We start from the raw sequence: 72089 nt of genomic DNA, 5'->3' as shown, positions 1-72089 counted from the left end.
TGAGTTAAAACATACTGCTCACTGCTGGGTAGAGAGGTGATGAACTCAGAGTACAGTTGAGCCATATTTTTTGAACATGACCAATGTGGGAATTTGTTTTACTTGATTATAATAAAGGTTTTGTTTTTCTGGCTTTTTCTGTGGTGAAAAGGGGAGGGAGGTGAGAAAGAAAGTGGACTTTTGTTAACTGATTAAAAAAAATACCTCTACCTCTTTCAGTGAAAATGAATGTACCCTTGCTATTTTCTTTTCTGTATCTTAATCCAGAGTAGTTACCATTTTGAGATCCCCACAAAAACACAGTCCACTCTCAAATGCTTTGAGGACCTGACTCTCTAGTTTGTGAATTTTCCTGGTCCTTTGGTTCTTTTGTTTTCCTAGTGTTTATTAGTATGTCTCCCAGAGGAAAGGGGAGAGGTGGTGGTGATAGAATGAATTTGAGGTTACATGTAGAACTATTGATCCAGCTGGGAAATGAACTAAGAATCCCTTGTGAGGGGGGCAAAAACCTCTCTCTATACCTCAGTTTCCTCATCTGAAAATTAGATAATAATGCCTTCCCTACCATCCTCACAGTAGAAGACTAAATTCAATCCATTTCAATTCAATTTAACTCATATTTGTTAAGCAATCTACTATGCATGAGACACTGTGCTAAGGGCTAGGGTTACAAAGACAAAAACGAAACAGTCCCTGTCCTCAAGGAATCTATACACTAGTAGGGAGAAATCATACGTATTCAGATAAGAAAATACAAAATATATACAAGGTGATTTGGAAGTGGGTGAGAAGAGATCAATAACAACTGGTGAGATCAAGAAAGGCCTCAGGTAGGAGGTGGCACAAGTCTTAAAGGGAAGAAAGGATTGGAAGAGGTAGAGATAAAGAAGAGTAATCCAGGCTTAGGAGAAAACAGTCTTTACAAAGGAATAAATGTCCAAGATGGTATATTGTGTACCCTTGTAGCATATTTAACTAGCATATAAAGTAAATGAGGGAGGGAGGGAGGAAGAAAGGAAGGGAAAAAAAAGGAAGGAAGGAAGGAAAGAAAGAAGGCATTTATTAAATACTTAACTATGTGTCAGACACTGTGATAACTCTGGGGATGTAAATACAAGCACAAGTAAAGACAGTCCCTGACTTTGAGGAGCTTATATTCCAATGCAAAGACAATACACATAAAAAGAGAGCTGAGAGACTAGATGGGGGGAGGGAAGGGGAATAGGGAAATGAAGGTATTCAATGTGGGGACAGTATTTAAGTCTAGAAGCCAGAAAAGCTCCAGAATTAGAATAAATGCCAGCCTGGGCACCTCCACAAAACAGAGGTCCAGGAGGAACTCACCAGTGGGAAAAGGGGGCAAGCCTTAGAGAAGGATATTCTAGGTTGAGAAGGCCACAGAGAAGATGGATATTCCAAGTGAGGTGACCCCACTTACTGAGAAAAATTTCAAGATGATACAGGACATGGTTTTGAAGTCTAGAAGCAAGGAACAGAGCCAGGAAGAGGGGAATAAGGCCAACCTGGGCATATGAGGAATAAAAAATACGAAATCATCATGGAAAAATAGTTGGCACCAGGTTTAGAGGGGCTTTCAGTACTACACAGAGATTTGGTATGCTATCTTAGCAGCAAAGAAAACCACTGGACTCTGGCTGTATGACCAATAGTTTATGTTCTGATCCTATGAAAAATCAGAATTTAATGAACGTGATGATTTTTGGGGTTGGAACTGGCTAAATTTCACAGCATTTCAGCTTTATGGTTTGATTCAGCAACATAGACAAAAAACTGGAGAAGCAAGGACAATTCAAAACTGGAAGGACAGCCCCAGATGAGTCAGCCCACTTACTACATGACCTTGGGCAGGTCATAATCTCTTTGAGCCTTGGTTTCTTCATCTATGACATGGGGATGATCATACTTATACTACCTACCACAGGCTTGTCAGGATGCTCTGATGAGATAATGTGTGGATCATCACTGTCCGAAGTGTTATGTAAATCATAGGGTTAGCACATTCAAGCTAAAAGGGACCTTAGTCAGCCCCTTCATTTTACAAAGGCGAGCAGAGGTTAAATGGCTTGCAAAAAATCCTACAAATAGTAAGTGCAGCATTGTAGATTGGAAGGTTAGGCCTCTGACTACAAATACATCAATGTTATAGATAAGCTGTTACAATGCATCATGAAGAATTGTAAAAACCGTCTAGATGGGAGTTTGTTTTGAGATTCTCCTCTAAAGGGACTTGTGTGTAAACAATATGCTTTTGAATTCACTGGTATCAACACCTCTTTAAGTCTCTAACCAAGCCTCTTATTTCAAAAGAACCTTTCCCATCCCGGATACTGTTGTTATTGTTGTTAGTCCTTCTTTCTAAAAGGAAAGTGATGCCATGACTTGCAAGTGAATTGAATTTAAGTGAGAGAGGTCTGTGCAAAGTCATCAGCCTCACTTTCTCCTCTGAACCCATCTGGGTCCAATGGCAAGATATAGATCAGGATGACTATAGATGGCCCTGGATGCAGTGGGAGACCTTGGCCTTTTTAAGCTAAGGTCTTTCTTAGGTCCCAGTTTGACTGAGGCAACATCCATTCATTGCTTAAGGCTAAGTAAGAAATGAGATAAAGAATGGACTCTTCTTCTCCCAGATCCTAGAGCAAAGGGAAGAACCTCCTTAAAGGAAAGTGGTTGGTCTTAGAATCAGATACTTCATTCCAAGCCTTGGAAACCTTTGCCTCAAAGCCTTAATTTTTTCATTTCTTTGATCCCTTAATTGACCTGTTGGTCCCTATAGGAATACGTATTGATCAAATGGTGAACCAGAACACTAACAGGAAACAGAAGTAAAGCCAGAATATTCTCAACAGTTCAGATACTTGGATACCTTCATGGAAAAAGATAGTGGTGCAATGGATTAGAAGCTGGGCCTGCAGTCATGAAGACCTAAAATCAAATCAGACCTCAGATATATACTAGCCATGTGACTTTGGACAAGTCACTCGACTTCTGTTTGCCTCAGTTTCCTCAACTGTAAAATGAGGATAATAATAGCACCTACTTTGGAGGATTGCTGAGAGAATCAAAGAAGATAAAATTTGTTTAAAAAAAAAAAGCTCTTAGTATAGTGCCTGGCACATGGAAGATGCCAAATAAATGCTTATTCCCTCCCCTCCCTTCCTCCTATCCATGGTTTCCTCCATAGTATGCTCACTCTACTAGTGTAGCTCCTAAGTCTTCCATGCTTTCTTATCTTATGATATTCTTGTCCATGTCATTACATAGATTCTCCACAAAGTATCTACCTAATGGCCCCAGATGACTGTCTGGTTCCCTTCAATTTCTTTGGATAACAATGTAGTCCTTGAACTTTCTATTTGTTGTTTCTCACTCTCCATATATGACTCACTCACCTTCTTTTCTGGTTTTATGTATTCTTCTTTGTCATTGTTTTAAATTTAATTCTTAGTTTAACAAAGCATCAAATAATATGGTATTTCCATGTATATAGTAAAAGAAAATTTAAAAACAAGATTGTACATATAACTGCAAATCTTTATTATGTACAGCTTACTTTTCTTTTAAAAATATGTGGCAAATTCAACATGTAATTTTCAAAGCTTCCCTGCTTGTCTGTGATTCTTTCTGACCTCCCTTCTGTTCTCTTGTGTGTTTTAAAAAATGTTTCAATGACCCTGTTTTCTTCCATTTCTTTTTCTTAAATTTTTGTCTACCCTACCTCTAACTCACCTCCTTCCCTTCCATAGCCCTGAAATTAAGAGAAAGAGAGAAGAAAGGAGAAGAGAGGAGAGGAATTGAGGAGGGGAGGAAGGGAAGGGAGAGGAGAAGAAACAAATGTAACAAATATACATAATCAACAGAACAAATTCCCCCATTGAGCTGTGTCCAAAATGGTATTCCTTATTCTTCATTTTTTGTCCATCACCTCTCTTTTAGGGGATGAGCAACACGCTTCATCACTGGTCCTCTGGTGTTATAATTAGTCATTGCATTCATTAGAGTTCTCAAGTTTTTCCAAATTGTTTTTCTTTACAATATTGTTGCTATTGAAAAAAATATTTTTAAAAATTGTTCTCCTTGTTCTTGATCACTTTATTCTGCATCAGTTCATAGGAATCTTCCCAAGGTTTCTATGAAATTGTCCCTTTCATAATTTTTTATGACTCAATAATCTGCCATGCATATTCTCAATGATTTCTCTTTTGCCTCAGGATCATAGGACCATCAATTCAGAACCAAAAGGCACCCTAGAGGTCAGCTAGCTCAGTGCTTCTTAAACTGTGGGTCATAACCCTATATGGGGGAGTGAAAAATTTGGCAACAGGAAAAGGTTTCTGAATGCACAACAACAAAAATAATTAAAAATCAAATGTGTAATGGATCTGAGGTTTCTAGCAGTGCTTGCCCACGTTGAATCACACAACTTCACTGCAGCCTTGGTTCTGAACACAAAACATGTGCACTTTGCACTGTGCAAGCCCTCAGGCCATGCAACACCAAGGAGGAAGGGGTTGCCAGTGGAAAAAGTTTAAGAAGCCCTGATAATGATTATTAAAATGTGGTCTTACCCTTTCAAGTGGGTATGCAAAGTCACAACTATTTTCATAATAATACTAAGAAATTATTTGCCTTTTAAAAACACTCTCATTCTCTCACAGTGTTCAGAAGAGTTTTCCTGGGGCTACATGACCCAAGAATTAAATATTTAACTATAAACAGGAAGACCAAGCTACTAGCTCCTCTGCAGAATTGTCCATTTGCCTTACAAATAAATGAAATCTATGAGCCTTATTGTTTTGCTTGTATCTATCCAGCATCAGTACCAACTAATCATTGAAGAAGAGCTTCTTTCATGTGAATGCTTGGCAACAAATACAAGTGGTACTGAAATATTCAAAATGTTGAATACAATTTTTGAATCTTGTGGTTTATCCCAGAACTACTGTGTTGACATTTGTCATAATGATAGCAAAAAAAAAAAATGGTGGGTAAAACTGCTGGTGCCTTAGCATAAATTCAGGCAATGGCACCAAACTGTATTAGTAGTCATTATATTCTTCACTGCCATGTACTCACAATTTAAAAACAAAAAAATCTGGTTTCACTTAAGGTCCTTGATGAAATAACAAAAATTATTAATCTGATTAAAGCTCTTGAGTACATATCCTTTTAATATTCTGTGTGATGAAATGGGAAGAAAAAATAAAGCACTTCTGCTGTATACCAAAGCACAATGGTTTTCTCAGCCATTTGTATAATTACGTTGCAAGCTACACTAGCCTTTGCTTTTTGTCTGATTTGTTTTGTTTTGTTTTGGTTTTATGGAACATCATTTTTTAACTTGGAAGATTTGTTGATAAACAAGCTAATGCAATCCTAGACTATGTTAAGAGGGGCATAGCTTCCAGGAATGGGGAGTTTATAATTCCCTTGTACCCCACCCTGATCAGTTAGTCAATTATTCAACAAGCATTTATTAAGTGCCTACAAGGAAAAGTAAAAAGACTGTCCTGTGCTTGAGGAGTTCACAATCTCATGGAGGAGACAAGATGCAAACAACTATGTACAAATAGGCTATTTATAGGATAAATTGGAAATAAATAAAAGAGGGAAGGAATTAGAACTAAGAGGATGGGGAAAAGCTTCCTATAAAATGTGGGATTTTTGTTGGGACTTAAAGGAAGCCAGGAAAATAGTAGACAGCCATGAGGAGGGGGAACATTCCAGGCACAAAGAATGGCCAGTGAAAATGTCTATCCAAAGCTAAGAGATGGAGTGTCTGGTTCAAGGAACAACAAGAAGTCACTGTGTTGAGGTCTAGAGGTTTAAGAGTGCTTAGACCCTAAAATCACAACATGCGGGTCCTGGCCGAATGAATTCAACCTAAGCCTTCTTTTAATCAAAGACAAAGTTTTATTAAAGATCTGCCATTTTGGCTGGACTCTTAAGGAATCTGAACATTTGTGAGCTATTGGCTAGATCATAAAAATGTGAGCCTTTGGCTAGACTCCTAAAGAATCTGAGCACCTTAATGGAGACAAGATGGACCTTATATACAGTAAGACTGTGGGAAGGATCTAGGGAGGATCTTTATGGGAGTGGCCAGTAGGCTGGGGTGAACAGAACACCAGGGACCTGGACCACTAGAATGGAGTCCAGATAGGATTAAGGATGGGAAGTGGCCTGAGACCATAGGGAGGTAAGACAATTGAGGGCTAGGCTAGGTTAAGGATAACAGAGAATTGGGAGATTGGGTGTAGGCAATAATGAAAAGCCAGTTGATAGGATTACAGCCTCAGGTCAACACCAGAGACTTCCCTGATCAAGTGGGAGAATTCAAGGAGAGTCCTTAGACAAATGGGACCCAAATTCTTTTTGGGGTGAGGGGCAAAGGTCTGGGCTTGGGCCTGTCTCCTGTCAACTGAATCAAAGGGATGGTATAAGATTGGTGAGGTAAGGAGAAAAGTTAGGATAGGTTATGAGGAGCTTTGAATGCCAAACAAGATTTTACATTTAATTCTGGAGGCAATAGGGAGCAATTGGACTTTATAGTGTAGGTGGGTGTCATGGTTGGACCTGCCCTTTAGGAAAATTGCTTTGGCATCTCAATGGGAGATGGATCAAAGTGGGGAAAGACTCAAAGAGGGCAGTCCCACCAGCAGGATATTGCAATATATCCTGATATATTGAGATGAGGACCTGCACCAGGATGGTGGCAGTGTCAGAGGAGAGAAGGGGGTATGTTCGAGATGTTACAAAGGTACAATTGATAGGCCTCTCAGCAGCAGATTGGATGTAGAGGGTGAGAGCAGTGAGGAGTTGAGGATGAACAGGTTGAGAGCAGGAGGTACTGGGAGGATGGTGGTGGCCTTAACAGAAATATCAAAGTCTGAAAGAGGGGAGGGTTTAAGGAGAAAGATAATTACAGATTCGAACAAGTTGGGTTTATATGACATCTAGTTGGAGATCTCTAATAGGCAGTCGGAGATGTGAGGTTGGAGATCAGCAGAGAGGTTAGGGTTAGATAAGTTTATCTGAGAATCATCAGCATAGAGATGATAATTGAACACATAGGAGCTAATGAGATGACCAAGTGAAGTAGTATAGAAGGAATAGCATAGAAGGAAGAGGAGAGATTGAAGGTAAATGAAGGAGTAGGGATTATAGAAGGGGCAATCTGCTGGAAGAGATGGGATGGAATAGGATCACTTCTGCAGATGGAAGGGGTCTGACAAGAAAAGTTACTTCTCTATGTGAGACAGGGGTGAAGGAGGAGATAGTGGCCAGGCTCATCTGAAGTGTCACAGTTTAAGAAAAATATTAATAAATTCCAGAGTGTCTGGAGGAAGGTAACTAAGGTAGGGAAGACCCACAAAACTATGTCATAGGGTACAAAGAGAAGACTTAGGAAGGGAGTGAATGGGATGTCCCAGTGAAGACTCCTCAGTGTAATTAAGGTTTGGGGTAAGGCTGAGTGGGATGAGGGGTCCCGTGAAAACTTAGAAGAATAAATAAAAATTGTATTAGACTCAAGGCAGGCATAGCAGCCTGACAGGCCTAAGCTTCGATATTTACTAGAAATCACCTGATTCAACCCCAAGTAACTTCCCCCATGCCATTGGTCAGTAGCTAAAGTTTGCCAAGCCTGAAACTCCTGAAGAAGCCCCTTCTGTATTTTTTTGATGCACCTGTTGCTATATTTCGGTCATGGTGACTTTGCTAGTACAGTACAGTGTCTGGCTAGACTGCACATCTTTAATTGCTTCTTTGGTATTACTTCGGCAAACTAAGAAATACAGATATGTATATTGTGTTCATTGTTTTGTTTTCAGTTTCTATGGTACATTGAGACTATGAGACAAATAGTGGCCAGTTGGTGGGAGGAGGGAATTTGCCCATTAGGGCTATTTAATCAGGTCCTTTGCTCCTGTACTTTGAACAAGTATTTTTTAAGCACTGGCTGTGTGCCAAGCATTGAGCTAAGTACTTTACAGATATTCTTATTTGATCTTTACAACAGCCTTGTGAGGTAGGTGCTGTTATAAACTCAGTTTTTAGAGATGAGGAAACTGAGGGAAACAGAGCTTAAATGACCTGCCTAGGATCAGGTAACTAGTAAATAAACATCTGAGGCCTACTGTGAATTCTGGTCTTCCTGAATACAAGCCCAGTGCTCTATTCATTGTATCACCTAGCATCATGGAGGAGGAAGTAGATTTGTTTGTCCCAGAAGGCTATCAGCAATGAATGAAAGTAGTGATGAGGTCAATTTATTCTAGATGTCCAAAAATGGAGTTTTGGGAATAGGGGGGGGGGTGGGGAAGGGCTGTTACCGCCTTAGAGGTATTCAGACTAAGGTTGGAAGACTACTTGTTAGGGATGTTATAGTAGAGATTCCTTTCATGTATGGAAATGGATGGCCATTCAGGTCCCTTCTAACTCTCAAATTCTGTCTGTTTCTAGCTCCAAATCTTTTACGTTGAGCCATTTTTCAGTTATGTCCCACTCTTCACGACCCCATTTGAGGTTTTCCTGGCAAAGGTACTAGAGTGATTGCCATTTCCTTCTCCATCCCATTTTACAGATGAGGAACTGAGGCAAACAGGATTAAGTGACTTGCCCAGGGTCACACAGCCAGGAAGTATCTCAGGCCAGATTTGAACTGGCAAAGAGGAGTCTTCCACACTCCAAGTGAGGTACTCTATCCACCTCTATCACCTAGCTGATTCAAATCTTTTTATCTCATGATCCTAATAATCCCCTCCAACTTTAATGATAGCTAGCATTTGTAAAATATTTTAAAGGTTTACAAAGTGCTTTACAAATATAGTTTTATCCTTACAACTCTAGGAAGTAGCTTGATGCTATTATTATCCCCATTTTTACAGAAAAAAAAGAAACTGAGGAGGACAGAGATTGAGCGACTTGCCCAGGGTCACATAATAAGTTGGATTCCGAGGTCAAATCTGAACAGAAGTCTTCCTGACACAAGGTCCAGTGCTCTTTCTATTGTGTCATGGAATTACTCTTTGAGAAATTTTGAGAGAAGTTTCAACTTCATTCAGGAGGCAATGGAGAGCAACTGAAGTCTTCTGAATAAAAGAATGACATAAGTATAGTGGTGTATTCAGAAGATTACTCTAGCAGTGGTGTGGAGAAGGATGCAGAATGGTGATAGTCTGGAGACAAGAAGACTTTCATGACGATCTAGGTCAGAAGAGAGGAAGGTATTGTGGATGGAGAGACAGGGCTAGATTCAGGAGAAAATGTGAAAGGAGAAAGGACCCTACTTGAGAACCAATCAGTGTGAGATGTAAGACTGGAAAGACTCAAAGTATAAGGCTGGGTGTCTTTGAGGACAGTGGTGCCACTGACAGAGCCAGAGAAGTTAGGGGGAGGAGTGGATTTAAGCAAGAAGATAGTGAATGTGTTTGCATACTTTGAATGTTTGTGATGCTAGCTGCTAATTCTTTTACCTTTCAGAGGACCTTTCACACGTTTTGTCTATAGAGACAGATGTGGATAGTTAGGTAGACATAGGTATATAGATGATATCGATGTAGATATTTCTTGTATGTACTTCCTTATTAACATGTCTCTTTCATCGGAATATATGTTCACTGAAGGCAGGAGATGGTTTTTTGTTTGTTGGATTTTGCCTTTGCAATTTTTTTTTTAATCTTAATACTTAGCACAGAGCCTGGCACACATTAAGTGCTCAGTAAACGGTTGTTGACTGACTGACTGCTAGGCCAGTAAATTACTGGAAATACGTGACTAGAGCTTTTGGGTTGGAGATTTGAGAGTCATTTACTTGAAGGTGTCATTGAAGCCAGAGGATGAGATCACCAAAGTGAAGAGTACAGAGCAAAGAACAGAACAAATGTTCTGTAAAACTTGGAGTCAAAGGGACGGACTTGAGGACCTAGAGGGTCACGTGTGGCCTTGAGATTGCAGGTTCCTCATCCCTGGTATAGAGAAAGGAGAGAAGCAGGCCTAAGAGAAAAGTAGATAAATTGAGCAATATCAGGAGAATATTAATAAATGTATTAAATTAAATATGTTAATAAGTAAATTAATAAAATATAATGACAGATATTAATCAAGATATAGGCCTTTGGAGCAACAAGTAGTATGAAATCATTGAAAGGAACATATGAATTTAAATGCAATCTGTCTCAGTCTCATCTTTCTACTCTATTCTGCATCCTACTCACTGTCCATCTGCAATGAACTACCCAAACCCAGAGAGTAATGCATTTTTTATCTACTTTGTTTTTCCAAGTCAAATGCTTTTTAGAAATCAATAAATAATAAACACTGCAGAATCTTCACATCTTTCCATTGTGTGACTATAAAGATGTGATCCACTGTAGTCAATTGGATTCAATTAAAAATGAATTTATTATGAGCCTACTATATTCCAGGCACTGTGCTAAAAGCTGGGAAGACAGAGGCAAAAAAAACAAAGTGTTGAAAATTATGGGCAAAACTCTATTTCTTCCTCATGTTTTCACCAAAGATATTTTTAAATGGATGCAAAGAACATTTTCATATAGATTTCCCTGGCTGCTGTTATCTTGGTTGCCTTTTTTTTTTTAATCTGTGCCTTTTTTTGAAATCATCTGTGATCTTTCCCATTCTTTTGGAATCTCCCTCTCTGAAATATCTTAGAAATTGTTCCCTGACTGATTGTTTTTGCCTTTAAAACCATAGATTTCTTCTGTATGGATTTGGTCAGGTCTAGCTGTTCTTCCTGACCCAATAGAACAAATTGAAGCCTTGAAGGATCTCTTCAGACAAGGAGTGTTTTTTGCCTTTCTTCGTATCTCAGGGCTTTGATCCTCACAACAGATGCTATTATTATCCCCATTTTACAGTTGAGGAAACTGAGGAAGACAGTGGATAAATGATTTGCCTAGGGTCCCATAGCTAGTAAGTGTTTGAGGCTGGATTTGAACTCAAGTCTTCCTGACTGCAGGCCCAATGCTCTCTCCACTTTTGTCACCTTGCTGTCACTGCATCTACTCTTTGCCAGGCTCCTTACTAGGCACTGGAGCTATAAAAACATAACAAAATAGTCCTTGCCCTCAAGATATTTACATTGTATATTGGGGAGACAATACCTACATATCTAAGCATAAACACCACAAATTATAAGGTGTGTTTTTTTTTCTCATAAGGCTGCTCTCATAACAGAAAGCCAAAGTTACAGGTATTTTCCTTCTCTCTTGACAGCAGCAGCATAATGGAGAATGACTGCATGAGAAAATGAAATTAGGCTTTGGTGACATTAGAGAAAATAAAATTATTTCTACTCAATAGCCTAAACTCCTAGCAACAGGAGATAGTGGAAATTGAGCTGGCCTTGGAGTCAGGGGACATAAGTTTAAATCCAGGCTGTAACACACAGTAACCAGCTGATCCCGGGCAAGTCACTTAACCTCTTAGTTCCTCCAGGACAACTCTCCAAGACTGTAAGTCCCAGATCTGCACAGGCACAAGTCAGTTTCCTAACTGGGAGTTCTCTACAGAAAAGAAATCACAGGCCTGGACCCTTTTCTACCCAACCCACCCTCCAAATAACCTGAAGGCGTATAGAGAACATATAGAAGCCAAATAATATAAATCATTGCCATCTTTTCCCTTCCCGACTAGGTTCTTAGGGTACCCTGATATTAAAGAGAGCTGACAGTAAAGGAGGAGACACCTCCTTTCACCCTGGGCCGGAGATTGATTAGTCCAGCTGTGGCTCTAACCCTGGTAAATACCACACACTGGAATCTGGGGGTGGGCAGGGGAAGGATTTTCCCAAGTTCACAAGGGACTATTTTCAGAACAGTTTAAACTCAGCCCTCCTTGCTGGGGCCGCTGCAAAGGAGGAGAGTTGGTCAGTTCCGGTCATCCTTAGCGGCGTCCCCGTCCGTCCCTGTCCCCAGGAGGGCGCTGTGCAGCCACACCTGGGCGGCGGCAGCAGCAGCAGCAGCAGCGGCAGCATTCCCAGGCCAGCGCAGCAGATGCTGCTGATGCTGCCGCTGATGCTGCTGGACACCCCAGGAGCGCTCCCCATCCCCCTTTCCCTGGCCCTGCCCACAAACATGGCGGCTCCCTGCGATGCTTCACCTCGCCCAAGACAGCGCGAGTCGCTTGCCAGTAGTCGGTACTTCCTATGTTCCGCGGTTTCCTGCAGGGCTGGCATTTAAACTGAGCCGCACAGGCTGAGGCATGCCGCCGCGCTTGCTGCTGCCGCCGCCGAACAGTCCGCGGGTGCTGAGCTGAGCGGAGCCTGAGCCGCTCCACCGGCGGCTTCTCCTGTTGCGACCTGGACTGAGCAGTCTCCTGGGCACAGCAGGGCACACGCCACTCCCCGGGCGTCTGCCAGGCGTGCTGAGAACCACGGCGGGGGTGAATTCTAACTCAGCTTTTCATTGCAGCTTCAGCCGGAGCCCACTGAACAGGCGGAGGCTGGGGGAGGTGAAAGGGGAAGGAGCTTATTTGACATTTTAACCGCAGATATGACTTTTATTGCTAAGACTAAATAGCACTTAGGTCCTTCAGGTCACAGGTTCTCCACCTTCCTCCCCACGCAGTTTCTCTAGCTGAATGAAGAAGGCACTGGGATTGCTCTCCAGAGAAGAGGAGAGTGTATTCCAGATTGCCCCTCCTTGCATGATAAAGGAGTAGATAGGTCAGTTTACTGTCTGTAGCCCGTGTCTTCTGCCTGTGTATTAGACAGGATAATGGTGAGCAGCGACGCACAGTGAGATAAAGGGTGCCTGTGTGCGTGCGTGTAGGAACCCAGGAGTGTTACTGCCTGTGGGGTGGATGTGTGGGTTTTTTTTTTCTTCTCACCATCATAATTTTAAAATAAATTGGACCAACTTTTGCTAGCAGTCTCCTCTTTTAGAAAAAGCTGGGCTGAGAGAGTTGGGGGTTGGGCTGGTGCTCTCTTCCTGTCTGTATCTAAGACGAGGCGAGAGAGAACAGGCACCTGGGAGAGGCCGTAGATTAGCTTTAGACTGCTGGGACGCCCTCAGCCGAGATGTTCAGTTGGCTTGGTCATGACGACCGAAGAAGGAAGGACCCGGAGGTGTTCCAGACTGTGAGTGAGGGGCTCAAGAAACTCTACAAGACCAAGCTGCTGCCTTTGGAAGAGCATTACAGGTTTCACGAGTTTCACTCTCCTGCCCTGGAAGATGCCGACTTCGACAATAAGCCCATGGTCCTCCTCGTGGGGCAGTATTCCACCGGGAAGACCACCTTCATCAGGTGAGAAAACTCGGGGCCTATTTCCATTACCTTGGACATAGGTCTGGCTATGTCAAAACCTTGAACCAGCCTATCTCCCAGATCCCCACCTCCACCTCCCTAGAATCACCACACATACTCAAAGCCTGGGAGTGTCTTATAGTATTTTTAGACAGTTTGGGGTTCAGAACAAATCAGGATCGTAGATTTAGAACTGAATGGGACCATAGAGCTTATCTAGGCCAACCCCCATCATTTTATGTTCACATAGTTGGGTGATTAATACATGCTTGCTTGATTATTTTTTTAAGATGAGGAAACTGAGGCCCAGAGAGGTTGTGACTTGTTCAAGGCCACACAAATAGTGTCAGAGTTGATATTTGAACCCAGGTACTCTGACTGACTCCAATGTTCTTTCTGCTGTACTATGGAACTTAAAAGTTCCTCTGTCCCCTAATCCATTACCTCATTCCACTCTTCTGTATTTAACAATGGATGTCTATTGAATTAACTACTCTTTTGCATGACTCCTTTGTGAGGGGGTTGGGAGTGAAGGGAGTAGTTGGCCATATTACTCTACTCACAGATGATGGAACTAAAACCCTGAGAGTATGAGAGATATGAATGAGATGACAGAGGAAAGCTGTGGCTAGGTTTCTGTAGCACTAAAGTTTCCTGGATATTTCTGTGTCCACTGAGGCACACATGGCTTTGCTCTTCTCATTCCTTGTTCTGGGTTAACAGGGTAGGATCCTGGTGTAACTACCATCCCAGGCTGGCCATCAAAGGCTTGATATCCTTTCGTTGCCATCTCTGAACTCAGCCAGGGCTCAAGACAGGCCTTTGGAGAGCCACACTCCTTCATATATGTGAATTATGCAAGTGAAGTTAAGCTTGTTGGAGCCAGGGTGGGTTAGGGAGGGACAGCAGTTGCAACTGTGGTTTGTGGGAGGGTTATTAGATAGTTGCATTTGGGTTGGGAAAAGAGCCTCTTTTGCCTTTTGGCATCTCTGGAGAAAGCATCTTTATGCATCATTTTAACCCAGAAAGCTTTGGAGATGACTTTCAGGACCATCTCCCATGTAGCTGTGTGGTTATGAGTTGCAGGGAGGTTTTGTACCCTGTTGCCTCTGGTGGAGATGGTGGGGACTTCCATGTAGGTCCTCTTTTTTGGAAGCACTGGTGACCTCAAAAATATTCTAGGCACCTTCCCAAGTCAAAAATTCTACTCCCTCTGAAAACAAAATACTGGAGAAAATTGTGTGTACTTTCATTTTTTTGGTTTGTGGAGGCCCTAGTACCAAAAGTGATCAGAAAGAAGTAGGCAAACATGATTAAATCGTCACCTGACTTGTTGCAGGGTACAGGGCCTGCTGATTGGGCCTTCAAAACCTAACTAGTGTATTGAGGATGATGGCAAAGTATAGTCACAGAGAAAGAACATGGAAGATAAGACAGTTAATTTTGATGGCCCAGTGGATAGAGCTGGGCCTGGAGTCAGGAAGACCTGAGTTCAAATCCAGCTTCAGACACTTACCAGCTGTGTGATCCTGGGCAAGTCACTTAACTTCTATTTGCCTCAGTTTCTTCACCTGTAAAATAGGCATAATAATAACACCTACCCCCAGGTTGGTTGTGAGGAACAAATGAGGTAATAATTGTAAAATGCTTAGCACAGTACATAATAGATGCTATATAAATGTTGGCTATTATTATTATAGAGAGAACTCTGAAGTTTGCAAAGCATGTCACATACATAATCTCATTTGATTCTCGCAATAGTCGTGACACTCCTCACTGTAGATTACTGCAAGTGATATTAATGCCATTTTACTGATAAAGAAACAAAGGTTCAGATGGTCAACTGACTTGCCTATCGTTACCCTGGTAGGAAGGACCAGAGACTAGATTTAAACCCAGTTCTTACTGACTCTTTTGTTCAACCTTGCACCCTCCCATTTGCCCCTCTGATGATGTAAAGAAAGTTTTAAGCACTGCTTGTCAATCCAGGTTTCTGTGGTCTCCTTTGCATCCCAAAATGTTAACCTTTGGTCTAACATGGGGGAAATGGCAGATTTTCCTTTCCCTTTGCTTGAACTTGGTTTTTATTGAATCATAGGTTTATGAGTGCTGAGAGGGACTTTAGTCATCATCCCAATTCCTTTGTTTCATAGATGAGGAAATAAAAACCTTGCCAGAGAAATGACTATCCTAAGGTAACTGAATGACTATCTTAAGGACTATCTAATCTTGGTCAAACCAGGATCAAAACTCTGAGCTCCTGATTCTTGATCTGATGTGAGAATATTAGGAGATGCTTATCACCTTAAGAAGATTATCCATTCCTTACAATTAGGGAATGCTTGGGCTAGAGGGGACTTCATAGGGTCAGCTTATCTATCGCCTTGCCTGTAGGGTTGATCCAGAAGGGTGTAAGCTTTGTGTCTTTAGGAGATTTTGTGAACTCCTCCATATTCCATTCCAGTCATAAGATGTGGGATAGCAGAAATAGCTGTGGCCTTAGACAGTGATCTAGCATCTATCAGCTACAGTAACTTAGAGTCTGTGTTACAGTTTGCTCCTCCATAAAATGGTGACAATAATGTTTCTGTCACCTCCCTCACAGGGTCATTGTTATAAAACACCTACCTTACCCTTTTCCCCTCCCAAGACTGTAAACTGCCATTAAGAGCTTACATTGAGGTTAGGAATTCAGTGTAAGCTGAGGGTAGGAACTATGTTATATTCCAAAATCTTTGTGTTCCCAGTAGTAGGCACTTTGTAAATTTTTCTATTGAATTACTTGGTAGTGCTTGCATCCAGATTATTTTTTATTTATTGTATCATAGTGTAAGTGGTAATAGTAAAAGGTTTGAGCTTCCTTGCTCTGGCTGCAGGGTTTTAGGTTGGTGCCTTGCCATAGTTCAAGGGACACTACTACTTGACCCTGGAAATTTCGCCTTACTCTGCAGTGGACTGACTAGATCTTCTATAGTGCATTCAAGTGCGGGTGCCACACTGTAAAGAGGACGTCAGTCAACTCCGTTTTGTCAAAGAGGTGGGGAGTACAGGCAGCTACCAGGAAAGTAAAGACTTGGAGAGATTTAGTCTGAAAAAGGAAATTCCAAGAGACAGCAAAAGATATCTCTAAATATTTTAAGAGCTGTCTTATTGGCTCAAAAAGGCTGTTAATATTTATTCTGTATCTATAGGAAAAGTGCCTTTCCACTGTGTGTAATTCTTCCAGTTAATGTTTTTCGTCTCTAATATAGCTCTATCATTTTTTTTGTGAAATAGTTATGTTTCTTTATTACAATACTGAATCACATAAATTTTCAATAATAGAATCTTTCTTTAAAAAAAAAGAGCTAACTTATGAAAAAAGAAGTTGACTTTTTCTGTATAACTCTATGGGGGTAGAAGTGGGACCAATGAGTAGAACTAACAAGGAGGGAAATTTTGGTTTCATTCATGAAGAATTTTCTAACTACAGCTGGTAAATATGGGATAGTGAGCCTTTCACTGGGGATATCCAGAGAGAGACTAGGCAAACCATCTTTTTAGGGTGGCTATGGAAAAGACCTCAGCTTTGCATTAAAGTCTAATAGATTGTGTGTGTGTTGTGTGTGTGTGTGTGTGTGTGTGTGTGTGTGTGTGTGTTGGTGTTTGTATGTGACCCTGAGAAAGGTACTTAACTTCCGCCTCAGTTTCCTCAACTGTAAAATGGGATGATAATAGCACCTATCTCAAAGAATTAGTGTGAGGATCAGTTGAGATAATATTTGTAAAGGGTCTAGCACCTACCTTGAAGGATTGTTGTGAGGTTCAAATAAGATATTTGTAAAGGCTTAACATAGTGTTTGGTACATAATAGATACCCTATAAATGCTTATTCTCTTCCTTCCCTCAAATGGGATAATATTTGGAAAGTGCTTAGAACAGCGCCTGACACTTAGTAGTTGCTTACTAAATGATTGTTCTTGATTCCTTCCTCTCCACTAGTCCAGTAATCTCTGTGGCTGGGTTCCTAGTTTTAAGCCAAGGAACTACTGAGTAGCTACATTTATGAGTTAAGGATAGGAACGTCAGTCTGGATGTGGCACTGCTATTTGTTCTCCAGTTGTCTGAAGGTAGGCTCATAACTCCTAGCTTTTAGAGCAGGTCAAGCTCAGAATGAGAGATAGCAGATCACGTGGGAATAAAAAAAGTGCTGGTGATTCTTTGTGATTGCACCCTATTGGAGTTGTGGTGAACATCAACTTGGAGCTTTCTGATAGCAGATCCAGTGTCTGAAGCCACTGTGTGGCCAGGGGAAAGTCACTTTCATAATAACTATAGAGTTATTGTAGTATTATACTATAGCTCACATTTCTAAGCATTTTAAGGTTTACGTAACACTGTAGGTGTTGTATCATGTGAACCTTTCAAAAACCATGTGAGATTGGTGCTATTATTATTATTATTTCCATTTCACAGGTGAAGAAACTGAGGCCCCACTGCTAGGATATGTCTGAAGCTGGATTCTTATTTCCAGGTCCAGCACTCCATCCACTATACCATACTGCCTTTCTAACCCATTTCATTTCTTTCTGTAAAGTGGGGATAATAATACTTTTAGCATTTATCTCATAGGGATATTGACTCCGATGAGAAAACACATATGAAGAGCTCTGTAAATCTTAAAATATTATATAAATGAATTATTATTATTATTAATTACTATTGCCAGCATTAGGTTCACAGGAGTATGACTGGTCTAGAAGAAGTATGGCACAAAGGGTACATGGGTAATAGGAGCAGATCAGCTCTTGCCCTTTGAGGTTTGTGGAATCCAGCCTTGGTTTTCCCCAAACACCATTTCAGAGCAACCTGAGTTCATGCCCAAGGGGAAGGGACAGGAAAACAGCTGGGTTCCTGGGCGGGTAGCTTTCCTCTGACCTTAAGGTCAGGCTGAAATCTGTTCCTGAGAAATGTCCAGAGGGTAAGAAGACAACTTGAGGGCAGCATCTGAGAGAGGCTAAGGGAACCTGAGAGAAGTGGTCTGAGTTGTACTATGAAAAATTTCCACATTAAATAACCCCCTTGCTAGCTGCGTGAGTCATCTCTGGCCATGGCACTGTGTCTGGAGGAGATGGCCATCACAAATTCTTCTTGGTCCAAGGCGAGAGAAGAACAGAACAGAGACCCTCCTCCTCCCCCCTTTCAAAGTTAATCTGAATCCCCTTGTTTTTTAACACTAGTGGGATTAAAAACACTCTAATACAGCAGTTATTAGCCTGTGGAGTCTGTGAAGCTGGTTTTTTAAAATTTAATAACTATTGCAATATATTTGTAATCTTATGTATTTTATTTTATGCATTTAAAAACAATATTCTGAGAAGAGAGTTCCTTAGGCTTCACCACCCTGCCAGTGGAAATCCATTACGCCAAAGTGGTTGAGACCCCTGCTCTTGTGCAGGTGCTGGCCTTCTGTGGCAGAGAGCTGCAGTGCACATCAGGAGATGCTGCCAGCCCAGTGCTATCTGTGGCCTATGGAGACAATGCAAGACTTCACTGAGTCATTGCTCAGAACCTCTCACCCCTGCCAAAACTCTTCCTTCTCCTGGGGAAGCTAGTGGCCCAGGAACCCAGCTATCTTCCCCTATCTCAGACTCTCCTATTACACAGGATTTCTCTCAGTCAGGTCCTTAGCCTGGTGACAGAATGCCAAGTACTTGCCTCTTCTTCCCTTATTCCCTTAGCTGGTGGCTTGCTTTCACTAAGCGTCTGCCTGTAATTATACGCTCTTGCCACTAGGTCTATTGCCTGCCTAAGGAAGTACATGCAGATAAGAACATTCTTCTAATAATTAATTAACAAGCTGTGGTCTCTGCCTCAAATAACTTCCCTGGCCCAAGGCCCAGGCACCCAAGTAATAAAATAAACAACAAATTGGCCCAGCCTCTATTCTCTGCTAGCACAGCCTGCCGCTAGTATACTAGTTCAGAATCCCTCACACACCAGCGGCCTTTCTTTTCCAGATACCCAGCCTTGAGTCCTTATCTCTCAGGTAATCTGCCTACCCACAGATCTCCCTGCATTGTTGTCTCCTTGGGTGCTGTTTACCATGGAGGTGGATTTTGCTGAGGGCCATTCCTTAGGATATGAGCATATGTTTGCAGTACCCATGTAGACACCCACGGGGAGGTATTGCTGGACTTCAGGGCACTTGAGAGGTTGGGTATGGGGGACCAGATTGGCAAGTGCTTGGTGCCACAAGTTAGGCTGCCAGCGCTGCCCAGGTTGAGATCAGTTCCAGATCCCTTATGTCGTATGTTCCATCTGTACCAGTATCCTTGCCATTGGGGCAATGAGAAGCTGATGGAGTTTATTTATTTTTAAATAATGTACCCACGTAGCTGGTAGAGAAAAATAGCTATGCAGGCTTTTCTCCATCTTCCTCTGTTAATTCTTCATGATATTCTTTATGTCATTCTCAGTGATGACTCGTCATTGGAGTATGATAGCACAAATTTCTGCTACTATGCCCACTTCCTTCCCCTTTCCCTCCCCATTATTTTACCGGAAGAGCTGTTTCTCTGATGAACTGTAGGAATGGAGGAAGGTGGACACAACTCGGGTTGGACCCAGGAACATCCTTGCCCATCCCTTCTGAGCTGTTGCTCTTTCTCTTAGGCTTTTGGATCCCAGGTACCTTCCCCTGACGTGGTGTGACTTCTTTTCCAGGTCCCAGGCCTGCCAGAGGTGCAGAGTGGGACCTGGATGATAGCCCGTGGACAGTCACCCTGTAATTCTTCCTCAACCTCTCGGAGTTCCTGAGTAGGATATAAGGAAGCACAAGTCCTTGGAACAGGGGCATTAATAATGCTGGCTTCTTCCTGGTTACTGGTTCAGATTTCAGCATGGGAATTCTGTCCTGAGAACCAGTGCCTTGAGGGCTCTCAGGAAATGGAAGTATGAAAAGCATTAAATCCATTGATGGTAGAGCCTCGTGACTCCACTGGGAAAAGCCCTGCTGCAGACTTATGTTAAGGTGGCTGAATTTATTTCATCCATAACACAGCTAAGAAATAGCATGCTATAGTGGAATAAACCTTGGACCTAGAGTCAGGAAAGACCTGGGTTCTAATCCTGCTTCTACATTTCATTGTCTGTGACTGAAGATAAATTTCACTGTTCCGAACTTCAATTTCTTTGTGTGTGTGTGTGTGTTTGTATGTTTGTGCATATATATGCAAACATTTACCTTAAATATGTATCTGTTATGTATATAGCTTAAATATGTATATATATAGCTTAAATATATACATATATGTATGTATATATAGCTTAAATTTGTGCGTATGTATGTGTGCTTTGCAAAGCTTCTAATATTATGGTTATTAATACTTCTCCCACTGCCAAGGTCTTGTCCCCTAGGAATGATGAAGAGAGAATTGTGGTTCTGGGAAAATGACATTGAGTCCTGCAGAGTTAGGAGAGGAGAAGTTGATTGAGTACTGTCCTGTATTTGAAAAGCACAGTAGTCATCTGCTTGCCAGACTTGGCCCAGGCCCGTTCAAACACACCTCATTTAATTGCATCCTACCCCTCCAAGGGGGGTAGGGTATTATTCCCATTTAATAAATGGGAGAAAATAAGTGATTTTTCCAGGGTCTTGCAAGAAGGGAATGATGGAGCCAGGCCTCTTAGCAAATGTATTGTCTTAATTAGGTCAGCTTCCTACCCACTGAATTTTAGTGGCAGTGTGGTATAATGTAGGAAGATTACTGGTTCTGGAGTCAGGAGACTTGAGTGCAGATCCAGCCTTTGATGATTACTATCTGTGGGACCTTGGGCAAATTACGTTAACACCTCAGGCCTCATTTTCCTCATATCTAAAATGAGGAGGCCGAGTTTGGTGGTGTGTACTTGTAATCTCCTGCTGCTGGGGAGGCCAAGGTTTATGGATCTCCTGAGCTTGGGAGTTCTGAGCTGTAGAAGGGCTAAAGTGAATTGGATGTCCATACTAAGTCTGACACCAGTATGGTGAACTCCTAGTAATGGAGGACCACCAAGCTGCCTAAAGAAGGGTGAACCAATCCAGGTCAGAAATGGGGTTCCAGACAGGGATACCCCAAAAAATAAAATAAAAATCAGAGATTGCATAAGATGGCTTCTGAGGTCCCTTCCAGTCCTGGATCTATTGTCTTCCGACCACTGGTTGCCTGTTCTACTTCATGGGCCTTGAACCCCTGAGAATCACACTGACTCCAAGGTTTGGCCAGTTGGGAGGAAGATTCCCCTTTCCTTGTTCCTGCTTCTCGAGTTCTGGGATAGACAGAGATGGCTGTCTTCTACTTGGATGGACCTACCCAACTACAAATCCACTGTTTTCTTTACATGTCTGTGGGAATGTTGTTGTCTCCCAACAGAGGCGATTTTTATCTTTTCCCATAAAGATGCAGTATGTGAGGCTTATCAGTAGATTTTCCTTTTGTGTGTTTGGCACTAGGCACAGTAGGACCTTTGTTCTAGGCTTGCAAGGTCTACCCAGATGCCCTGTGCCTTTCCCCAGGCTGGCCTGGTCTGCTCTGCTCCAGCTTGGCACCCCCAAGACCTCTTAACAGGGACTCCATTGGGGTCTTCAATTTCCTGAACTCCTGAGCTCCCAGATATTTATTTGTCATTTGTGCCCAGCAGGGTGGGCTGACAAAGAATACCAGGCGACCCTTCAGTCTTGTCCTCCAGTGTACCCGGGTGTTTGGTCTGTCTAGTTAGAAAACTGGGAAAATACGTTATTTGCTAATCAACTGCATACATGGTCTATCTAGAGCTGGAATTTAAAAGTAGTGTAAAGACAGAATCTTTTTGTTTGTTTATTTGTCTTTTGGTGAGGCAATTGGGGTTCAGTGACTTGCCCAGAGTCACACAGACAGTGAGTGTTATGTGTCTAAGGCCCCATTTGAACTCAGGTCCTCCTGACTCCAGAGCCAGTGCTCTGTCCACTGGGCCACCTAGCTGCCCCAAGACAGAATCTTAATCACTGGGGCCAGAGATTCTTGGGCTGGTGCCAAACTGTGTTCCTTAGGGTTTGACTTCTTCCTCTCCTCCGTCTTTAGTTACCACTGAACTGTTCTTATACTAAATTGACAGTATCATATGTTTAGAGTCAGAAGGTACCTTTGAGGTTATCTAGTCTAATCCCTCATCTTGTACATGAGGAAACTGAGAACCAGATAGGTAAAACAGCTTATCCAGAATCGTATGACTAGTCAATGTTTGAACCCGGGTCTGAATGTTACTTCAGTTCCCTATCTACCATTTACCAAAGTGCTTTTAATAGGACCTCCTTCCTGCCCCGTCCCCCTAGGTGATACCAGACGTTGTGGTCCCCATTTTACAGATAAAAAAAAGATGAGTGAGTCTGAGGCTAAATAACTTATCATTCAGCACACAGATAGTAAGGTTCTGAGGCAAGATTAGAACTCAGAACATAAACCCTTTTCACATACCCTTATTTAGTTCTTGCTCAGTTCTTATTGCAATATCTTAATTACTTTGTATTTATTTTGTCTGCTTTTCTTTTTGCCCAAAAAGGCCCCCACAGCCTAAAGGGGCACAGAACTTTCTAAAGGCCTCAATTTACTCAAAGGGGAGGGAGGCAAGTGGGGTTAAATGACATGCCCAGAGTCACACAGCTAGTGTCTGAAGCTGGATTTGAACTTGGGTCCTCCTGACTCCAGGGCTGGTGCTCTATCCATCTAGCTGCCCCCCAATTTACTTTTTTGTGTGTGTGTGAGGCAATTGGGGTTAAGTGACTTGCCCAGGGTCACACAGCTAGTAAGCATCAAGTGTCTGAGTCTGGTTTTGAACTCAGGTCCTCCTGACTTCAAAACTGGAGCTCTATCCATTGAGCCACCTAACTGCACCCCTTTCTCCCCCCCCCCATTTTACTTCTAAAATATAAGGTGGCCAGCCAGGGTTGATAAAGGACTGGTTTTGCACTTGGGTCCAAGCCTTGTCTCTGGTCCATATTAGCTTTGTGACTGCAGACAAATCACTTCATCTTTCAGTTTTCTAGACAACCAAGACCACAGGTCACAGATGAGTTGGGGCTCTTGGTGCACAGAGGGAGTTTTCATACCAGGAGTTTCCCCAGACTGATGTTAGAAATGCAAGTGTGCACCACCATAATGTGCCTCAATGGGGATGATTTGTCTTTATGATTCCTGAGCTCCTAGAAACATCCTCTTAGAAGAAGAAACATCCTGGGTCTGGAAAAACAAGCCAGTATCTTTTCTTTTAGCATTAGACATCCCCATTCCGTTCTTAGGAAGAGATGTGAAATGATGGGCCTCAGATGTACAGAGATGGCACAGTCTGTGTGGCTGTGTTTTCTCCAAAGTACGACCTAGCTCTCTCCAGACCTCCAGTCTCTTGGCCAGTATCCTTCAGGGATTTCTGCCCCCTTTGCATACAGAGTTCAGCTTCGTTCTTGTTTTTACTTGGGCTGCCATGTAGGCCCTACCCCCTACCCATTGTGCCCTTCAGTGACTTCTTCACAGGTGACTGGATGGAGAGAGCCTTAGGGGAAAAGGGTGTAATACCTAGGGAGTATGATGCCAGGGTAAATGTGATGCAAACCAGGGTCAACCCCTCCTCCTCATCCCCCCACCCCCACCGTGTGTGTGTGTGTGTGTGTGTGTGTGTGTGTGTGTGTGTATTTAAACTTTTCTGTTGTTCTTCAGCAAATAGGGCAGCAGAGCAAGCAGGCAAGGCCTTGAGCCTGCATACAGTGTATAGTGACTGCCGGAGGGGGGTACACAGATCAGTGGGCACAGAGAGTTCTGCCAGGTATGGAAGGCAGGGTAATGCGGGGGCCACTTCTGACCCTAAGTAGCCATGGAGACTTGAATAAGCCCCTGCCTCAGTTTCCTCACCTGCATGAGGAGAACAGCATGGGCTTGTTCTGTCTGATTCTTCATGGTTTTGATGAGAGTCAATTGAGAAAATGGATGTGATAGCTCCCTTCATATATGTGAGTGGTGATGGAGAAGATAAAGTGGGCTTATTCTATATCATTACCTAGGACAAAACTTAGGACCAACAGGCCGGGGTTCAAGGAGGTAGATTTGGACTCAGTGAAAGAGGAAAATTACTACCCTTTTCTGATTTTGTTTTTTGAAAAGCTTACTGAGTTGTAGGCTCACTAAAAACTGTCTTGTCAGATCTTCTCTAAACCGTGTATTTTTCCCCCTATAGTTTAACAGTTTTCTCTGCACAATAAGTTTAATAAATGTATGCATGATGACTACTGAAAAGCAAAAAGAAACATCCTTGGAAGGTGTTTTTATTGTTGTTTTCAGAAGTTTAGTGCTTGCCCTAATAGCAATCCCATTACCAGAGGAAATCCTGGCTCTAAGCAGTGTTTGTTTGCTTAGGCTGGGATCCTAGGGAGATGATCAGGGCGGGGCTGTCCTAGGCATTGGAGGTCCAGCCCAAGAGAGTTTGGATAAGTTCAGGGCCAGCGTGGTCCTTGATTTTTCTTGGGATCAAGATTACCCATTCCTCAGTCTCACTGGTGGAGACCTAGCTTCCCCAGGGACTTCCTCTTCTGTGTTTTTTATCTTTGGGGAAGGGGAGCCATAGCAACCCAACTGAAACTGCCACTGGGCAACCTTTATGCAAATGAATTGCTTTGTCCTTATAATACTTTAGTCATTATAAGCCAGTGGAAATTCCAGAGCTGGTGCCCAGGTGTGAATCATCACTGTTTGCTAGTCGTGTGTGCTTTATTTTACTGGGGAGAAGAGGACACAGAGAGTGTTATTTCATGTCATTTGCTCTCCTTATTCAGAAGGTGGGAGCCTCATGGGCTAGTCCAAGGGTGGGGAACCCCTTTAAAGCCACATGTGGCCTTCTAGGTCCTTAAGTGTGGCCTTTTGACTGAATCCAGATTTTAAGGATTTGTTCTGTAAAATTTGGATTCACTCAAAAGGCCTCACTTAAGGACCTAGAAGGCCACAGGTTACCCACCCCGGTCTAATCTGGAGAGCCCCTGGGATGGGAATCTGGTTATTTAGGTAACTTCCAGCTATGTTCCTAGCTTGCTGCTCTTTGATATGTACAAATCACTTCATATCTTGAGACCCCAGTTCTCTCTTCTGCAGAATGAGGGGGTCAAGGCTAGATCATCTTTAAAAGCCCATGATACCGCCACCATTCTGTGATTTTAACATCAAGTTCCTTCCTTCTTTCTGGCCTCTCCTTTGTGTGTGAGAGACAGACCCTCCAGCTGCAGGGAAAATTCAGTTCGCAGCAGGAGAGGTTGAATTTCTCAGGCCTGACGCATTTCCATTTCAAGCCGCTAAAGGGCTAAGTCTTATATGTGTCACATATAACAAGTCTTTTTTTAAAATTTCCTGTCCCCACTAGTTGCTTCTCTTTTTATACATCAAGGGCAGTCCAGAAGATCGTTGTAGGTGGGGTTACCAACCACCCAGAATCTGGCTAGCATATTGTCACAAAAGCTGCTTGCTTTTCACTGATGTCAAGATGTGGCTGCTTTTTGTTTGTCTGTTTTTGGTTTTTTTTATTTAAACCCTAATTATAGGTGGAAGCTTTGTTTGAGAGATTCCTGAAACAAAGGGCCCAGGTGTACTTTGGAGATGCCCCTCCCTTAATGGAACATGACTGAGCAGTCACTAGTCTTGAAGATGTATATAAATCCCCAAAGCCATTTAAAGGCTGGGTCCAGATTTTCCCTTTTTCTTTTCTTTTTTCTAAAATTATGAACCTAATATTAAATCATTAGCAAATTTAAACATTTCAGTATACAAAGAATAAGAAAAAAAAGTATCAAAAACTGTGAAATTGTTACATAAGGTTTGTTTCTTAAGAAGTATATAAATGTATATATTGTGTATGTGTGTATATATGTACATATATACACACATATAGTATATTTAAAAAGATAGTACCAAGGTTGCTCTGTTGTCTGTACTTCTGTTTTGTTGTTTTGTTTTGTGTGTTATTTTAAAATATAGTTTTATTTATAAACTGTGTTTTTCACCTTCTTACCAGGCTGTTTGACTCCACAGCATCAGTTTCTTAGTGAAGGCTGGCAAATGTCTATTAAGACTTCTTTGCTGCCAACTTCCGGGTGCAAGATGGGAGCAAAAAATCTGCTTGTTTTTTTTTTTCCTCTCTCTCCTTGCCTGCTTTCAGCTTCCTACTTCTCTCATTCTCCTCCTCCTCTACCCATACTCCTTCTGAGGCCTAACTAGCACCTTGTACATATTTTGGGGGTAAACACCTCATTTCCTCAAGTTACTTAAAATGGAAAGATAAAGGGACAGTTAGCACAGCATTAAGGGCCTTAGATGTGAAGGTCATGATCCTCTTGATTTGGGACTCTAAAAATAGATTTTTTAAAATTATATATAATATATATATATACACACACATATATACACATATATATGTATATATATACATATATGTATATAATATTTTTTTTCCCAATTACATGTAAAAACAATTTTTAACATCCATTTTTTAAAATTTTATGTTCCAAATTTTCTCCCTCCCTTCCTCTCTTCTTCCCTCCCTGAGATGGTAAGCAATATGATATAGGTTATACATATGAAATCATGCAAAACATATTTCCATATTAGACGCTGAAAATAGTTGTTAGGGAAACTTATGCTTACATAGGCCAGACTTTCAAATGGCACTGACCACTGATCCACCTGCAAACTTGTCAAAAGCTTTATTTCTGTAAGCAGTTGGGGATAAGGGATCTGGGTTAGTAGCACAGTATTGATCAAAAGGAGCTAGAGGGAGAGATGTCATGAAATGAACAATGCTTGTGTGGAGAGGGATGAGGTAGAGTTTGGGGGAGTAGGGATGGAGAAAGGGGGTGCAGACCTATGATTTCATCAATACAAGAAGTTCCTCTCATGTAAACTCTCCACTGATGCATGCCTGAAACTCATCTGTAATTTGTAGTCTAAAAGAGTTGCCCAGGACCCTGAGAGGTTAAGGTCCTTCTCTAGGGTCAGGTATAGGTCCTATGTGTCAGAGTAGGACTTAAACCCAGATCTTCTTAACTGTAATGCTGGCCCTCTTTGCACCATGACATACTGCTTCCCAGAGGCCAAAAACCAATCTTTTTAAATTTAAAAACAGAAGCATTGAATAAAATGACTTAGCAAGAAAAGAAGCAACCAAACGTTTCTCCAGTAAGCCTTCCAAAAATATATAGAACATTAGTGGAAAGAAGAGCAACATGCAAAGAACATGGATGGCCAGGGAACACATATGGAGAGATAACTGCACAGGAGAACATATGATTAGCCTTCTAATAAATGCTCAAAAGCTGATTTATTCTTCTCTTCACTTACTTCAGATGCTGCAGTAAACTATCCCATGCCTTTATTTCACTAATTTAAACAGTACACAAACTATTCTACCATTTTTTTTTCCCTTTCCCTTCAAGTCCTGGCAAGTATAACTAATGTTATCAGCAAATTTTTCACTTGAAAATAACCTGAGCTAAAGCAGCAAGACCTATACAGACATCATTTCTGTTTTTAAAGCATAATTATAGTTTATTTGTCATCCTTGTTGAGTAATGCTAGCTTGCATTTACAGACCACTTTAAGGTTTGCTAAGCGTTTTGTAAGCATTATCTCATTAAAGGCTTATAACAATCCTGTAAGGTAGATGATATTATGACCCTCATTTTACCGATGAGGAATCTGAGGACTAGAAAAGTTAAGTGACTTGTCCAAGGTCACATAACTAATGTCAAAGAAAGGTTTTGAAGTAAGCTTTTCCTCTAGCTCCAAGTCCAACACTCTAACTACTATAGTACCCTGTCTCGGTAATGATTTCATATGCCTAGATATAACCCCTAGGAAAGTCCAGCATACTATATAGTACTGGGGACCTTCTTGGCCACAATACTGTCCCTAGGATAAGGATTCTTAATCCAGGGTCTATGAACTTAAAAAAAAAAGTTTCATTGTAATTGGTTTTGTAATCTTACGTATTTCATCCATTTAAAAATTGTTCTGAGAAGAGATCCATAGGTTTCACCAGACTGCCAGAGGGGGTCCGTGACCCACAAAAAGTTAACTGTTGCTTTAAGATAAGATTCAAACTCTTCGCTATGTTATTTAAAGTTCTTCACAGTCTGGCTTCAGCCTTCCTTTCTGGTTTGATTATAAATTACTCCCCCTCACATGTTCTGTACTCTTTCTAGCCAAACTGACCGACTTGCTAGTCTGTGTAAAAGATATTCCATCTTCCTACCTCCATGCCTATGCCCAGGCTGTCCCTCATACTTGGAATGCCATTCCTCCAGACATTTGCCTGTTAGAATCTCTAGCTTCCTTCAGCCCAAGTGGCACATCCTAACCAAGTATTTCTGTTCCCTCTAGTTGTTATTGTTCTCTCCCTCCTCAGATTAGCCTCTCTGTATTTCTCTATATGCTGTATTCCTCCTGTATAATTTAATCTCCTTGGAGACAGCTACCATTGAGCTTTATCTTTTTAACTCTAGTGCCTGGAACATAGTAGGTGCTTAGTGAATAGCCCCTTATAGGAGCTTTCTTGGCATTATAGTATAACAGAAAGAAGTGTAGCCTTGGTGGAGAAGATCTGGGTTCAGATTCCCCATTTTACTTGCTAGCTGTGTGACCTTGGGCAAATCACTTATCTCTGAGCTCCAGTTTCTTCATCTGTAAAATAGCGATGATGACCTGGATTGCAGGTTGTTTTGATTATCAAACAAGAGAATTTAAGGGAGAATACTTTTTAAATCAGCCAATCAGCAAGCATCTATGAAGTGCCTACTGTGTTCCAAACACTGTGCTAAGCACTAGGGATAGAAAGGAAGGCAAAAGACAGTCCCTGCTTAGAAAGAGCCCAGTCTAATGGGGGAGACATCATGCAAATAACCATGAGCAAATGAAATATGTGCTTGACTAATTGGAGATAATCAAGAAAGGGATGGTACTAGCTTTCATTAGATAGAGATCAGGAAAGATTTCTTATAGGAGATGGTATTTTAGCTGAGACTTGAAGGAAACCGGGGAAGTTAGGAGGCAGAGATGAGGAGGGCCTGAGTTCCAGACAATGGTGGACAGCAAGTTAAAATGTGCAGAGTCAGAGGATGGGCTCTTTCTAAGCAGGGACTGTCTTTTGCCTTTCTTTCTATCCCTAGCATATATAAGAAATGTGATGGTACAAACAATAACAGCTAATTGGATATGGAACGTGAGAGAGCTGGGAGTCAAGGACGATTCCTAGACCGTGAGCCGAGGCAGCTTGGGAGGATGATGGTACCCTCTGCGCAGCACTTTAGAAATGTGGGCCGTCATAATTGTTCCTTGTACAGAGTACCAAAATCAAACCTTTTTCCTTTCATCAGGTACTTACTGGAACAGGACTTTCCAGGCATGAGAATCGGGCCTGAGCCCACTACTGATTCATTTATTGCGGTGATGCAGGGAGACGTGGAAGGAATTATCCCAGGAAATGCACTGGTGGTCGACCCGAAGAAACCCTTTAGGAAACTCAATGCTTTTGGAAATGCCTTCTTGAACAGGTTGGTGAGCTGGGCCCTTTCCTGTCTCTTTCTCCTTGGGGGCTGCAGCGGAAGATGTAGAATGGAAACAGTAGCAGAGAAGAAAAGATGGAGTCAGCTTTTTCCTTAGATTTCCAGTCTTTATTGTAACCAGAGGACTTTCCCCCCTCCCTCCTCTGCTATTGGTATCTTGGGTCATGCTGAGCTGAGCCAAGTCACTCTCCATGTGGACAAACATGAATAGGCGCCTCGGAGTGGCAAACACCAGGCCCATTCACTGCCACCCAGGGTGGGGGCCAGGGCACTAAGCCAACCCGAATTCTCCCTGCCCTTCTTTCTCCCTACTCCGGATGAGTGTGACCCAAGCTGCCTCATCTGGTACATTTGCTTCCTGGCGGTTAATCTTAGCTTGTCTGGAATTTGGCTCAAAGTCATAGGATTATAGATATAGAGATGGAAGGGAGCTAGAAGTCATCTGATCCAACCTGTTTGTTTTAAAGATGAAGAAATAGAAGCCCTAGAGATGTGAATGAAGTTACTCCTCCAAGGTCACACAGCTAGTGAATAGTAAAAGAAGCATTTCAGTCAAGGGCCTCTGACTTGAAATCCAATGTTCTTTCTACTATACCAGCTGCCACTTGGGAGGGGTGTTAAATCCCAGGAAGTTGCTTAAGGAAAGTGGAGGTTAAGTGATTTTACGGGAATCACCTAGCTTGTAAGAGTCAAAGGCAGGATTTGAACATATGTTTTCCTAATTCCAAGCCTGTTGCTCAGTCCACTGTGTCTTGGGTGCCTCCATTTATCAGCAAATAAAATTTTTAAAATGAAGGTACAAATGGGGGAAATGCAAGGATAAAATTCTGTGGTCCTATAAAACAAGTCACAAAAAAAATAAACCCAGGTGATTACAGACTGCCAGCTAATAAAAACAGAAAATTAAAGTTGGAAGGAGAAGAAATTCTAAAGATTATCTTGTCTGCTATGCTTCTCCAGAGAGAGGACTGATAAACTCTGAGTACAAATTGGAACATATTTTTTTACCATGTTAATTTTTCTTGCCTCTTTTTTTTTTCTTTGCAACATGGCTAACATGGAACTATGTTTTTCATGACTTCATATGTATTATGGGTATCATATTACTTGCCTTCCCAGTGGGGAGGGGAGGGGCTGGAAAGAGGGAGAGAATTTGAAATTGAAAATGAAAATTTTTTTAAAAAATTTAAAAATATATTACTAGTCCAATCCTATCATTTTGTAAAACACAAAGCCCAGAGAAATGAAGGTTACATGGCTAATTAATGACAGCTGTTATTAGAACTCAGGTTTTAAATTCATGCAGCTTGAGAATCAGTTGAATAAACTAGATGTGCTTAGCCTGGAGCAGAGGGATTTACTAGGGCCATGGCAGCTGTATTCAGATATTTGTGGGCATATGATTATGATCCCCAAACTTGGCCCCTAAGAAGAGTTGACAAAACGCACCTTCCACCTGCTTTATACAGGTGGAAGAGGGTGGCTCTTCAGGTGTCAGGTACTGCCAGACTTGGTTGATATGTGGATTAGTTGTGCTGAAAGCTTTTATCCTTTTATATTTTATTTTCTGTTTCAAGAGATGGTTCTCTGGCTAGGGAGTTCTAGTGGGCATTCTTTTTGTTCATGAGTTGTGCTTGATGGTCACTGAGGTCCCCTCCAACGTTCCAATTTTATGATTCTGGTGCCACTGAGCCTGTGGTTCTTCAGAAGCTTCTGAAAAGCTTACAGAGGTCCGGCAGCATGGAATATTGTGCTCCTACCATGCATGTTGCACTGTAGGGGATGTGGAAGACATAGAAAAACCAATGTCTCTCCTCAAAGAGCTTATGGTCCAGTGAGGCAAATAAGTTTAGCCCAAGAATCGAGGTGAACAGTACAAGATAGGATGTAATAAAGTACAGAATTTTATGGTATGGTTTGTAAGTGTTGCAGATGTTCAGAGGGGAAGGAGCTCGGTGAGGATCATCACAAGGGCAGAGAAACTTGAATGACTAGTTGGATTTGGAGCAGTGGCACCTGTTCTTGGTATGCTCCATAGTTGGAGGTGGCATGCAACCTCAGTGAAGGCACCGCAGTCACCTTCTCTCTTCCCCTGTGCTCTCCATTGTTTCTTCTTTGGCGCCCTTTGAGGAAGGGTATCTCCCTCTTCACAGTCCTTTATTTGGGGAGCAGGGGAGAGGAGCCCAAATGTTTGGCTCCAAACATGGTGCTAGTGGCCCTTCCACCGGCGCTGTGCTTGGGAAAGAGCCTGTCATGACCTTAAGACAACGAGGGGCATCAGCTTGACTTAACTAGAATAGAGATTGCCTCTAAGAAATAAGGTTGGGTACCCAGAGCTGGATTAGTTTATTTAAGGACACTAATAGCCAGGCAGTGGATTTTGGACTTGATGCAGTAGGAAAGAATGACCCACTGAAGCTTTTTGAGCCAGTGAGTAATGGGATAAAGGCTTTGTTTTCAGAATATGAGTATGACAGTGGGGTCCCGGATGGATCGCAGCAGGACAGAGTTCTGAATCACACAATGTTTGGAAGAAAGAAAGTGCTTAATAAATGCTTATTTATGGAAGCAGAGATGTGTAGGGAACATTTAACAACCAGCTCTACAAAAACGTACCCAGAACATGCACTTTTAAGTTTAATCTGTATTATAAACGTTTGTTCCATCACTTCCTTAAAGCTAGACAATCAACAAAACAATAAACTAAGCCCTAATTTGTAGCATTTGTTGATTTCTGAGATGTAAATATTCTCACTGAAAATTAGCAATCAGATAGCTGGTTTTGAGCTGGCTGCATCACATCCCTGGCCTAGTGTTAGGAGGGCTATCTAGGAAGCAGTTAATCATTTAGTTGTGAAAGAGAAGGACCTAAGTGGAATCACAGAACTTCAGAGCTCCACGAGGGATCTTGGAGACCATCTAGTCCAAGCCAGCCCTGAGCAAGGAGCAGTGTCGTTGAAAAGTGCTGATCTAGCTTTTACTTAGTCTTCCAGTGACAAAGAGCTGACTGCTTCCCAAGTCAGTCCATTCAGCTTTTGCACATCCCAGTTCATGCAAGTTGGGGCAGGTAGGTGGTGCAATGGATAGACCACTGGGCTTGGAATCAGGAAGACTCATCTTCCTGAGTTCAATTCTGGCCTCAGACACTTACTAGCTCTGTGACCCTGGGCAAGTCACTTAACCCTGTTTGTCTCAGGTTGCTCATCTATAAAATAAGCTGGAGAAGGAAATGTCAAACCACTCTAGTATTTTTGCCAAGAAAATCCCAAATGAGATCATGAAGAGTTGAATGCAACTGAAAACTATCGAACAATAAAAATTTATGCAAGTTAAGCTTGATATGAGTTTTTTCTTACATCAAGCCTAATTTTCCACACAGAGTGGAAAGATGACATTGGGAAAGAAGAAGAAGGAATTGATGTGAAACATTTTAAAGGAAAAATTCACCAGATTTGGTGAATGAAGAGGTGAGCTATGGTTACAACCTCAGTGAAGGCACAGTGATAACCTTCTTAGTATATACTCAAAAAAAAAAGTTGTATGTAATAGAGATCCATGATACAATCCTCTTTTTCTGTTTTTATTTTATGGAAAGGTTCATGTTTGTTAATGTTTAGTTTCACAATCAAAAAATAAAATAAGTCAAAGACAATAATGGCACAGGACAGTGGTTCTCAAATTTATTGCTCTCAGAGCCCCGTTAGACAATTGTCTTAAAAAATATTGAGCTTTGTTTATATGGCCTATAAATATCACTATTTACCATTAATAGAAATTAAAACTGATTTTAAAATATATATTTTACTAATTTAAAATAACAATAATAAACATGGTAGCAAATAACATTTTTAAGAATAATTTTTTCCTAAACAAAATAATGAGAAGAATGGCATTGTTCTACATATTTTTGTGGATGTCTTTAATGTTTGGCTTAATAGAAAACAGCTAGATTCTCATATCTGCTTCTGCATTTAATCTGTTATGCTGTATTGTTTTGGTTGAAGTAAAATCTGGCCTCACACAGATATGTAATTGGAAAGGGGAGGGTTCTTTTAATAGGTAAATGATGTCACTGTATTATTAAGGAAATAGTCTTTACCTCAGCGACCACCAAGGACCATATGGACCACGTGGATCCATGGATCATACTTTGGAACTGTTGGTATAGTAGACAGTTTGCTGAGGTTGGAGTCAGAGGATTTAGTTTGAAATCCTGGTTCTGCCACTAACAACTTGTTTGAACTTGGGCAAATGAAGCTCCCTGGCTTTCAGTTTCATCATCTGTAAAAGGAGAGGGTTGGACTAGATGACCTCTAAGGTCGAGGGGTGTGCTGGCATGTGTAACATAACAGCTGACTTCCTGGAAAAAAATATACACAACACCCTTTTAAGTTTAATCTACAATATTAATGTTTTCTTTATCACTTGCTTAAGTTAAGCTCTGATTTGGAATCTTTGCCAATTTGCTCACATTGAAAATTGAACAGTTGGGGAAAGCTGGTACAAGCTGGTTCTAGCACACTGCTGAGGTACCTTCCAGTCCTAGTCTTGTGATGTATGATGGTGCCACTGAAGAAAGAGCCATAATGGGAAGCCAGTGATTGGAGGGAGGGGGAGAGAATAAAGGGGGAGATGATAAATTTGATTGTAAGCATGCAAACTGTGAAATTATGGTGAGACATCCAAATGAAAATATGTAGTGGGAAGCCTCTCGGGAACTAATAAAGGTGGAAAACCTTCTGGCATCGGGGGACCTTGTGGTCAAGAGGTCCCCTCAGCCTCAGCAATGTAAGGAACCTCAAGGAGAGGGTGATGTGCTGAGCATTAGAGTAGTGACCTTTATTCTTCCTCTATCCCTTTTCTCTGAGGAAGGAGTGTTTCAGTTTCTTTTTCCCCCAAATATCCCTTGAGTGCTGCCTTTATACGTAGGCCAAGTGAGTGAACCTGGGACCCCCATCGCTAAGGCAGTTGTCGTCACAATCCTTGAGGGCTTGACAGGATGGAGCAGGATGTCCCTGCCATGATCCTTCACCCTCATCAGCATCATCATAGATGGGTCCTGTGTTATAGGATGGGATGCTAGGATCACCAGCCTGTTTAAACAGGAACTCATCTCGATTATCCATTCATCATCCGTGACTAAAAACCATGCCAGTTTCCTTCCCTCTGCCACCAAAAAACACTGGCTCTGGGGACAGCAAGTGACTGAAAACAAGTTATAAAATGAGCATAAGGGAAACAATTTGAAAGGTAGAGCTGAACAAAATAAATCATAAGGCATATCTGAAAGCCAGCTGGAAGTGATTTTTGCATTTTTAATGCAATGTCTAGCAATGAATTGTACGTATACATTAGTGCTGAGGTAAGAGGATGGACCTAGGGGAAAAAAAACAGCCTTATCTACATATAGTAACAGAAGTTACAGGAATGGAAATAAATGAATTGAGAATTCAATGGCTAACCCTAATCTAGAACTAAACCCCAGTAGAATTTGTGGAGATGTCTCCTTACTGGCATGTATGTCACAGGATTCCTAGGAATCCAAAGTCAGGGATTGAGATCATCATTTTTGAAGGGAGAGAAATTGAGGTGAAGAGGAAAAAAAGGATTCATCTCATGTCAGTGAGTGACAGAAATGTAAAGAGATAAAGGACAAAAGGTGAAGCATGCCTCCTGTCTCTTGGCAGAGAGGTGGTTGATTATAGTGCAAATGAGGCGTACATTGTCAGACAAGCCAGTGGTTCATTGTTTTGCTTAACGGCAAGTATTTGTTACAAGAGAAGGTTCTGTCGAGTCTGGGAAGAGTCACTGGGAAGTAAGTGATCCAAAAAAAAAAAAAGAAAAAATGTCAAAACACCTAAAAACGGGGAAGAGGAGTATAAAAAAGGAAGCAGTATAATATCACGGAAAAGGTAGGAGTCAGGGATACAGAATTTTACTTCTGGATCTACCACCGGTGACTGTTTAACCTTAGGCAAGTCATCTAAGAGGTAAAAATTTATTTTTAAATGTTTTCTTTATCACTTGCTTAAGTTAAGCTCTGAATTGGAGTCTGCCAATCTCCGAGGTGTGAATGTTCACATTGAAAATTGAACAGCTGGGGAGAGCTGGTACAAGCTGGCTCTAGCACACTACTGAGGTCCCTTCCAGTTCTAATCGTGTGATGTATGATGATCTCATTGAGAAAGAAGTCATAATGAGAAGCCATTATAGTTTAATATTATTATTATAATAATAAACCATTATTGTTTAGTGTTTAAAGGTTTGCAAACTGCTTTACGTGCAGTATATTACCTCATTTGATCCTCACAACAACCCTATTCTGTATGCAAAATTATTATTCTTATTTTTCAGATAAGTAAACTGGGGTTCCTATCGCTTTCTAAAGTCTAGACAATCAATAAAAATCAAGCCCAAATTATAAATTATAAATTTGCCAATTTCTTGCAAAATGGGTGACTTTGATTACATTAAATTGAAAAGTTTTTGCACAAACAAAGCCAATGCAACCAAGATTGGAAGGGAAGCAGAAATCTGGGAAATAATTTTTACAGGCAGTGTCTCAGATAAAGTGTCTCATTTCTAAAATATATAGAGAACTGAGTCAAATTTGTAAGAATGCAAGTCATTCCCCATTTGATAAATGGTCAAAGTATATGAACAGGCAGTTTTCAGAGGAAGAAATTAAAATTATAGTCATATGAAAAAAATGCTCTAAGTCACCATTGATTAGAGAAATGCAAATCAAAACAACTCTGAGGTACTACATCACACTTATCATATTGGCTAAGATGACAAAGCAGGAAAATGATAAATGTTGGAGAAGATGTGGAGAAATTGGAACACTAATGCATTATTGATGGAGTTGTGAACTGATCCTACCATTCTGGAGCACAATTTGGAATTATGCCCAAAAAGGCTATAAAAATGTATATACCCTTTGACCTAGCAATACCACTTCTAGGTTTATATCCCAAAGAGATCATAAAAATTAGAAAAGAACTCACATGCACAAAAATATTTGTAGCAGCTTTTTTTTGTGGTAGCAAAGAATTGGAAATTGAGGGGATGCCCATCCATTGGGGAATAGCTGAACAAGTGGTGGTACATGAATGTAATGGAATACTATTGTGCTATAAGAAATGATGAGCAGGCAGACTTCAGAAAAACCTGGAAAGACTTATATGGTCTGATGCTGAGTGAAGTGAGCAGAACCAGGAGCACATTGTAGACAGTAACAGCCACATTGTACCATAACTGAATTTGCTAGACTTAGCTCTCCTCAGCAATGCAAGGATCTAAGACAACTCCAAAAGACTCATGATGGAAAATGCTGTCCACATCCAGAGAAAGAACTATGGAGTCTGAATACAAATGGAAGCATACTATTTGCTTTCCTTTTCTTTTATTGTTTTGTTTTGTTTCTTTTTCTTCATGGTTCTTCCTATTAGTTCTAATTCTTCTTTACATCATAACTATTGTGAAAATATGCTTAATATGAATGTGTAAGTAGAACCTATATCAGATTGCACACCGTATTGGGGAAGGAGGAGGAAAAACGCAGGGAGAAAATTTAAAGCTCAAAATCTTATGGAAGTGAATGTTGAAAACTAAAAATAAATTAATTAACTAAAAAAAGAAGCTGAAAAAAATTGCCAATTTCTGAGGTGCAAATACTCACATTGGGGGCAGCTAGGTGCCTTAGTAAATAGAGGCCTGGGAGTCAAGAGGATCTGAGTTCAAATCTGGCCAAAGACACATGATACACACTAGCTGTGTGACCCTGGGCAAGTCACTTAACCCCATTGCCTAGCCAAAAAAAAAAAAAACCTTGAAAATATAACTGTCGGCTCTGCCCATTCGAGGTGGCTCCAGCTGGGTGACCAAGTCAAGTTACTTACCCTCTCAAGAGTTCCCTCAGCTGTGTAATAAGAATAATAACATCAGAAGCATCAGGGTTGTTGTGAGACTCCAATGAGATAATATTTGTCAAGTCCTTTGCACACATCAAAGGAATGAAGGTCAATTGTCATTCCTAATCTTTCTGTGCCTTCTCTATTTCCTCCTCTGTTTTAACATTATTATAGCACTACTGGGAAGATGATATGATTTACCAAGTTGCAAAAGCCCTATACAAATAGAAGGAGTGTTATTCTAGAGTATTCCATGAATGCTTAATTAATCCAAAGGGTTTTATCACTTTGCAGAAGTGAGTCACTGTTCCACCATCAATCCATCATCGTCAGCATTGGGTTGGATATGCTAGAGAACCAATACCATTTTCCCTATTCTTCCCTCAACTGTATCTGACTTTTTTTTTTCCTCTTGTGAATGTTCAGAATGTTTGAGCCAGGCGCCTCCCACCTCTCTCTGCCTTGGCCTCCTACGTGCTTTCTGGCTGGACTCGGGCATCAAGTAGGCAAAAAAGGCCTTGCTCAGGACCTTGGAGCCACTATTGCCGACAAGCAGGCCTGTACGGGGTGGGACCTGGCAATCGTACTGGGAACAGGACACATTTCCCTCAAGGCATTGCAGGAATAGCCCAGTTTCTCTGATACTCCTACTTGAAAGATACCCTTGAGATTTTTGCTCTGGCAGAATGTGTGGGTCCGACATTATAAAGACCCACAAATCATTACCAAATTCCAGTTTGCAGGAATTTCTCCCCACTCACTCTGCTACCTACCCTTCTTATATTCTAATAAACTCCATAGGACTTCTTTTTTTTTTATAATTAATTTATTTTTAGTTTCCATAAGATTTTGAGTTTTAAATTTTCTCCCTTTCCCACTCCCCACCCCCAAGATGGTGTGCAATCTGATACAGGCTCTACTTATACGTTCATATGAAGCATATTTTCCCATTAGTCATGACCACATATCCCTTCAAGAGAAGCTGGGCTTGGAAATTATGCATTCATCTTGAATTAAAATGGGGGGGAGGGAGGAGAAGGGAATAAGCATTTATTAAATACCTGCTATGTGCCAGGCAATGTGTTAAGAGCTTTACAAACATCTCATCTGAGCCTCACTAAAACCCTGGGAAATAGGTACTATTTTTATCCCTATTTTACCGTTGAAGATACTGAGGTAGACAAAGGTTAAGTGACTTTTCCTGGGTCACCCAGCTAGTAAATGTCTGTGGTCAACTTTGAACTTGGGTCTTCCTGACTCCAGGCTGTCCTTATACCACCATGACCTTTTTTGTGGTCGTTCAGTCATTTTTCAGTTGTGTTTGACCCTTTGTGACCCCATGTGAGGTTTTCTTGGCAAAGTTACTACAGTGGTCTGCCGCTTCCTCTTGCACTGGATACAGTGGGTCCATTTGTCAGGCAATCATAAGTTAAAGTGACTTGCCCAGGGTCACACAGCCAATAAGGGTCTGAGCCTGGATTTGAACTTGAGTCTTCTTGAATCCAGGCCTAGTACTCTATCCGCTGAACCACCAGCTGCCTCCTATTGTAATCTTTACAGTTCTTCAAAAAGGGGAGCGTTCACAGAATCATAGTTTTAGGGCTGGAAGGGATCTTAGAAGCCATCTAATTTAGCTTCCTCATTGAGGAAACCGAGACTTAGAGAGATTGAGACTTACTTGTCCAAGAGGTAGGAAGAGACAGGCCAGATCTGAACCCCTGATTTTCTGACTCCAAAGCTCAGAATTTCTCCTCCATTGTTCTGGATATTGTACACATATCTTGTTCCATTTGTCAAAAGCTCAAGCTGTCTTTTAGCCACCCGGAAGATCTACGATTAGGCTCATATTCATCGTCATACAGGGTATGAAGTCCTAAGAGTGCTGGTGGGAAGTTTTTTTATCTGTACTAAAAGCAGTATATCTGAGAAAAGGTCTAAATTACTGTAAACGTGAATTTGGAATCTACTTGCTAGAAGAACTGTGAGTCACTGTGATATGTTCCCAGAGGTGAGGTGAGTGGGGGAAGGTGGAGAATTAAATTCTCTTCTAGAGAATTTCATTTTTAAAAAGTCAGGCTGCTAGCTTAGTAATAATACCAAACTTCATTTCTGTGCTGCATCATACTTTTAGTATCTTCTCTCATGCATTATTTTCTCCATTTTGTAAGTAAGGACTCTCAGAATGGCTGCAAACAGGTTGTGACTCTCCTGGAGTCACAGGCAAGATACGTCATTGTGCTGGGTGCTGAGGGTGCAAAAATTAAACAAAAATGGTCTTTCCTCCCCTTGAGGATATTACAGTCTACCTCTTTGCCACTAACTTAGAGGGTGATCTTGGGTGAGTCAGCCTCCCTCTGGGTTCTGTTTGCTCATCTGTAAAATGAAGGTGCTAGACAGTATGGTAGCGTGGAAAGAGCACGGGCATCAGGAGATGGGTTTAAGTCTTTTTTTCTACCACTAGTTTGCCATGAGCCCTCAGACCAGTTGGTTTACTTTTCTGGCCCACGATTCCCTTGTTTGTAAATGAGCAGATTAGATCAAATGATCTCTAAGGATCTTGGCATATTAGAGCTTCACTTTCTACAAAAGCCTTTTTTAGATCTGGCTTCTCTGCTGCCTTGCTAGGGACTTCTCTCTCTAAACCTCCCCAGATTTATCCAACATATACTTGTCGGTATATGTGTTGGCTTCTCCGGTAGACTGTAAGCTCCTTGAGGGCAGGCCTTTGTTTTCTCCAGTATCTAATAGACTGGCTGGTATCTAGTGGACATTCAGTAATGCTTGTGGATGGATTTTTTAACCTAGCAAACAGCTATCCAGTATAAATATACTAGGAAGACAGTATAGAAGTGACTGGTAAGGTCAGAGAAGATTTCTTGGAGGAGATAAGTTTAGGGTCCCATTTTAAAGGTCATCAACGGGACCAGTAGCTAGGATAGATTGAGAGTGTCTTCAATATGTATATGGACAGGGAAGAGGCCCCGCTTGCAAGGGTATGGTGCCTTTGGTTCTCTAATCTGAGATCTGGGCCATGGGACTGCCTTTCGCCAGAGTTCCTTGAATGGAAACCAGGTCTTATGTGACTACATCTCTCAACCTTTTGGTTAGCACAGTGCTTTTACACATGCTTCAGTATTCAGTTGTATCTAACTCTTTGTGACCCCATTTGGGATTTTCTTGCAAAGATATTAGAGTGGTTTCCCATTCCCTTCTCCAGCTCATTTTACAGTTGAGGAAACTGAAGCAAACAGGGTTAGGTGACTTGCCCACGGTCACACAGCTAGTCAGTGTCTGAGGCAGATTTGAACTCAGGAAGATGAGTCTTCCTGACTCCAGGCCAGGCACTCTTTCTGCTGTGCCAGATAGCTGCCCTTTTACTTATGCTTACCCAATGTTTATTGAATGAATGAATGAATGAATGAATGAATTGAATGAATGAACTTTGAGCTGCAATTTGTGGTCTAATATAAGAAAAGAAACTGGAAAGAACAGCTAAATACTAATTGACCTTTGGACTCCCATAGGCTACTTCATATCTATTAGTCATATTGAGTTCCCTAGACCCAGCAATTGGAGCTACAATGAAGAAGAGAAGGCAGCTGGGACTAGTACATCCTGTTCAAAGTCATATCCCTGACTCGTTTAACTGGAAAGAAAGAGCTCTAGGTTTGGAGTCAGACAATCATGGGGAAATCCCTGCTACTGACTTGTGTGATCTTGGCCAATCACTTTGACTCTCAAGGCTCCAGTTTCCTGATCTGCCAAATGGGGACTTTGAACTAAATGATCTAAGGTTGTGGTCAGCCCTAGCATTTAAGGTCATAAATCAAGAACTGAAACGGATCTCAGAGACCATCTAATCTACATACAGCCTCATACTTTATTTCATTTTTTAAAGATTTTTTTTTAAAAATTCTGGACATAAACACCAATTTAAATTTAAATTTTTGTCTGTTATATACATAATAGAGTGGAAAAAGAGGATTGTATAAAAAGCTGAAAACCTCTGTTATGGACAGTCATATAATAAATTCTCCATTTAACATTCAAAACTGTCCTGCTGATCTGTAATTTTGTTCTGGCTTTCCTTTTGTTCTGTTCCCTTTTGGGCATTAAAAAAAATGTTTTAATGACCATCTTTCCTTTTTCGGATTCCTTAAATACACACACACACAGTGCCCCAAATTAAGGAGAAAAAAAAATACCTTTTAACAAATATATTTATTCAAGCAAAACAAATTCCCATTTGGGAAATGCCTAAAAATGTGTGTCTCACTCTGCATCTTAAGTCTATCCCGTACTCCACCCCTACCCATAAGCCCCCATTTTACAAATAAGGAACTGTGGCCCAGGAAGACTGTGATTTTCTCAAGGTCACATAGATGGTAAATGTCAGAGTCCGTATTTGAACTTATGTCTTCTCCCTCCAAAACCTTATTTTTGTATAAAACAATCCCAGATAGTAACATTTGGTATTTATGTAGTTCCTTCAGGTTTGCAAAGTATTTTATGTGTGTTATCTCTTTTGAGCTTCACAATAGCCCTGTAACATAGGGGCTCCTTTTAGCCCCATTTTACAGATAAGCAAACTGAGATCCAAGATCACACCAATTGTCAATGTCCAAGTCAGAGTTTAATCCAGGTCTTCCTGACTTCAGATCTAGCGTGATACCCACTATGCCCTACTGCCTCTCGGTTGCCAGGCTTAGCTTACTAATGAGTGGGCACATAGATTTTTTATCGCCTTTCCACTAAGGATATAAATTTGGCTGTATATGTCACTATGATTTGTATACAAAGGTAACATTTGGATGGACTGTGCTTCGTACAGGAAAACAGCTATTAAGAGAAATTAGCAGCTTTATTTAGATACATGGGAAAATAAGTCTAATGTAGTTTCCTAATTAGGGATATCCAAATATTGTACTGATGGATTTTGCAGGGGTGGGGCAGGGGTAGGGATAGTGAGTCCACTGTCACTGGAAATACTCAAGCAAATGCTGGTTGATTATTTTTCAGGGACGTTGAAGAGAGGGAGTCATGCTTTAGGGAGAGGTCAATCTAGATGACCTCTGAAGTCCCTTTCCACTCTGGAATCCTCTAATTCTTCAAGGAAGTATATATGACTAGGAGTTGGATTTCATTGTTTTTTACACCACCCTCTCCATTCCCCCCTCTGCACACACTAAAAAGACCCAAGGATTCCACAAGCAAAACAATGTCCAGATTGGCGAAGTGTGGCCTTTTTCTCAAGGTTTTTTTTTCTTTCTTTTCTCTTTTGTAGATTCGTGTGTGCCCAGTTGCCCAACGCAGTGCTAGAAAGCATCAGTGTCATTGACACACCTGGGATCCTGTCTGGTGAGAAGCAAAGAATTAGCCGAGGTAAGAGAGCCATATTGCTTTATTTGCTGGACAGAACAGAAAGGTGAATTAACCAGGAATGTGGACCCAGAAATCTACTCTAGGGGCTAAGCCCTGAGCAAAGAAGGCTCCCCTCCCTTCTATCCCGTAGGACTGAAATGCTTTGTCACTCCAGTATCTGAGAAGAGTGCTGGAAATTGTCTCTTGTAGATGTATAGGAATTCACAGGTGTTGGGAAAGGGCTTGGGGGGGGGGGGATAAGGAGAGGGGGAAGGGGACTGAACTGGTTCAGGGCTTTGTGGAAGAGCCCAGGAGCCCCACATCAGGGTTGAGTTCTGTCCCAGCAAACAACCAGCTGGGTGACCTTGGGAACTCACTTTCCCTTTTCTGGGCCTCCCTTCCAAAATGAGGCAGTTAGATTAGCCAACCTTTAAGGTCCTTTCTAGCTCAAATGGTCTAAGAATTCTAGGAACTAAGCCAGCTTAAACTTGTCTGGGGTAGAAGCTCTCTTCTTACCTTTACTCTGTCATCCTCTGTATTCGTGGCTTCAGGGCAGCTAGGTGGTATAGTAGATAGATCTTCCTGACTCCAGGCCCAGTACTCTGAGTTCAAATCCAGCCTCAGACTCTAACCAGCTATGTGACCCTGGGCAAATCACTTAAACCCCTTCAGTTCCTCATCTGTAAAATGGGGAAACACTGGAGAAGGAAATGACAACAACTCCAGTATTTTTGCCAAGAAACCCCTACAATCCATGGAGTCATTTAGAGCTAGACAGGACTGAAGGACAGTAATTCATGGCTTCAAAGTAGGGTGGACAAAGAAGCCCTGGGTTCAAGTGCTGCTTCTAATACATACTTGCTCTGTGACCCTGGGCAAGTAATTGAATTTCTCAGTGCCCCTGGCAACTGTCTGAATATATAATTTGCAAAACAGTAGCAAATATTTATTGATACTTGAGCATTTCCTCAGTGGGAGTCATACACCAGTGAAATCAGAAGGTCCAGTTTAAAAGAAAAAAAGCTAGCATTGCTATAGACCTTTAAGGTTTACGGAATGATTTACATTCATTAACTCATTTGATCCTCACAACCCCATGAGATTGGTGCTATTATTATTATTATCCCCGTTTTCTGGATGAGGAAACTCAGAATGAGAGGTGTTTAGTGACATGACCAGAGTCAATGGCTGGTGAATATCAGATGCAGAATTTGAACCAGGTCCTTCTGATTCCCAAGCCTACCCCTCACCATACTCTATCCCCAGTCCTCCATAGAGGTTAGATCATTGCTGTGGTGGAAGCAAATGAGAATATCTATACTTTTAGGTCCTTCCTCTCTCTTCTTCCCTGAGAACTTCCAAGGCCATCTCCCATGGCTTCCTTCTTCTAGTGCCCCTGCTGAAATCTTGGCACATGGCTATTATTGGACGTGCTTGTCTGGCCCATGTTCCTGGGGCTACCAGAAAATTTTAATTTCCACATGCCATCCCAGAGGAGTAGCATCCTCAAGGGCCAATAGAAATCCCCACCTGTTACTCAGGAGGAAGGAGTTTATTTGTGGTACCATCCCCAGTCCAGATCCGACTGATATCCAGAGCCCTTGGAGGAATAGGAGGGACTTCGTAGTGAAGTAGAAAAATACTGAGTACAACAGGAAACCCAGGGGTAGGCCCTGTTTCCCTCCTTATTTCCCTCTCATCTCTTCTTTTTATCACAGTCTGGGGCCCTGCACACTCTCCATTAGCAGAGAGTTCCCAGCCCATCAGAAGCATAAGAAGGGAGGAGAGGTGGGAATTTTAAGATAGAGGAGAAGGTGCTTACTTATAAAATGAATTGTAATCTTATATAGACTGGGAGCTAGATTGTGCAGTGGTTAGAGCCCTGGGCCTGGAGTCAGGAATTCCTGAGTTCAAATCTGGCCTCAAACCCTGGCAGTGACTCTGGGTAAGCCACTTAACCTGTGTCTGCCTCAGTTTCCTCAGTGTAAAATGGAGATAACAATAACACCTACATTCCAGAATTGTAAAGATCAAATGAGATCATATTTTGTAAAGTGCATAGCACAGTGTCTGGCATCTAGTAAGTGCTTGATAAGTGCTTGTTTTCTTTCTTCTCTTGAATAGCATCATGTGGTTGGGGAGAACATCCTGGCTGGATGCTTTCTCCATTATGGAGCTGGTAAATTAGGCTCTAGGAAAGGGAAGAGGTGGCATAGGGGCCCACTATATTGACACATCCCTATTCAGAACTTTGGCACCAATTGGAGCCCAGGGAGTAATTCTTGGGCACATAAAAGTTGTAGATAGTGAGCATGGAGCACTAGAAAGAATTTGGAGTCCTAGGTTCATAGGCTATGACTCCTAGAGCCGGAAGGGACCTCAGAGGCTCTCTGCCTCCAAATGAGGAAACTGTGAGGCTGTGAAAAGCTACAGGACAGGAGTCCTGAACATGAAGTCACAGGGCTTTAGTTTACATTCCTGCCTCTGATGCTTAATCCGTGTGGGATTTTAGACAAGTCACTTCTATCTTGACCTCATTTTCCTCTTCTGTAAAATGAGGGAGTTGGACGAACGGGCCTGGATCTATAATACTTTTATTGGTGGGAAATTGGGGAGAAAACTTAACACTTAACATCTGGGTCCTGGGATCTGCAAATTCTTCAGTTTTGTTACGGCTCTATGTGTTCTATAAGGTGTAGCATTTTTTTGTGCAAGCCCTTTCTATTCATGGGCCTATAGCTATAGTGCTAACTAGGGTGGGGTGATTGGACTTTGACCCAGGGTGCCAAATTTAGAAGGTGCTGACAGCGCTTCCTTTTAATTCCTCAACAGCAAAGAAATGACAGAGCTTAAGACCTAGTTGGTAAGAAATTATCCTTAGTTAAATAGAGAGAGCTATCAGATGACCTCCCTCTCCCTGGTCTTTGTCTTTTGACTTCATTCACCTCCTTGTGTGATATTTGCCTCATGCTCATAAAATTCCTAGTTGCTACTTTGCCTGCAGGTCTTGGGTTGCCAGAGATTCTTCCTTTCTCCCCTCTATAGCCTGTTTCCCATTCTTCTCCCTAGTTAGGTGACACAGTGGATAAATGGGCTTGCATTCAGGAAGACCTTGAGTTCAAATGTTGCCTTAGACACCTAATAGCTCTGTGACCCTCAGTTTCCTTAGCTGTAAAATAAGCAGCAGTTAGACTGACCTCTATGAGCCAGTGCCAAAAGAGTGCTTTAGATAGATTGGAAGAAGCTGTGGAGGTTGGAGGGCTACAAAATGCATCTCCCTTTCCCTCCCCTAACCTCCCTGTCATTCTTTACTCTCCTTCTTCCCTGCTCAGCTCAGCTATCGTCCCTGCCCAAACGGGGGAAACTGAGCTTGTGGCCCTTTCTTATTCTTCTCAAGGCTTGCTGCTGCAGGGGAGAGACAAGGGGAAGCCAGTCTCTGCCCCTGCCTCGTCTTCATCTCATCATCCTCTCTCTCCTTTCCCGTCCAGATGCAGACAAGGGCTATAGCTGCCTGTATAGATGCCCATTTGGAGGTATACCCTGACGTTTTCTCTAGCATGTGGCCTCTCTGACCTCTTAGCAGCTTGGGTGGCTATTTTTTTTGTTTTTGTTGTTTTGGTTTTTTAGCCTCTCCCTTTGGTTTCCTAACCCTTCCTCCTACCTCCCCCAGCCCTACCTCAAACCAGTAGAATTTGTAACACTTCTGCCAGTAGCTATGACTCATCCCTTCCCCAAGTGGTGTGGTGGTCCTAACAGAGAATTAACAGCTTAACAGATGTACAACCCAGTGTCTCTTAAGAAGTGTGAGACAGGCCTAGTGCCTTTCATTTGAATGACTTGGAAATGGCACATTTCAGTTTGTGGGAACCCTCTAGGGAACTCCTTTGACAGAGTATCCACAAAGGCTCAAAAGACTAGGTCTCTGAAACTTTAAAGAGCCCTGGATTAGGATTCAGGAGATTTGAATTCAAGTCACAGATTTAATTGGACAAAATAGCAGTATAATCTTAGACAAATCTCTTTACCTCCCTGGGCCTCACAGTCTACTCATCCATAAAGCAAAAGAGTTGGATGAGGTGATCTCTCAGGCCTTTTCCAGCTTTAATAGTCCAAGATTAAATTCTCTCTCTGCCAAATCAACAATAAATCATTTTGCTCTGAGAACTGTAATCAAATTAATAGTGTCATTGCTAATGAAAAGGGCATGACAGGTGACTGTCCTATGGCTCATTTCATCATATCTGGGATTGCCCAAACCAAAACTATCTTCCCTGGCCACCATTTCCCTTATATGTGTTGTGTTCTCTGTTAGAATGTAAGCTTCTTGAAGGCAAGGACTGTCTCACTTTTGTATTTGTATCTCCAGGACCATAACACAGTGCTTGGAACCTAGTAGTTGTTTAATAAATGCTTGTCAGTTGATTGAATAAACATTTATTAAACACTGACCATGGGCCAGACACTAGGTATACAAATACAACCATGAGATAATTCCTCTTTGTGGAGGGAAGAGATTATAATGATGGAGACCTGAAAGTGGTGAATTTTGGTCTATAAGATGGAGTTCAGGATAGCCTAAATACCTGGGTTTGCATATGACAGAAGAAACCCTGGCCTTGGGTGTGTTCTTCAGTCTTTGCCTCTTCTAGGAATTATGGGGATTTGTTTTCATTGGGTGGGCAGGGAGAAGTTGGGGAGGTTGGAGGGTTCTGGACCTGTATATTATCCTAAGAAGGACTCAGGTGATTAGCACCACCTGGTTACTGGATGCTAAAGCAATGACTTCTTGTTCCTACAGTTTCATCCTACCATGAGATTCTCCCTTTATCCCTCTGACCTATTGCACCTACCAGTAATCTCTTCTTCCCCACTTGATGTCCTTCTACATTGAGAGACAGACAGCAAACGCTGTAATATACTTTTAGTGAGGAAGATCAGTTTCCAGTTTCTCTGGATTTGTAAAATTATTATATTTCTCTCCCTTCTTTAGATACAAAGTGTGTCTTCTGCACATTTCCCCATCTTTGTGGAGTTCGAGAAGAAATCCCTTCAGTTTGAATTTCCTTTATAATTTAGTCCCATACCTTTCTTTCCTTCCTTCCTTTTTTCTCTTTCTTTCTTCTTTCCTTTTTTCCTTCCTTCCTCCCTCCTTCCTTTCTTCCTTCCATTCTTCCTTCCTTCCCTCCCTCCTTTCTTCTTTCTTTCTTTTCTTTCTTTCTTTTCTTCTTTCTTTCTTTCTTTCTTTTCTTTCTTTTTTTTCTTTCTTTCTTTTCTTTCTTTTCTTTCTTTCTTTTTTCTTCTTTCTTTCTTTCTTTCTTTCTTTCTTTCTTTCTTTCTTTCTTTCTTTCTTTCTTTCTTTCTTTCTTTTTCTTTCCTTCTTTCCTTCTTCTTTCTCTTCCTTCTTTTTTTCTTCTCTCTCCCTTCCTTCCTTCCTGTTCCCTTCCCTTCCCTTGAAGTCAGGAAGACTTGGGCCTGCCTCAGACATTTATTAACTCTGACCCTAGGCAAGTTACTTAACCCTCCTCAGTTCAATTTACTCATTAGATTGTAAGCTCATTGAGGACAGGTACTGTCTTTTGCCTCTTTTTGTATCCCCGGAATTAACACCGTACCTAACACAGAATAGGTGCTTAGTAAATGTGTATTGTTTTATCTGTAAAATGGGGATAATAATAGCACCAATTTAACAGGGTTGTTGTGAATATCAAAGGAGATGATATATGTAAAACACATCACAAAACACTTTATAAGTGTTAGCTATTTTTATTTCTTTTTTTTCTTCCTGCTTTGCCTATGCCAATGATTCTTTCCCTCCACCCCACCCCCCATTCCCTGACCTAACCTGAACCAACCTTGCCTTGGCCATTGCTTAGCCATGATCTTGGGGTTAAAATGCTTATGTTTCTTGTCTGGCACGCACAAGTCTTATAAAATCTGATTAGACTGAACAGAGCCCCCTCCCCCTGCTTTCTGGAAGAGATAATGGACCCAAGAGTCAGTAATCAGACCAACATATCCTCTTCCTGGCCCAGGTCCAGACCACAAATGTGGCTATTGGCAAAGGTGGCCCAGATTACAAGTGCATGCTGGGAACCTGGGTGCTGCCACAATAGGCCTGCCTTGGAGATGCTGATGTGAGCACTTCAGTAGATTATTATTATTTTTTAATTGCTAGCAGCCGTGGTGAGTATGGAAGGAATTTTTTTTTAAAACAAGACCATAAACAAACAAAAGGAATGAACACAACAACAACAACAAAAACCCACCAAGTAAATGGGCTCCAGCCCTTGACCTGAATAAACTGAAAGAGAAGTTTTGTGTTGACGTAGTGCCCTTCCCTATCCTTCTCCCCTCCCCAGTTCGCCAAAGAAACCTGCCATTCCATTGAAAAGATAGGAATACATTTCTCAGTTCTCCGTGCCCCTGGCACTGTTTACTCTGCATTGCTTAGCCCACTGGCAGAACCAGCCTGGCCAGTTTGGATCAGGCCCCTTATCGGTTCCCCTTGCCCATACTCCAGCTTGGGGCCCTGTCACTGGAGTGGATCCTATCCCTGTGTGGCACAGCTTCCTGAGTAAAATGTCTGTTATGCTCCAGTGTGACCCTAAGAATGTGACCTGGGGAAAAGTCTAGATTTAGGCAGAGCGACTTCTTTGAGGTTGGGTAGGTAAGTATTCAGTTTCATCGACCGAGACTTCTAGTAATGGTTGAAGACAGAGAAGGGCTGAGCACTTGGTATACATGGCCATGTACACTTTGATATACATAGCCCATGTGGAACACTTAGATCTGTGAGGGATACTGGCTGGGCTGGGAAAGGGAGAAAGGGAAGGGGGTGGAAGAGGGAGGGGAGACCTTTGCTGCTGGCTGTGAGTTCTTTTCTATCCTGTTACTTCTAGGAAACACCCAGCCCTAGGGATCTTACCAGGAAGGGACGATGATGGATCTTAAGGGGGAAGGATATGAAAGGCTAGACCTTCTTCTGGAGCCAAGATTATTGAGTATTTCTAATATGGAATTTCCCACAACCCCCACCTCAGGATAGGAGCCCTTTGAACTCTGGACTGTGGTTCAAGGAATAGTAGGGAATGCCATGTGAAGCCACATATTTCTATTCTTTTTATAACTAGGTGAGTAGGCAAGCTCAACCTTTGCCTCATTTTCTCAGATCCCTCAGGCAGTTATTGGATATTTAAAATTGATTCTTTTTGAGGTATAAACTACCCTAAAGTTGAGGCAGATGTTTTCTTCATGGCCTATAGCATAACCTGCTTTTTTAATCCTTTTTTAACTGAGTTAGAGGTTGGTTTGGAGTGGAGTAAGGATGGACTGAGTCAAGGAGACCAACCTGAAGGCCAGGTGTACCAGGGTGGTAGCCACCTGAGGGTGGCTGGGGGCGGGATGGAGGGCCATATAAAAGAGATATGTTGTTAAAGTAAAGAAAACAAGATGTCCACAGATTGGATATTTGGGGTGAGTGAGTGTAAAGACTCTAGGTTGTGGGCCTGGGTGACTGAGAAGATGGTGGAGCTGTCATTGGTAAGTTCAGAAGTGAAATTGGTGGGGGCGGGAAGATAATGAGTTCTGTTTTAGACATGTTAACCTTTGAGATACCTATAGAACATTGACTTTGAAATGTCCAAGAGGCAGTTGATGATGCATGATTGAGCTGGGAGAGAGATTAGGGCTGGATATCAGTAGATGAGGTACTGTGTTCAAGGAACCACAGTAGGCCGGGGTAGCTGGACCATAGAGTTTGTGGAAGGGAGTCGGTCTATGAAAGCTGGAAAGGTAGGAAGGGTCTAGGTCACAAAGCCCTCTGAGGGCCACGCTGGGAGTTCTATTTGATCCTGCAGGCAGTAAGGAGTTACTGGAGCCTATTGGCATGGTCAGACCAGTCCTTTAGAAAAAATCATCTTAGCAACCGAGTTGGAGGATGGAATTGTGTGCAGAGAGACTGGCAGCAAGGAGCCTAGTGAAGACCTCATTTCACCAAGGCCTCCCCCTGTGAGTCAGGTAGGAAGGCAACTCTTTTACTCCAGTTTATGACTGGAGAAACTGAAGACAGACCATGGAGCACATTGTTATCATAAAGTCTGGTAGCTGAGCCTGAGATCTGCTGACACATTCACCAGTGCAATGGTGTGAGGGCAGAATTCGTGTAAGAAAAGCATAGGTTCTGGTCCTGATCTGTCGCTTATTCACTGTGTGACTTGGGACAAGTCATTTCCCTTCTCTGGGCCTCAGTTTCTTCATCTGCAGAAGGAAGGGATTGGACTAGATGGGTTCTGAGTTGCTGTCCAGATCCGGATTTAGGATCCTATTCTCCTCCCAACCTCTCAACAACTTTCTTTGAGGGAGAAACCTACTGGACTTCACCCAGTAAGAAGACAGAAGAGTTTCAGGTCAGTGTCAGGAAGGTATTTGTGTGGCTCTGTAACTTAGAAAAGCAGAACACCATCATGGAAAGAGGCAGTTTGTTCCACAAGAATCTGCATTTGTTTTATAGAGATCTTTCGTTTTTACATTACCTTCTCTTCCTTCCTAGAAAGTCATCCTGTATGACAAAGAAGAAAAGACTGAGGGCTAGGGAGGGAGGAGGCATAGAGGTGGGAGAGGTGCAGTTTTTTAAAATTTTGGATTTTTAAAAAATGACCCAATACATCAACCAAATCTAATGATGTATCCAACATTCCACACCCCTCTGTCTTCCACCTCTGCTGAGCAGGCAGCAAAGTATATTCCCATCTCTCTTCTACTGGGCAAAGACTTTTTTTGTTGTTTTTTTTTGTTTTTGTTTTTTTGTTTTAGCACTGAAAGAGAGAGAAAAATAGCTAAAACATAGTGCCTGCCCTCAAGCAGCTTTTATAGGAAGGTTAATCCTTTGGTGGAGCCTTGATTCCATGAATGCAGATCACAATCCGTCTGTGCTTTCTTCTCCTATGGAAGTATGTGCAAATAGAATTATTATGCAAAGAATTATTATACAGAAATCCTTGCAGGCACCTATATGTAGTGGTTTAAATTTTTCGAAACTCTTGACATTTGATCCTTACAACAAACCATGTCAGATAGATACTACAGGTAGTATCATCTGTAGCTTAAGGATGAGGAAATTGGGAGAGATGACCTCTCCTGTCCAAAGTCACACAACTATTAAGTATCAAAGGGGGGATGTGAACCCAGTTCTTTACTGACTCTTGGTCCAGCACTCTTCGCACTGTATCAAGCTGATTTTCTGTATAATAGGATTATTATACAAAATAGATATATGCCTAAACCAGATAGGAAGAATTTTGAGTTAAGAGGACTCGGGTCAGTGCCCAGCACATAGTAGGTATTTAATAAATACTTGAGGAAGGCATCACTTCTAATATGGAGATGGAGAGAGAAAACAGGGAGCTGAGGGAAGGTTTCATGGAAGAGGAAGGAGATTTTTGTGCCTTTATTATTTACTAAGTGCCTACTATGGGCTAGGCCTTTCCTGGCCTTGGGCAAGCCCCTCATTCTCTATCTGTGACTTTTATTTCCTAGCCCACCAAAGGGAGTTACTAATACCTATCTCAGAGGGCTGTTGTAAGACCCCAATAAAATAACATGTATGAAAGCTAGAAAGCTGTTTTCAAAGTATAATGTGTACCATGCAAATTAAGGTGATGGTTGATGTGTTTTTATATACCCTCAGACCATCTCTAAGTATGTGGGGAAGAAGTCAGAGGGAAAAGTGATTCCTGTAAGACCTCATTCATTTCCTGCAGCTGAGTATTAGACAAGCTTTGTTTCTGGCTCTCTGGGGCCTTTGAAGGCAGAGGATTGGAGCACAGGTCAGCAACGGCTGTGCAGCCTGGGCAAGTTATCTTGTTTTTGGTGCAGTACTTTTAAAGCAGCCCAAATAGGACTTATTCAATGCACCAAATTCTTTCATTTATCCGTCCATTCATTCATTTATTTAGTATTTATTAAATGCCTCCAAAATGTCAGGCGCTGGAGGGTACAGAATCATAAAATTTGAGAATTGGAAGACTACACAGTAGCTGTCTGGACACACAAAAGAAATCCCCACCATAACACACCCAGCAAGTAATTATCCATTTTCTGCGCATGAAGGTGTACAAGGGAGGCAAATCTATCACCTCCCAAGGTAGCCTGTTTCACTTTGGAAGAGCCTTATTCATTATGAAGTTTTTCCTAGCAGATTTTCTTCTTTGCAACTTTTACCATACATTGCTTTAAGTATTGGAAAATAACTATTATCCTTTCTTCCACTCCCACCCATCCAGTTTTCTCTAAGCTAAAATCCCCAGTTCTTTCCACTGATCCTCATAAGCTATGTACTTGAGATCGTTTTACATTCTGGTCGCCCTTCTTAGAACATTCTCTACCTCACCAGTGTCCTAGAACCCAGAACTAAACACAGTGCCCCAGACATGGTCTGACTACGGTATGTAGAATAAAGCCATGTCTCTTGTAGTGCAGCCCAAGATGGTATTCACATTTGCTGCCATATTACAGATTGTCAGTTCAGGCCTTCCTCACTACACATCTTATTACTGCAAAAATTTCCCATTCACCATTCTTTACCTTTTCCAGCTTAAATTGCAGCTGCTATCAGATTAGAGGCTGTCCATCCCTCAGTTTACACATGAGGAAAAGGAGATCCAGAGTGGCAAGTGTCTGGCTCAGTGTCACCCAGCTAGCTGGTAACTGAACTAGACCCCAGGTCTTCTGATTTTCAGTCCAATGTTCTTGTCACTGTTCCATCATGATTCTCAAAAAATCATAGACTCTTAAAGCCCTTTCAGTGCAGACTCTGATGGAAACTAGTGTGTATATGGAGCTATTTTTAAATAAGAGGCATATTTCCATTCTTGCAGTCAGGCAGTGCTGACCTGGGATTTTCTTAAGTTTTTCTTCTTCCTTTTACCTCAGCTGGGGAGATTTGCCAGTCTTTTGTTTCTCTCCTGCCCTCTGTTTAGGTTAGGGGCCATCTGAGACCATCCTGGCAATGAAAAGGTCTGGAGATGTCCACCTGACCTCTGGCAGCTTTAGGCTAAGCAGCCTGAATTCCAGAACCCTCTTGCTCTTTCCAGGAGGACATCTTCTTTCCAGATTCTCTGGCCTCCCCCTTATCTTCCCAGGCCCAGAGGTGTTCTTCCCTTTCAGTTCAGTTTAGGTAACCTCTATTTAACAAGAGGATATTAATGTTAACTCTTTAAGAGTATTTTTTGTCTTGCTGTCCACAGTCCCTAGCACAGAGCTCAGCAAATTTTTTTCTTAGTTTGATTTCATTGGTGTAAGCATGATCTCCTGATGAAGAATTTCCCTCCATCAAAAAACATCTGCAACTACTGTGCAATTTATCTATAATCTAAGAGAGTTGCCTGGGGACGCTAAGAGGTGAAATAGATTGCCCAGGGTCACAATCCAATTTGTATCAGGTTGCATCCAGGTGTTCTAGATTCCAAACGGGCTCCTTACCCATGACTCCACCCTATGTCTGTCTTGTACATAGTCTGTGCTTAACAAATGTTGAATACGTAAGTAATTATAAATAATAAATACCTATAACACAAGATAATAGGTAGGAGGATAAGTGAATTAGAGGGGCCATTTCTAAACAAAGCTCTGTGTGAGGTCTAAGAGGAGGTGGGGGTGGGGACTGTCACTCCCCTCCTGTGTCCCTCTTCTTTTGGCGCAGACTAGTGTAGGAACAGCTGAAACAGAGAAGTCATCCTCATCAGCCACTTTAAAGTGGGTACTTAAAGAAAATTCTAACAATGCCAGAGTTTTTGGAAGCTCAGAGCTCACTGCTGTACCCTGAAGATATCCAGGAAGCTTAAGATCTTCCCTTAGCCCCCCAAGCAAATGACCTATTGCATTCAGTGGGAGGGGCAGCTTGGTGGAGTGCACAGAAGACTAAATTTGGAGTCAGAGCACCTGAATTTAGATTCCACCTTTGTCACTCCCTGTGTCAAATCAAGCAACTTTCTGTACCTCATTTTCCTCATCTGGAAAATGGGTTGAACTAGATGACTTCTGGAGTCCCTTTCAGGGCAGTTAGATAGTGCAGTGGATAGAGTGCCAGGCCTGGAGTCAGGAAGACTCATCTTCTTGAGTTCAAATCTGGCCTCAGACCCCAAGCAAATCACTTAACCCGGTTTGCCTCAGTTTCCCCATTTGTAAAATGAGCTGGAGAAGAAAATGGCGAACCACTCCAGTATCTCTGCCAAGAAAACCCCAAATAGGATCATGAAAAGTCAGACAAAGCTGTAAAATGACTGAACAACCAAAAGGTCCCTTCCAGCCCTAAAGCTGTGGTCCAGAAGCTCCCTCTGAGTATTCCAGGTCCCCTCAGCACCTTCTGAGGGATAGCAGTTCTGTTGGATCTTAGAGCAGCCCTGGCCCCATGTCTCTGCTGACTGGGAAGTTTAAAAATAGGATGGAACTGTCCCGTGAGGGTTCAGGGTGGCAGGCTGCCTGCCCCAGCTGGATGGAGCACTGACAGCTTGAAGCTGGTTGGTATGTTTGGCGCCCATCAGTTTAGCTGCAAGAGGACTTAGCTGGGCTGCTGTATCTACCTGGCAGCAGGGAGGGAAGCTGCGTTCTAGAAAAGGAAGTGTTATAGAAAGAGAAGGATGCCTTTCCCTCTTGAAGACTCCCTGGTCCTTGGGGTCCCTGATAGAGAAAACCGTGTAAAAGTTGGGAGGAAGCAGACAGAATAGAAGAGGATCATAGCTTTAGGCCTAGGAAGGTCCCCACAAGCCATCTAGTCCAAACTATTTTACAGATGAAGAAACTGAAGCCCACAAAGATTAAGTGACTTAACCTAAAATTACGCAACTAAGCATTAATTTAGAGTTTACTCGGTCCTTGGTATTGTATGCTTGGTGCTAGGGACACACACACACACACACACACACACACACACACACACACACACTCTCTCTCTCTCTCTCTCTCTCTCTCTCTCTCTCTCTCTCTCTCTCTCTCTCTCTCTCTCTCTCTCTCTCTTCTCTCTCTCTCTTTCTCTTTCTCTCTGCCTTCAAAACCAGTAGGACTACCTAGGTTTTCCTAGCCCTTCCCATAGACTCTGTCATAGTGAAAAAAATTCCTTCCCTGGTTTTCAAGCAGTATCTGGAAGAAAAACAGTTCTAGTTTCCCAGCTTGGACATTAAATTGCTATTAAAATTCTAACTTGCCTACTGCCAGGATCCATTCAGGACTGGTGGGGATGAAAGGATTTGCTAATTTACAGGCCTTCACCAAACCCCAGATTATTCTGCCTTTGCCCAAGGTTGTTTTTAGGCATTCTCTGAAATGACTTGTTTCATTCCAGCTGCAGCTCCAAGGAAGGTAAGTCTAATAGGCTTTGTCAGAGAGCCCCCAGCCCCTACTCAACCTCCACCTTTGATCTCGAAGGTCATCTATTTTAAATTAGCCTTATAATAATTACCAAACATAGACTTACCTTCTCATATGTTGATATGCACTTAAGTAAATGAAGAAAGTCTTTGTGTACTTGGAATCTGCTGGATTTTGGGGTTCAAATACTGCCTCAGACACTAGCTGGGTAAGTCCCTTAACCTCTTTCCAGTCTCATGTTCCTCATCTGTTAAATGGCAATAATAGTAGCACCTACATCACTGGCAGTGAGGTGATGTAGAGTAGTTGGAATATTGGGATTGGAGACAGGAAGACCTGAGTTCAATTCCAGCCACACACATCTACAGCTATTTTCTCATCTGTAAACTGGAGATAATAGCACCTATCTCCCAGGAATGTATGTGTGCACGCACGCACACATATACTGTGTATATATATGTGTGTGTATATATATATATGTATATATATACGTATATGTATGTACATAGACACCTATATCTGTGTATATATATACATATATGTATATATATACGTATATGTATGTACATAGACACCTATATCTGTGTATATATATACACATATGTGTGCTTTGCAAACAAAAAGTCTCCGTGTAATTTAAGCTTTTAAAAAAGTTTAAAACAAAACTACACACACTTTTGGGGCACCCTTTAGAAATCTTTAAGGTTTTTGTTTGTTTTTTGCAAACATTAATGTGCTATATAGTTGTTACCAGTCGTATTGTTGTTAACCTCAGGTAAGTCACTCAGTTTCTCTATGCCTCAGTTTCCTCATCTATAAAATGAGAGCATTAGACTCTGTGGCCCTCTAAGTTCCTTTCTAATGCTAAATTATGATAGTTAAGTCACTTTATGTCTCTGGGCCTCTGTGTGCTCATCTGAAGAATAATATAGTCATAATAATACCTGACGTTTATGTAGGGTCTTTAAAATTCACAAATCATTTTATGCATATATTATCTCATTTGGTCCTAACAGCAACCCTTAGAAGGAGGTGCTACTGTTGTTATTATTATCCCTATTTCAAAGATGAGAACACTGTCTGAGGTAGGATGCCAACCCAAGTCTTTCTTACTCCAAGTCAAATACCATAGCTACTGTGGGTCAAAAAATAAAGGAGTAGAACTGAAACCCAACCAAAGTTCATTGGATTTAGCCCTTCCAGCTGTAAGATTCTATGAAGGCATTCAGGAAGGCGTTCAGTAAATGGGTATAGGTTAACTGGCACATGCCATCACTGTCTGAAAGCATTTCATTCTGCCATATACCAGTAAATGTGTAACAACTGGTTCTTCCCAAAAAAAATTTTTACACACAATACACTTTCAAGTTTCATTTGCATTATCAGCAGTTTTCTTTCTTAAGTTTGGAAATCAACAAAACAATAAATCAAGCCCCTATTTGTAGCATTTGCTGATTAATGCTCACACTGACAATTTAACAATCAGCCAGTTCACCTCTGATTTTCATTTCAGGTTGATTTTATCCCTCATGACACAAGCAATCATAGTGGATAGAGAAATGGCCTCAGAAAGAGTCCTTCTTTTTATACATATTAGCTTTGTGACTCTGGGCAAGTCACTTAACTCTTCAGTACCCTAGGCAACTCTCGTGCTATAAATAGAAGAAAGGGTGCCAATTTGCATTATAGAGGGAGTTTTTTCCTCTGGGAGTTCCCTATACCATTGAAATCCTAGGTCCCTGGCCTATTTCTTACTTCCTCAGGTAGGATATTTAAAAATACATTTCTTCCCTGTGCTAGTTAGAGTTTTCACAGCCTCTCTGAAGTCATTAATGATCTGGGAGGCTTCAGAAGAGCAAGCATCCCCATTTTGCCTCTGAAACATCTCTCCCCTAAATGATGATAATATTTTGACTTCTCCTGACTGAAGCATATACAGAAAGGCCCCGGGAGTTTTGTATACTCAGAAACAAACCAGCAGGAAAAAAAAAATGGTCCTGGGCCCCTTAAGATTTTCTTTCTCCATATTGCCAGCTGGGGAATGACAGCCAGAGACAGACCAGGCCTATGTGGGGCTATCAGAGATGGTACTGTCTGACCAATAACCATTACGGATGATCTAGACTGGATGAGCAAGGAAAGCTTGAGCCTCTGAGGCTTCAAGGCAGCCATCTGAATTACACAGTTTGCCTCCTTCAGTCTGTCTGCAAGCAGCAGCAGCTCCTGCCAGACTCTGTTATTGGCATGATGTTTCAGCCAGTGACAGCAACATGTTTTGATTCTTTGGGGTGTGTCATCTCTGCCCCTGGCTCAACTGACTTTGATTAGACCAGAACTCAAAAGATATTTATTGCCTTTTAGGGAAGATACAGGAGAGACACAGTTCCCACCTTTGTGATAATATCGGGGTGGTGCTATGCAGTAATAGCTGGAAGAATTGAGATTCCTCCTCAGGCCTATGCCTTGCCCAAAATAGTGGCCTCACTGCCCTGTTTCCTCTTTAGGTCTGTCTTTCTCGCTTGTTTGCTGGGGGTCTCTTTAAGCCAAGCTCACTATGATCAGAGCACTTGGTAGGAGTCCAGAAATGACCGACTGGTGTGTGGCATCTGACATTAGAACAAAAAGCCCCCAAAAACAAAGCTTTGGCATGCGTTTCTTTGAGGTAGACATTAGGGAATGTCCCTGTTTCAGTGGGCTTGGTGGGCATAAGTGAAAGCAACGTACCTTCCGTAACAGGGGTTCTTAACCTTTTTGGTATCATGGACCCCTTCTGTAGTCTAGACTCCTGAATGAGGTTTTTAAGTACATGAAATACATTGGATCACAGAGGAATCCAAATATATCAAAATGTAGTTATCAAGATGTTTTTTAAAAAAAGTTTGCGGACCCCAGGTTAAGATCTTCTATCCTCTTAACAATAGCACCTCTATTTTTTTCCCCTGTTGTTGTCTAACTCTTCATGATCCCATTTGGGGTTTTCCTGCAAAGATACCAGAGTGATACCAGGTTTGTCATTTCCTTCTCCAGCTCATTTTATGGATGAGGAAACTGAGGCAAATAGGGTTAAGTGACTTGCCCAAGGTCACATAACTAGTAAGTGTATGAAGTCAGATTTGAACTCAAGTCTTCCTGACTCCAGGCCCAGCATTCTACCTGCCAAGCCACCTTGCTGCCTCTCTAGCTGTGACAAGATAGGGAGATGCAATTTTTTACAAATCCCTGAAGAGGCAGCGTGGAGTAAGAAATAGAGAGGACCAGCCTCATAATCAGAAAAAGAGGTTCAAGTCTAGCCTCTGACTCATGCTAGCCCCAGATGACCCTGGGCATCACAGTGCCCCGGGAAACACTCTAGGACTTTTAAGATATGGAGGAGGGGCCTCTCTGCATGGACAGAAGGAGTTCACTCACCAGGGAAATGCCAGGGTCAGTCTAAATAAATATGCTCCCAATACCTCAGGGTTACTGTGAGGAAGGTGCTTTGTAACCTGTAAAGTACAACACAAGCCTAAGCTATCATTGTAAATAAATATTTGTTGAACGAACAAATACTTTCCTAGATAATTTCTAGGATTCAGTCTTTAAGTCAGTGGGACTTAGTCTCCTCTCTAGTATTTGGTCTAGTCCAGACCTTGGGGTAAGGTGGTGAAAGAGAAGGAACACTGCCTAGAGTCAGAGAACCTGGCTTCAAATCCCCCCTCTGATGCTTTGTACCTGTGAGACCTTGGGCAAGTCATTTCCCTCTGTGGGCCTCAATTGCCTCATCTGCAAAATAAAGGGTTTGGAATAGTTGGGCTCTGAGGTCCCTTCAACTCTAGATCTCTGATCCTATGTTCTTCTCTCAGAAGGATCTGAGATCAGTAAACAAAGCTAGGACAACTGGGAAGGAATGCTACATTATTGACCTATCATTATTGGCCTTCCGGACTCCAGGCCCGACATGCTAAACCTTTGCTTGAATTGTTCCATTTTCTGACCTGGATCAGTTTGCTCTCCCCTGATGCCAGACAAATCTTTCTGTTCCTCTCTCTAACACCATCCCAATCCCATAGGTTATGACTTTGCCGCTGTCTTGGAATGGTTCGCAGAACGTGTGGACCGCATCATCCTGCTCTTTGATGCCCACAAACTGGACATCTCTGATGAGTTCTCCGAAGTCATCAAGGCCCTGAAGAACCATGAAGACAAGATGCGAGTGGTGTTGAACAAGGCTGACCAGATTGAGACACAGCAGCTAATGAGAGTATATGGGGCCCTCATGTGGTCCCTGGGAAAGATTGTCAACACCCCGGAAGTAATCCGGGTCTACATTGGCTCCTTTTGGTCCCACCCCCTGCTCATCCCAGACAACCGCAAGCTCTTTGAGGCTGAAGAGCAGGACCTCTTCAGAGACATCCAGAGCCTACCCAGGAATGCAGCCCTTCGGAAACTCAACGACCTCATCAAGAGGGCACGGCTGGCCAAGGCATGTCTTGTCCCTTGGGGAGAATGAAGCTGGGCATCATGGGAGTGGGAATGGGCAACATGAGAGAGTTGAGAAAAAAATGTAGAACAGGTCAAAGAGTTGTAGCTTGGGGAGCCCTCAACACATGGGTCATTGAATATTGTTGCAATAATGGCCTCCAGATTGTTGCCTTGAAGAGAAATCGGGCAAGCCAAGACCTTGTAACCATCCATGCATTGATCTACTGGCACCATCTCTTTTCCTGTTCAGAGTTATGAAAAGATTAGAAGCCAGGGCAAGCAGAGTGTAAGGGGGTGGGGAAAACAAGAAGTGAATGTTTGGAAAGTGATGGGAGTAGGAATGAGCAAAGGTGAAAGGGATGTGTATATGTGTAGATAGATATAAATTTGTATAGCTAGATATAGATATATAATTTATATATAGATCTATATAAATAGATAAATTTATGTCTATATTGATAGAGTCTTTGTGCTTAATTTCTCTTGCTTTTTAGGTCCATGCCTATATCATCAGCTCTCTAAAGAAGGAGATGCCATCTGTGTTTGGGAAAGACAACAAGAAGAAAGAGCTAGTGAACAACCTGGGAGAGATTTATGGACGAATTGAGCGGGAGCACCAGATCTCACCTGGGGACTTCCCCAACCTGAAGAAGATGCAGGTAAGTGGAGAACATGCTAGGAAGCCTCATGTGAGCAGCCAGTGTGGGGGATCCAGGAGTATTATTGAGATTATATAGGGGAGGTTAAATGTAAAAAAACTGGCAGGATCTCACAGAAGGGTCCTAAATATAGAATTAGAAAGCCAGCTTTATAAATTAACCCTACACAGGGCTCTGGGTCAGAGATGTGGAACACAGAATTTTTCTGTCTTGAAGGGAACAGTATGTATGTGTCATTCTTGGGATTTCTGAGAACTCCAACACTCAAGTAGGTGTGAAACCTCATATTCCCAGACTTTCTTTGGATGGCGGTTTGTTTCTCAGTGCCTCAGTGTTGAAATCATAGCTCCTTGTGAAGTGGGTGGAATTACGAAAGCCTCTCAGACCGTTAGGGCACCACTGAGCTTAGGACTTGGGTCTCCAACAGAGTTCTTCTCATCATATTCACTTTGATGAAGAGCTGTTTCGCCCAAGATTGTATACATGGCAAAAAGAATATGGTTCCTTTGAAAATGGCTCATAGAATATGAAGGACTAGATGTCCAGCTGTTGATCTGTTGAATGAACTCTTCCAGTCCTATAGGGATCCTTTTCCAGATAGCGGTTGGGATTTAATAAAGATTTTGGTGAAAGTGGCTGCCACAAGTCTCGGTTAGCATGGGAAGAATCACTTATAGTGCTGGGGAGCCCTGTTTGTTCACTGAGTAGAGAACATGAGGAAGGCAGACTCACGGAAAGATAAATTTAAACGTAGGTTGAAGTGCTTGTTAAATTGAATTGAATTACTCCAGCTAGAAGGGTTGTTAGAAACCCCTCATTTTAAAGATCATTGGTCCAGTCCTCTGCCTTTAGGTAAATGAAAACACATCAGCTGCTCCTTTCACTTCCCGTTAGCCAAACCCTGGGAGAGCTAAGTCAGAAATGTCCAAATTAACACCTGCTCTCAAAATGTGGCAGCGCTTCTTAAAATTCTCCTGGATTTTCATCACACGGTGACTATTTTCCTTTATAGTGACATCTTCCTAGTGGCCTGAGATGGCATGTGTACATATACATGTATTGGGCTGGCAGCCAGAACAGCAGTTGTAAGCCTTTGTCTTATCACTGCCTCTCAGCTGAAGCCGGGGAGGACAAAGTCAGGCTTAGGACCTCTTGAGATGACAAGTAAATGGAAAATCTGAGCATACCTCTTTAGGGGGAGAAAAGGACAGGTCTGAACCTTGAGCTGCTGAGTTCTCTTGGTCCTGTTGACTTTTATGGGGATCTTGGGGCTAGAGCAGATGCCACAGAACATTAGAGCTCAGAGAAATTTAAGAGATATCCCTTCCCACATGATCACAAATTTAGCTTTGAAAGAGACCTTAGAAGTCATCTAGTCCACCCTTCCCTCCTCCATTTTACAGATGAGGAAACTGAGACCCAGAGTTATTATGTGACTTGCCAAAGGTCACGCAAATTTACCATTACCCACCATTTACTACGTTCTGTGAGTGTCCATATAAATTGCCCTAATTCAGCCTCAGTTTCCTTATCTCTAAATGGAGACAAAATGGTGGGAATGTTGAACTGCTTCAAAGAGATATTATGCAGATTAATGAGATAAAGTATATGTAAGCACTTTGGAGCCTTTGGGAGGCCAGGGCTCTCCTGGTTGGAAGGTATAACACTATTCATTTTGTCTTCTCTTCCTCGTCTTACCCATCTCAGGACCAGCTACAGGCCCAAGACTTTACCAAGTTCCAGCCCCTGAAGAACAAGTTGTTGGAGGTGGTGGAGGACATGCTGGCTCATGACATCGCCCAGCTGATGGTGCTGGTGCGTCAGGAAGAGACACAGCGGCCAGTCCAGATGGTGAAGGGAGGGGCTTTTGAGGGTACCTTACACGGCCCCTTTGGGCACGGCTATGGGGAAGGAGCTGGCGAGGGCATTGATGACACTGAATGGGTGGTGGCCAGGGACAAGCCTATGTACGATGAGATCTTCTATACCCTGTCCCCAGTGGATGGCAAAATCACGGGGGCCAATGCTAAGAAGGAGATGGTGCGTTCCAAGCTGCCCAACACCGTGCTGGGTAAGATCTGGAAGCTGGCAGACATTGACAAGGATGGAATGCTGGATGATGAGGAGTTTGCCCTGGCCAACCACCTCATCAAAGTCAAGTTGGAAGGGCATGAGCTGCCCAATGAGCTGCCCTCCCACCTCCTGCCCCCTTCCAAGCGGAAACTGGCAGAATGAAGGAGAATTGTCTGAGCAAGCGTGAGCTGGAGTGAAAGATAAGAAATGTGACAAAATAAAAACACACATATACACATACATTTAAAGAATTACACCTTTAAGTAAAGGTGACCACTTTTATCAAGGTAGCTAGAATTTGACTAGTTCAGACATGTGAACGGGCTCCCAGTGTTGGTTGGGAACTCACCCAGAGCACCCAGATAAGGTAATTCAAGGACCTCTAACCTGTAACTCAAAATAGGTATCCTTACCCCTTTTTCTTTCTACTTTGTCCCTGAGTCCCTTCTGCCTCCATAACCCTTAGATTCATACTTCTGTAGAGGTAGTCACCCTAAGGCATTCCAATTCTTGGCTGATTTCTATTATTCCCAATCAAGAACATGAGTAGACAAGAAAGGCTTTTATCGTAATAGGCAATTAACTTTTTCTCTATGTATTTCTTATTTGGCTTCCTAATATGAAATTTGCCAGGCAAAGTAGGAAATAAGAGAGGAGGGCAGCAGATGATCTCTTTCAGGCCTCTGTTTTCCAGGATGAAGGAGGAGGCCAATGTGTTGACCTCAGATGTATCTCTTCTCCAAGGTCATTTACTAGAGGACTTGTTCTACTGATTAGGCTGTGGACTCATTTAATCAGTCATTTGTTTAGAGAGATCTCAAGGTAGGAAAAGGGGCTAGAGGGATGGAGAGAAAACAAAGCTGTACATCAGAATTTGCCTGCTGATCACCAAAGGCAAGGGGAATTAGAGTAAACAGATAGAGTACTAATAAATACACATGTGGTGTACACCCGTGAAGGCTCTGCAGTTCAGTTATCTGGAATCCAGTTGGGCAAACAGGACCAGGTGTAGAATTATTCCCTTTTCTCCCTGATCTTAAAGCATGGAAGACACCTTGCAAGGAAGGTCTACTTTACTCACATCCTGCTTCCTGCTAGAGCTTGCTTAAGAGGAGGAGGTGGGTGGTCAGCACGCCCATCTGAGAAATGGGATTAGAGAATCTAGCTGCTCTTCAAAATCTGGGACTTCTCTAGGAGCAACATTATGGCAACTCAACAGAGCCACTGGCAGAAAATAGGATGGGTAAACTGATTATCATTCAATATTCCTTTTTTTTTTTTTTTGCACGAGGCAATTGGGGTTAAGTGACTTGCCCAGGATCACACAGCTAGTAAGTGTTAAGTGTCTGGTCAGAAACCAGATTTGAACCCAGGTCCTCCTGATGCCAAGGCCAGTGCTCTATCCACTGCGCCACCTAGCTGCCCCTATCATTCAGTATTCTTACATCCTCCACTCCTTGCCTCCAGTATCTTTCTTAACTGCACCCAGACTATAGCCCCTTTACAGTGTGGCCACCCACTGGTTGTCAGAAAATCTCTCCATCCTGAGTTCCCACACTGCTGGGATTCTCAATGACAACTCTCCATCCCCTTCATGCATCCACATTGCCAGTGTCTCTCCTCCATTTTGCTTTTTGGTCATTGGTATCATCCTTTCACATGCTGTGCTCATACTGTGACAGGAGACAAACCCCAGATGAGTCTAATTTATTTTATATCTCTGTTCATATTCTATAGAGAAATATTACATGTATCTGTAATGCATTCATTCTTGCATTGCATATTGTCAACTGTCCACATATTAATATAGTACATTAACCCTTTGATACCCTTGGTCCCAGAGCATCATTCAAATGGGAGGGGTATGGGAATGGTGAAGCAGAAAGGCCAGGGTTCTTTGATGACATCCTCTTACAGAAAGCAGCCCACTTGATGCTGCCCTGAAGTCCACAGCAAAATACACTGAAGCCTGATGGCTTCTGGGATATCTGCTTCAGTGGCTCTTCCTTGACCGAGCTACAAAAGCTACATATGTTCCCACGTCTGAAAGGCAAAGTCTTCAAAGCTGGAGGTTTCCTTCTGCATCATACAATTCCTTTTTTTCCCCCATAAAACAAAGGTGGAGGTGCCCTTATCAGAGGGTTCATTTCATAAACAAGGAAAATAGGGTCCAGCAAGGCACAGTACAAGAGTATTCCATTGCCTGAGGCTGAGTGTCCTGGCTCTGCCACACTTGTGTGACATCAGGCAAGTGGCTTAACTTCTCTGGGCCTCAGTTTCCCTGCATAAAATGAAAAGGTTGGACTAGACCAGAAATGTCAAACATATGCATTGTGTCTGGCAACACTCTGCTATGCTCTGCCCAAACCAGATTAAAATGTAAATGGGGAGTAACTAAATAAATAAAAATAGAATAGAACATAGATAATGTTAATATGTGATGTTCTAAGTCACTATGCAGCCCACAGGAATCCTTTAGTGGCCCCTATTTCTAATTGTTTGACACCCCCTGGACAATATAATTGTAGTTGCCTTCCCAACTCTAAGTCTATGCTTCTGAGAAAACCAGAGTAGGTCACCAAAAGTTCCATCCACAGAATGCAGTATAATTGAACAAAAGGCACTGGATCTGAAGACCTGGGGTCAAGTCTTGATTCTGCTCTTAAATAGCTGGGTGACCTTGGTCAAGTCTCTTCCAATTTCTGGCTTCTAGTTTCCTTGTCTGTCAAATAAAAGGAGTGGAATAGATGGTCCTTAAGGACTTCCAGTACTAATGATCTAAGATGAAGAGAATATATTCCTGGGAGGACCAATGTTCTTTAAGGAGGAATGGGAAAGAGAAGAGAGGTGGGGAGGGGAGGGCATCTTTTCAAAGAGTAAGGATATCTTTCAGTAACTTTTGCCCCTACATACCTGGCCATCTGAAACCTTAATGACATCTACCCTCTTTCCTATTTGTATTTTGTTGTTGTCATTGTTTTTCCTTTTCCCCTCTCCTTCAAAAGTGCTTTGCTGGAGGAAAATATGAACATTTTACTTGGAGGGGAAAAAATTCAAGACACAGGCATTCTACTCAATCCACTCTTTTTGTTTATTTTTTTGTTTTTTTGTTTTGGAATTAAGTCAAAATTTTTAAATGCCAGTGGTGAAAGAGCAGCTGGGGCCCCTCAGGGTGGGTTAAGAGTCAGATAATTCTCTGGGTGGGAACACTTCCCTTTGGGAGAATGCTACATCATGTGAGTTATTTGTATGCCGAAACTGACTCAGCCTGTAGGAAAGATAAGACTAGTTGTGTAACACCGTGTTCTAGGAAAGAGCCCTGGAAGGCCCTGCTAGCCCGTCCACTTGCTTCCCCAGACTTCTCCATAAGACGGCCAAACATTGACATCCCTTCACTGCTCACACATTAAGAGTCCATCTTGAGCACAGATTCTAATTCAATAAAATCTGATTAAATAAACGTTGAAGTGTGTTCTTTCATAAATGAATGAATTCGCTCATATGTTTTTGAGTTGCTTTCCCAGGTATGGTCTGCACTCCTTACTCCAGCCATATTGCTCCCCTTCCACCCATCTAGCAGTACACATTCCTCAGAGAGTTTTTCTGGAGCTAGTAGCAATGAGGCAGTTTTTTTTTTTCTCCATGTGGAACTGGCCCACATAGGAATCAATCCACAGGTCAGCCTGTGGCCTTGTCAGCCCTGGTGAGCTAAGCCAGGTGATCAAACAATGCCGTTTGTAATACTCCTAGGAAAGGTAGATCTATTCCTAGAGAGGGTAGGACTGACCCTCTATCAATCTGTGCAAGAGTCCAGAGTTCTCATCCTTACCAGAGCAGGCCACATCATCGAAGATTTGGACTGTGTTCCACATGCTTCCCACGGTAGCTTTAAAGCATAGTATAATGGGTAAGTGCCACTCGAAGTCAAGAAGACAATTTCTGATCCTGCTTGGAACACTAGCCTAGACCCTGAGTGAGTCACTCAGCCTCACTTTTCTCACCTCTAAAAGGGAGATAATAATAGCAACTACCTCAGTCAAATGAGATAACATGTAAAGAGCTTTGCAAACCTTAAAGTGCTAGATGTAAAAGGCTAGCTATTACTCCTATTTAAGGAAGGCTAGAGGACCCTGAACACGTGCAGTACTAGGTGTTAAGGAATTACAAGCACCCGAGGCTGAATTAAAACCCAGCTTCAGTAAATGAGTAATTGCGTGTGTGCGCGCTCTCTCTCTCTCTCTCTCTCTCTCTCTCTCTCTCTCTCTCTCTCTCTCTCTCTCTCTCTCTCTCTCTCCCTCTCTCTCTCTCTCTCTCTCTCTCTCTCTCTCTCTCTCTCTCTCTCTCTCTCTCTCTCTCTCTCCTGCCAGATAAGTCCCACTTACAAGCAGCTGTTTCTAGCATCCTGTCTCCTCACATTTATGTAAGTGCTGAGCTATCCAGTAAGCCTTATCATGGGGTGTGCCAAGCTTTTTGTAGCAAGGCTATCCCAAGAACCAGGACTGTAAAAATTTCAGTGCCAGTGAAACAGAGCTTAATTTCATCTACACCATCACATCTCTCCACACCACCCCAATCCTTCCTCCTTTTCCTTTAGCATCCCTCTCTTTCTTCTCTCCCTCTTTCTCTCCCACTCTCCCAGGCAGAGTTACAGCCCATCTATCACAAAGAGAGTGTTGTGTTCGATATGCATAAATCATGGGATCTTGAAGCTAAGACTAGGAGGGACCTTATCAAGTGGTGAGGCCCAGAAATTAAAGAGACAACTGCTTTCCTAGAGAAATCGGGCAGGACTGAATGAAACCAAGCTGAATGTGTAAAGGTCTAGCAATGAACCTTAAATAAATCAAATCCATGCTTTCTGCTTTGTCTACCCCTTCCCCCTGCCCCTACCCAGGGGTTCTAGAGGCTTCTATAGGACTGGGCTGCTGGAAAGTGTTCATGCCCCTAGGATTTCATTGGTATAGAAAATTCTTGATGAGAAAACTCCTCCAATGCAAACCACTACCCACTCTGTAACTTGCAATCTTAAAGAGTGGCCCAGAACATTAAAGAGTTAAGTGTCTTACCCGGGGTCTCACAGATAGGAGGTGTCAGAGACCGAACTTGAACCCAGGTCTTCCTGACTTCAAATCTGACTCAGTTATTTACTCTATCAGGCTGCCTCTTTGTGCAAAGAATAGTACTCTCATTTTATAGATGAGGAAAATGAGGCTCAGAGGCTTTGCCCATGACCACTTACCAAGTCAAATCAATAAGCATTTATTAAGTGCCTACTGTGTGCCAGGAATTGTGCTAAGCACTAGAAAGGAAAAAAAAAACAAGATAAAACAAAATACCCACCATAGTCGGTGCTCTAAAGGAGCTCATTTTCTAATGGGAAAGACAATGTGCAAGTAGCTATGTACAAACAAGACTGAGGCTGGGTAAATAGCAGTTAATTTTAGAGGTTAGTGAACAGTGCTTGAACTCAGACACTGACTCTACCACCCCATGCTGACTCTCATGCTCTCTTTATGACCTGATTAAAGAAGAAATGACATAAGGAGGCAGAGAAGCCTTTACAGAATGCCAGACCTTAGAGATTATCTAACCCAGTTCCTTCAGGTTACAGATAAGCAAAGGTAAGGCAGCTTGTCACTGGACCAGTTTATGGCAAGCTGGAATGAGACCCAGGTCCCCCTGACTCCCAGCCCAGGGCTTTTTTGCCTACTGTACAAGTAACTGATTAATGGACAATTGGCTGAATCAAAGTTGTTACAATGAGTAGAGTTTAAGCACTCATAATTCAACTCATAATTACCCACCTCGGGGCCAGTCGGCCACATTCAGAGCCTTTGCTCCCTGAGCCCCATGAATGACCAGGCTTCCCTGCCATGCTTGTCCCATGCCCTTCCTCACCTTTCTGCTGTAACCTTCCCAGATCTGTGTACTTTCTCTGCCATGTGCCCTTGGCGACCTGGCGCCGCCCAGCTTTCTCTCCTAAATCTTGCTACAGATAGATACGGAAGGAGGTGTTGGGAAGAAGCACGGGAGAGAGGATGATTGCATTGCCTTTTCTCATATTCTTCAGAGGCTTTTAGTCCCAGAATCCTGGCTGTAGAAACAGAGATTGTGAGTGACAATGATATTGGCTACCATATGTCTGACACTGAGCCTTAGCTCAGTACCAGCCTGGCCCCATATAGTTGTCACTAGGTTGGGTCCAATCAGGACACAGCAGAGAGCAAGCATAGAAGAAAAAGGCAGAAGTCATGCCCCAGGCCCGTTTTATCAATCTATTAATTAATAAAATATTTAGAGTGCCCCTTCTATGTCCAGTCTTTTGGAAGGTGCTGTGGGGCCCAAAGGAGGTCAAATTAATGGTGATTTTTTTTTAAGGCAATTGAAGTTAAGTGACTTGCCCAGGGTCACACAGCTAATAAGTGTCAAGTGTTTAGTCTGAGGCCAGATTTGAACTCAGGTCCTCCCAACTTCAGGGCCAGTGCTCTATCTTCTGTACCACCTAGATGCCCCAAGGAGGTCATATTAGAAGCATTTGTGGTATAGAAAAGAAAGACCCAGACTTGAGGAGGGGAAGACCTGGGTTCAGTTCTTACCTATGACACATCCTAGATATGTGACTGTGGACCAATCCTATAATCTCTCTGTGGCCAAGGCAACTCTCTAAGGCAGGTGAAAGAGAAGGTGCTAACTTGCATTGGTAGAGTGGTTTTGTTTCCCCCTGTATCAGTGAAGTCCTAAGTCTAAACACTTATCCCTATAAAGCTAGAGCAATAGTAGCCTGTGTTTCTGTAGTGCTCTAAGTTTTACAAGTGTATTGTTGTTGTATTTAAAATAACCTTCTGATATAAGTAATATAATACCAAAGCACATTTAAGACCTATGTAGATAATAATTTAAAAAAAGTTAGCATTTATACAGTACTTTAAGGTTTACAAGGCATTTTACAAATGTTATCTCATTTGATCCTCATAATAACCCTGGGAGGTAGATGCTATTATTATGTCCATTTTACAGATGAGGAAACTGAGGCGCAAAGTAGTTAATTGGTTTGTCCAGGGTCATACAACTTGTAAATGTCTGAGGCTGGTTTTGAACTTGGGTCTTCCTGAATCCAAGTCTAATGCTCCATCCAATTAATTGAAGCTGCTAGGTGGTGAAATGAATCTGGTACCAGGCCTGGAGTCAGAAAGACCTGAGTTCAAAAGTGACCTCAGACACTTATTAGCTATGTGACCCTGGCTGAGTTACTTAACATGTAACTGGCTCATTTTCCTTAATTGTAAAGTAATGATAATAATAGAACCTACCTCATAGGGCTGTTGTGAAAATCAAATGAGATATTAAGTGGTAAGCACTTAATAAATGCTTATTCTCTCCCTCTAGCCATTATGCCAAAAACCCGTTAAGGAAATAATGACTAAATAATTGGAAGGCTATTCAGTGTGCATGGCTAGACTGTGCCAATATAATAAAATGATAATACTACAAAAATTAATTTGTAGATTTAGGACCAATCAAACATACCAAAGGGGTGCTTTGAAGAACAAGGCAAAATAATATCATAACTGATTTGGAAGATCAAAGGGAATCTCAAGAGAAAGAATGGGGAGAAGGGGAAGCATGAATGAAAGGGAATTGTCACTTCCAGGCCTCAAATTAGGAGCAAAGGAGAGAGAGAACACTAAAACAGTCAGGGAGAAGTTCATGAAGAAAGTATCACTTGAACTTATCCATAAAAGAAGAGTAAGATTCTGAGAGCTAATGTGAGGAGGAAATGCAATCTACAGTTGGTAGGGAGGACAGTCTGTGTGATTGCAAGAAGGCAGTAATGAAGCATGGAGTTTGCAGAAGAGCTACTAGTCCGATTTGTCTGCAACACAAATTATGTAAAGGAGAGTAGTGTGAATCAAGGCTAGAAAAGTAGATTGGAGCCAGACTGTGAGGAATGTTAAATACCAAAGAGAGAAGTATTTTAGCTCAGGAAACGGGGAGTCATTTAAAGATTTTTGAGCAGGGAAGTGATATGGTCAGACCTGTGCATCAAGATGATTTTGGCAGCTGGATGACAGATTAGAGAGGAGAGAGACAGGAGAAGCTGTTTGGAGTCTATTACAATAGGGCCTGTGTAGGGAACTAGCCATGTCAGCAGCTTAAAGATTACTTTATTTTGTCTTTGTATCCTCAGAGCCTATCTCATAGTAGATATTTAATAAATGCTTGTTGATGCCTTGATACCAGGGAGGTAGACTCAAGACTTAGCAACTGGTTACCTATGGAAAACAGAGGAGAGGAAAGAGTTGGGAATGGCTCTAAAATTTGAACCAGGGTGCCTGGGAGGATGGTGTTCCCCTCAACAGAAATAAGGACATTTTGAAGAAG

At 42.1% G+C, this 72089-nt stretch overlaps 1 protein-coding gene across 1 annotated transcript; it reads left to right on the top strand.

The window, feature by feature from the left end:
* The first annotated feature begins 12095 nt into the window (after positions 1-12095).
* On the top strand, positions 12096-67167 carry EHD3 (EH domain containing 3). Its single transcript, XM_020972359.2, has 6 exons — positions 12096-13290; positions 29690-29866; positions 43076-43173; positions 60564-60976; positions 61470-61634; positions 63342-67167. The coding sequence occupies exons 1-6, from the start codon at positions 13064-13066 to the stop codon at positions 63867-63869; spliced, it is 1608 nt and encodes a 535-aa protein (XP_020828018.1). The 5' UTR covers positions 12096-13063; the 3' UTR covers positions 63870-67167.
* The last annotated feature ends 4922 nt before the right edge of the window (positions 67168-72089 follow it).

The sequence above is a fragment of the Phascolarctos cinereus genome, unplaced genomic scaffold (genome assembly GCF_003287225.1).
Source record: "Phascolarctos cinereus isolate Bilbo 61053 unplaced genomic scaffold, phaCin_HiC Scaffold_2;HRSCAF=192, whole genome shotgun sequence".
Taxonomy (NCBI): domain Eukaryota; kingdom Metazoa; phylum Chordata; class Mammalia; order Diprotodontia; family Phascolarctidae; genus Phascolarctos; species Phascolarctos cinereus.
The sequence above is the reverse complement of the archived record's forward strand: the minus strand, read 5'-3'. Positions and strand labels throughout refer to the sequence as shown.

What these genes read in the sequence shown, in the direction of transcription:
- EHD3 (XM_020972359.2), top strand. Translation starts at nt 13,064, where the DNA reads ATGTTCAGTTGGCTTGGTCATGACGACCGAAGAAGGAAGGACCCGGAG. An exon ending in GGAAATGCCTTCTTGAACAG is followed by an intron (nt 29,867 to 43,075) that starts GTTGGTGAGCTG and finishes TCTCTTTTGTAG; the next exon opens with ATTCGTGTGTGCCCAGTTGC. An exon ending in CCAACCTGAAGAAGATGCAG is followed by an intron (nt 61,635 to 63,341) that starts GTAAGTGGAGAA and finishes TACCCATCTCAG; the next exon opens with GACCAGCTACAGGCCCAAGA.